The sequence below is a fragment of the Magnolia sinica genome, chromosome 9 (assembly GCF_029962835.1).
Source record: "Magnolia sinica isolate HGM2019 chromosome 9, MsV1, whole genome shotgun sequence".
Lineage (NCBI taxonomy): Eukaryota > Viridiplantae > Streptophyta > Magnoliopsida > Magnoliales > Magnoliaceae > Magnolia > Magnolia sinica.
The window spans coordinates 45856628-45928716 of record NC_080581.1 but is presented as its reverse complement, the minus strand read 5'-3'; the positions used below and the strand labels follow the sequence as shown (position 1 = coordinate 45928716).

Below are 72089 nucleotides of genomic sequence, written 5' to 3'. Positions count from 1 at the left end.
AACTATAAGTAGAACTAGAAAAAGATATTAATCTAAATCTGAAATTAAAGGGAGTAATTGTGAAGTGTGTAATTAGAGACTTAAGAATTCAAAGGTAGGAACTAGGGTTTCCAAGGATCCACTTGTAGTAATCAAGGTGATTCCTTACTTGATTCAAGTAACACAATTGGAATTGGAATCCTATCCTATCCAATTGGAAGATATAGCAATTAAGATCAAATCTGAACTTCCTTTGACATAATTCTCAAAAGAGGAGAATTATGATAATCAGCAGGGATTTCATCACCAAAGCATGCCCATGAGACGATGGCAAACAATAGGATTTAAAAGAAGATACTCAAAGCTATTGCAGATCTACCATAATTTAAGTCACAATAAATTATTAAAAACTTAAAGTATTCCTTAAATATCAAACTATAATCAAAGTAAATTCAATATAAACACGAATCAAAGCAATAAAAATGTCCCATCATGCTACAAGCTTCACCTCTTAGCCCTAGGTAAGAGGTTTAGCCAACCATAGACATGATTAGATCTAAAACACTAGAAAAAAGGATAAAAACAACTAAGGAAGAAGAAGAAAAACTCTTGGCGACGACTTCTCTGCCCTTTTGCTCTACTCCTTAAACCTTAGAAGATCTTAGGAACATCCTAGGGGGGTTCTATTTATAGTTGTGGAACTCCAACTTTTGCACTTAGTTGAAAAACTCTAGAAACCACCTTAAATTTACATAGTTTGCTAAAATAGACTTTACTCTACACAGTTTTCTAAAATAGACTTCACTCTTAGGGCTATACATCGAGCCGAGTCGAGTCGAGCTATGCCAAGCTCAGCTTGACTTGTCTGTGCTATACTCGAGTTCAAGCTCGAGCTTAACATTGAAGCTTAGCTTGTTTGCCAAAGCTTTCGAGTCAATCTCGAGTCGAGCTAGTAGTTCGAGTCGAGTCTAACTTACCTTGAGTTAAGTTGAGCTTGTTTATATGCCAACCCAGCACCTAGCCCAACCCAAACCCACACCTAACTCAACTCGGTTGCCAACCTGACCTAACCCAGCCCCTACCCCCACCCAAACCCCAACCCAACTCAATCCAGCGTGGTCGGTAGGGTCTTTTAGTGAAAACTTTTAAGTTTTAACTTTTTTTTAAGCTAAACATATTATATATATATATATATTTAATATTAATAATATATATATATAATATTAAATTATATTACTCAAGCCGAGTCGAGCTCGTGCTCGAGCTTCAAGTCGAGTCAAGTTCGAGTTAAAATGCACCATGGTTGAACTCGGCTTGAACTCAACTCGAGCTTTAGAAAACATGCTTAACTCACCCCGAGTCAGCCTTTCAAGCCGAGTCAATGCGAGCTGACTCGAGCCGAGTTGAGCGACCCTTTCGAGCTAGCTTGATTCATGTACAGCCCTATTCACTCTGTGTAATTTCACAAAATGACCCCAAGTTTCAGAATATGCTTTTTTAGAACAATTTCAGGATTCATTTTCTTCACTTCAAATCTTTAATTCTCTTCATTCCTCACTTGGTTTTCTTGGATCTTTGGTATGTGAATTCTTCAATCTTGGTCTCCTAAGATCCATCCCTTGTCTTGGTGATTCTTGAGCATCAAATCCATGCTTTTATCACCCTTTTCAATCCAAGCTCTTAAATTCACCTTGTAACACAAACATGAGTAAAATAAAATATTTAAGCATTATCATGTTCATAAATCAAGATATAAATGGGGGATAATATGCAATATTTGACCCTCAACACAATCCCCAACTAGCATTTTACTAGTCCCGAGCAAAGTATGCGTGAAATAAATCTCAATGCTTAATGTTCAAAACCTCTCTAGGAAAACAATCTTTTGTACACTCAAGTATGAATGGGTAGAATTAAGATACGAAAGTGGGGTTTTGAAAACTTAGAGTCGAACCACATAAACAATCAATCAAGTAAATTCTTTGTCCATTAAATCGAACATAATTTGCACATCAAGTTTTTCAATGTGCTCAGTGAAAGTCAACTTACTTCCTATAAGAATACTATTAGTTCATCATGTTAGTCATATTCATCACTTTAAGATCAGTTTAAAACTTAAGTATTGATTACGAATTTATCCCCTTTTCCTTCTTTTTGCACTCTTTGATTTTATATCGACGGTCAATTTTTTTATTCATTCTTTTTATTTTTACATTCTTTTCCATATTTTTCAATCTTTTTATTCTTTTTCATAACCTCTTTGTCGATTTCCTATTTTTTAAACTGGTTCTTTTCTTATTTTAAGGTGAATAAAATTCTCCAAACTCGATTCTCACCATCTATCTATGATTCACGTACTCACAATCAGAACTTCTAACATGTCTTATAGAAGACAAATTGAATATGTCTTGTGATTCAGATTAACATGATATTCAAATTATCTCTTAATTAATTAAGCGCAAGAACTTAGGTGATAAATTACTTAGTTGATCAAACTCCAACAATCCAAAAATAAATTTTTATTTTTATCACACTCAACGCATTCTTAAGTACACAATTCATCGCTTCCCAAATATATTTCAACTTAAAACATTGAAAATTTTTAAAATTTTTGCTCAAAACTAAGAAAACATTGATTAGTTCACATAATCACCCATCCCCAATTGAAAATTTTACATTGTCCTCAATGTAAAAGAGATAAGCATGTAATGTAAAAGAGGCAATGAAAAGAGAAGGGAAGTGATGGAAAGGTAATACCTGAAGAATGAATTTTGAGGCTTTTCAAATGGTCTCAGTGTGAAGATGGGTTAGCATAAGAATTAAACCAACAAAAAGCAAACTATCCTAAACAGTGGAAAGAAAATTATCCTAAACAACAAAAAGAAAACTATCCTAATCCTAAATCATATGAAAGCAAATAAATCTACTTATACCTCCGTTAGACTAGAAGGTCAATCCTGGTAAACAGGGTCAATCAGGGGTATTGACATGTCCTCTGAATCAAATTTTTTAACAAATGACTTTAAACGATGTCCATTTACTTTGAATTCATTGCTATTTTTTGGATTTTGAATCTCGACAGCCCCATGAGGATAAACATTAGTAATAGTGAAAGGGTCGGTCCAATGAGATTGGAGTTTACCCAGAAAAAGGTGTAACTGACAATTATACAAAATGACTTTCTGACTTAGTGTGAATGATTTTCAAAGAATATGTTAGTCACGAAACACCTTCATCTTGTCCTCGTAAAGTCTTGAGTTCTGATATGCATCATTCTGGATTTCTTCCATTTCATTCAACTGAAGTTTGGTAGCGAGTTAGCTTTGTCTAAATTAAAGTTCAGATTTTTAATCGTCTAGTAGACCCTATGTTCTAACTCCACAGTCAAGTGGCAAGCTTTCCCTTAAACAAGTCTAAAGGGAGACATTCCAATAGGGGTCTTAAATATATTACGGTAAGCCCATAAAGCATCGGTCAATCGGATTGACCAGTCCTTACCGTCAGGGTTAACCGTTTTTTCCAAAATATGTTTAATTTCCCTATTGAAATTTTTGACTTACCCACTTGTTTGTGGGTGGTATGGAGTGCTCGCTTTGTAGGGGAAGTTTGCAAAAGTCCTGTTACAGAAATATGAACCTCCATCACTAATGATGGCTTGAAGCGTTCCGAACTGGGAAAAAATGTTCTCTTTTAAAAACTTAATGATTGTTTGATGATCATTGTTCTGTCATGGGATCGCTTCAACCAATTTAGTGACATAGTCTACCACTAGAAAAATATATAAATTTCTAAAAGATTGAGGGAATGATCTTATGAAATCGATGCCCCGGCAATCAAATGCTTCAATGATCAGAATGAGGTTCAAAGGCATCATATTTCAAAGGATAATGCTCCCAATTTCTAACAACGCTCACAAGCTTTATAAAACTCATTAGTGTCTTTGAATATAGTGGACCAGTAAAGCCATACTGCAGAATTTTGGCCGTGGTCTTTTTAGTAGAAAAGTGACCACCACAGGCATGAGAATGACAGAAGGAGATGACACTTTAGTGTTCATTGTCTGGCACACATCTCTTTAAGATTTGGTCTAGAAAATATTTAAACAAATACGAATCATCCTAGAAGAATTTGCGTACCTCGGTGAAAATTTTCTTCTTATCTTGCGCAGTCCAATGTGTCGGCGTGAAACCTGTGGCAGGATAATTAGCAATATCCACAAACCAAGGTGAATCAGAGACTTTAAATAGTTGTTCATTAGGGAACATGTCATTTATATTTGTCATGTCAAGAGAATCAGAGAGGTCAAGGAGGGAAAGATGTTCAGCCAATATGTTCTCTACTCCCTTCTTATCTTTTATTTCTAAATCAAATTCTCAGAGTAGGAGGATCCATCTTATCAAGCAGGGCTTAGCATCATTCTTACAAAGAAGATTCTTGAGTGTCGCATGATCTATGTAGATGATGATCTTGGTTCCGATCAAGTAGGACCTAAATTTGTCCAAAGTGAATACTATACTAAGAGTTCCTTCTCTGTGGTTGAGTAATTCACTTGGGTAGGATTTAGAGCTTTACTTGCATAGTGTATAACATAGGGCTTCTTCTCTTTTCTCTGGCTTAACACTGCACCAAGAACATAATCGGATGCATCACACATAATTTCAAAAGGAATGCTCTAGTTGGGTAGCTGCAAGATAGGTGCAGTGGTTAACATGCCCTTGAGCTTATAAAAACCTTCCTAGCATTCTTAGTCCACTCGTATAGTACATTCTTATGTAGTAGTTGCATAAAGAACGAGAGAGGTGACTAAAGTCCTTTATGAATCTCATGTAAAATTCGGCGTATCCTAAAAAGGATCGCACGTCTCGTATGTTCTTGAGTGGAGGTAAGTTAGAGATAAGATCAATCTTAGCCTTATCTACCTCAATTCCTTTGGACAAGATGACATGTCCAAGGACAATCTCCTTATGAACCATGAAATGACACTTCTCTCAATTTAGTATCAAAGTCTTTTCCTCACATCGATTCAACACACATTTAAGATTCTCCAAACAATCGTTGAAGGAAGGACCAAACACAGAGAAGTTATCCATGAAGACCTCTAATATTGCCCCACCATGTCAAAAAAATACTCATCATGCATCGCTGAAAAGTGGCGGGGGCATTGCACAATCCAAATGACATCCTTCGGTAAGTAAAGGTACCAAAGGGACATGTGAATGTGGTCTTTTCCTGATCTTCTAGGGCATCTCTATCTGGTTGTAGCCCGAATATCTGTCAAGGAAATAGTAATAGGAATGACCAGCTAGCCTTTATAAGATTTGATTAATAAAAGGCAAAGGAAAGTGGGCCTTCCTTGTGACGGTGTTTAATTTTTTGTAGTCAATGCACATTCTCTAACCAGTAGTAAGTCTAGTTGGCATGAGTTCATTGTCGACATTGGATACGATGGTGATTCTGAACTTCTTAGGAACCTCCTAAGTTGGACTCACCCATTAGATATCAGATATAGGTTATATGATACACACATCCAATAGCTTAAGAACCTTGACCTTAACCACTTCCTTCATGTTCGGATTTAATGTACGTTGTGGTTGCCCGGAGGTCTTCACATTATCCTCTAAATAAATGCAGTGAGTACAAATTACAATTCCCTTGAGGTCCACAATCGACCATCCAAGGGCTCCTTTGTGCTCAATGAGAGTAGAAATAAGTATACTCTCTTGTTCTTGCTCAAGGTGGGAAGAAATCACCACCAGGTATGTCTCATCTTGACCTAAATAGACATATTTGAAATTAGAGGACAAAGATTTTAGGTTAAGTTTCGGTGCCTTGAGGTTAGATGATATAAACACTATATCCGTTTGAGGTAATTATTCAAATTGTGTCCTCCACCTATTAACTTCAAGTACTGGCAAAGTATGAAGCATGACACATGTCTCCCTAATCATATTATTATTTAAATCATGGGAGTGGGCTAAGCATGTCTTTAGAGGGTTAGAAGATAAGGTTATTATTAGAGTTCTATCTTCCACGAAAGAATTAATCAAGTTAACATCGTGGGCATCGTCATCATCCTCTGCCTATTTGGTCATATTGGAAAAGATATTAAGCTCCAATGTCATATTCCCAAAAGACAAATTCATGACTCCATTCCTACAATTGATGATTGCATTTGATGTAGTAAAGAATGAGCGACCAAGGATGACAGGAATTTGAGTGCTCATTGTTCACAACCCCAAGTGTAGGGTCACAATGTAGTAATAATCTTGGTAACAGAGGTCGAATCCACTGGGACTAAACTTGTGTGTCTTTTGAAAGTAACTAGAACTAGAACTAGAAAAAGATAAAAATCTAAATATGGAAGTATAGAGAGTAATTGTGAGAGATTTAATAAAAAAAACTTAATTAAATTTAAAGGTGGGAAACTAGGGTTTCCAAGGATCCACTTGTAGAGATCAGAGAGATCTATACTTGATTCAAAGACACAACTAGAAATAGAGTCCCATCTTATCCAATTGGAAGATAACTCAGTAAAATCAAATCTGAACATCCTTTGACCTAATTCTCAATGGATGAGAGGTGTGAGAACAGGAAGTGATTCCATCACAAAACCATGCCCAGGAGACAAGGCAAACAATAGGATTTACCAATTCTACAACCAATCATAAGAGAATTAAGAAGATTAGGGAGGATTCCATTACCCAACCATGTCCATGGGATGATGGTGAACAACGGGATTGCCTAAATTCACAATCTCAATACATGAAAAGAACATACTTAAAGCTATCACAAATTTATTATAATTTGAGTCACAACAAACCATTAAAAACTGAAAGTATTTCTTAAATATCAAACTAGAATCAAAGATAGTTCAACTTAAACATGAATCAAAGTAATAGAAAACATCCCATCATGCTACAAGCTTCACCGCTTAGCCCTTGCTAATAGGTTTAGACAACCATAGACATGATTGAACTAGAATCTCTTAAGAAAAGCATAAAAATAATTAAGGAAAGAGAAGAAAGACTCTTGGCGACGGCTTCTCCATACTTTTACTCCACTCTTCAATCCCTAGAAGATGCTTAGGGATGCCCTGAGGACACCTATTTATTGTTTTGCATCACCTCCTTTCGCATCGAGTTGGAAATTTTCAGAATCCGCCTTAAATTTATGCATTTCGCGCAAAATTTATGTTACCCTCGACTGGTCGTGGACCATCCTCGACCAGTCGAGGGTCACCTTCGACTGGTCATGGACCATCATTGGCTGGTTGAGGATGACCTGATTTTTAGGGATTTTATCGCTGGAGTTCAAGTCAAGGAATCCTCGACTGGTCAAGCAGGAGCCAGGACTAGTCGAGGATTCACTTCAAAACTTCGATTTTCTTCATTCTTAACTTGGTTTTCTTGGATCTTTGGTATGTGAATTCCTCATTCTTAGTGTTTCGACAACAAACAAATGTATTAGATTTGGGAGAATTTATTCAATGATAACAAAATAAGGATGAAAGAACAATGATAATGACGGTATTATATTCATTATGAGTTCATTTGCATCCTCGCATTTCCCTTGATTCTAAAAACAAAGTACAATCAATCAACATAATGAATGAAAGAGAAGATAGTCGTAATGGCAATTTTACCAGGATTTTGATGCTTTTAATGTTCATCATGAAGGCTTTCTCCTGGAACTCTCTCTATGTCACGCCCCAAACTCAAAAAATGGGCTCAAAAAATTTCCAATCACCGAATCCGGTGCCGACAGCCTCCGTAGTGTCTCGTTCTCAGCTCCCAGCATTCATATGGCAGATTCCGATCCGGGGATCCTACAAGGAGGATTTTTTATATGATTTTTTTTGGTAATGGAGGATAACCACAGGCATAACCAAGTCACAAAACAACATTACCACATATCCACTATATCAAAAGCTTTAAGTACAATGCGGAAAAGGAAATACAAGGTGATCAAAAAGATCCAAAATAATCTGATGCACGCTCCTGCGTCAGCGCTACTGCCATTCGACGTCACCTGCACGCACTAGTCGTGCATAAGCTTACAAAAGCTTAGAGGGTGGTGTAAGTATATACGCGAGGCAAGTGCCAAGTATACAGTATCAGAGTAATGCAGAAATATGCCGGTAAGTCCATGAATACTATCTGCCGTACCAAGGCTATGCGATGCAAGGCATGAAATGCTATTGGCCATACCAAGGCCATGCAATGCGAGGCCTACGTAGTCAAATGTCATATGTGAGATGCAATGCAAGCATGTTAGTCTTCATCAAGTACATATATCAGTACAATTTTCCTTTGGGATATCACTAGGGTCTAGTACACTCCACACTGACTACCACTTCCCTAGCTGCATAGCCCAGTGAGTGAAAGAGACTACACTATCTGCCTAACCAATAGTCAGCCAATGACTACCCGGCTTATTGATAACGGACTCATTTGCGAGCTGGTCAAACTCAACCTAGCTTACAATCCTCTCACTCGGGTGGATAAGGCCACACCCCCTTTCAACCGACCACGACATAGTGGGAGACGTGGCCTACTGGTATTCGGCACTCGTGCGCTCGTGTATCCACTCGGTCTAGACGTTGGAGCATCTCCTGATATTAAAAAGGTTCTGAGATTTTCACCCAAGGACATCCTATGTGCCCACAGTGCTATAACCAATATTTTTGGTATCCAATCTGGCCATCCACGATGTGCTTGTGAAGACCATGGCCCTGATGTCGCTAGGGCATTAATGATCATGTCACCCATATGCGAGATGCATAAGTCACATTGTCCAGTCATGCAGCAATCTTGCGCGTACCGCACGCTCATGTGGGTAACTCCTATCAGTGAGTCCCATGAATAATCTGCCCAATGACATATGCTATGATTAGTCACTCCTCATATCAAGCATACATATAATGTGTATGGGCATGAATCATGGAGTTGTACTAAGCATGTTATAAGGTGATGAACTATCTTCATAATGAAGATGAGCCTAGACGGCCTACACATAACAAGTATGAGCCTATCAATGGGCCCTAGGGAGAGTTACAATACGGACATTTAACCAACATAATACTTACAATGTGGATGTCAAACCATCATTGCTCCTAATGCATGGCCCGCTATAAACATCATTACATAAACTATAGTGGAATCACACATTGCAATGGACCTGATATACATCCCATTGGGCCTCAACCCATGGGCCTCAAATGCATAAAATGGACCCCATCACATGGGCCTCATATATATCAAGGTGGGCCGCATCAATGGGCCTCATATATCACACCGGGCCTTATCAAATGGGCCCCAAATACATCACATCGGGCCTAATCAAATGGACTGAATCAATAGGCCGAGTTGAATGGGCTAATTCAAATGGGCCAAACACAATTCATCTATTTTTAGAGATCAATGTAGAGTGTTATATAAAAATGAATCATATCAAAAGATCAACTAGACCATACCATATCTAACTGTGGTGATAATGATTTTCATGGTTAAATTCTAGTGGGCCCCATCATAGGGTTTATTTCCCATCTAGCCTATTCATAAGGTCACAAAGACTTGGATTTAGAGGAAAAAAATATCATATTGGTCCAAACTTTGAAGCCCAAGGGTTTAATGGTGGACGTTCAAACTCACTGTTTTCTGTAATGTGGTCCACTTGATCCTAGATATGTCTCATTTTTCTTTTATCACAAGCCTTAAAGTTATCTTTCAAAATGGTTAGATGGTTTGGATACAACACATACATCAAAGAGGACCCCACAATTGGGTGCACACGTCACCAAGGTGGGCTTCACATAACCTGTTGTGTCAAAGCAGCAATAGGGCTGGTGTGTGGTACACCAGCCAGTCCAAATCCTTCATAGGTGGGTCCCAACATAGCGTTTATTCTCCATCCAACAGTTGATACGATCACACAGACCGAATAAAATAAATAAATTATATTTATCCAAAGCTCTTGGAAATCCAAAGGTTTTGATGGCAGACGTTCAATCTACCACTGTTTCCTGTGACGTGGGCCACTTGTGCTGCCACATACGATAGATTTTTAGGGTGCCCCACAGCAAAAAGGGGGCCCACCAAATGCATGGTGTTGACATTCCACACACATCACGGTGGGGCCTACGGTTGGGACCCATGTCCCTGCCCTTTAGAGTAGCACAGCAGCAGTAGCACCGACTGCACCTAATTTTTTTCTTTTATTTTTGTTTTTCTATGGTTTTTCCTAGGTGGGGCCCGCATTAGGTGGATCCACTACACCCATTGGATTCTATGGCTCAAGACAGTCTAAGTGAGCCTAATATTCAGCATGTTTTGGTGTGTAGAAACATCAAAGTATCCCCTAATCGATTTTAATGGTAAAAATCATTATTTTCGATTACTATGGCCTGCCAGATAATTGGATTGGCTTCATTTTTCAGCTCAATGCTTAAAATGGGTTGAGAAATAGGATGGACGGCGTGGATTATATTCATACATCAAGGTGGGGCCTGCATGAGCAGCCCACCCAAAGCTTTTGAATCAAGCTAATATTTTTATTTTCATTTCCAACCTCTAGCATCCAGGGAGGTTGGATGTTACACGGATTGGGTTTCCTCCAATGAGGTAGGGCCCCACATGCACTACGTGCTTCACTTTGGGGTGGGTCCACATGTGTGGGACCCACCAACCTTAGATAAAGTGGACATTTGTGTATTTCCTCCAATTAGGCCCACCTAAACGGACTGTTAGGTGGTCCCACTAGGTGTAACACCCCATATTTTTTGCCAACCTAGAGTTAGAATGGGTCAACCGTAACACTCTCAAAGCTCAATCCCAAAGCATAAAGTTCCTTTTTAACCCTTTTCCTTCGAGATCTCACCTTTCATCATCCTATCCTTCAATTGTTTTTAAGCACATTCATAATACACACCAATCTTAGGGTATAAATGATGAAGAACAATACAAAAACTAAAAATTACCATAAATAATAACTAAATGGATAAAATGGGTTTTTGACGCTTAAAATTTTTGAATCTAACAAAACAGATAGGTTAATTGGATAGATTAGCTTCTCCTACCCCAAAATCATATATTGTACATCATGTAACTGATTCCCGTTTGCAAATGAGACCCGATAATGCCTCGACAGACACGTAGGCCCAAACGACTCAATTCGGGGGGAGCCGGGGTGGGTCTCACATGTTTCTGGCAACCCCGGGGGGGGGGGGGAGGACATCGCCCCTAGGGCAAGCCCTCGCCCATATGTCTAGTGACCGGCGAGGGGCTCGCCGATTTGGTGAGGCCTCGTTCGTACAGCGGATTGGGCAGCCCATTTTCTGCAATTTTTCTACGCATTTTGTCCAATTTTAAAAAATCATATCTCTCTCGTTATAATCTGATTTAGGTGATTAAAAAACCAGATTGAATCTAAATGAGTCTAGTTGTATATAAAAATATGTGAAAAATATAATAAAATATTTAATATAGTTTAAAGTAGGTTGTTGTGACAACTATCCAAAAATCACTTGTTGGACAACTGCTGCTTCTGGAATTTTTAGAATTTTTATACAACACAAAATCTCATGAAATTTGGTGAAGATGGGGTAAAATTGATGATGAACTACTAGAAAAATAATTAAAATAATATAATAACTAGAAGTGCAAAAAATGGGGCATAGAATGGCCCTAGGACCGTATTCTGTCATAATTAGGGTAGAATTTGGTTAAGTACTAAACTGAATACTCGGTAGAATTAGCTTGAACCACTTTAAATACAAACTAAAAGACCCAAAATGAGTAGGACTGCTAATGCTACATTACCTAGAAACCTATGATTCAACTGTAAACCCAGTTGCTCTCGGGAGTACTTTGAAACTTCGTATTGGACCTGGACCGCACGTCGAAAGTCTGAGAGTGATGAACTTAGACAATTATGACCATCTAGTTGGACTTGACAATCACCTCAAAAATTAAGTCCAGATGATATCCTGAGACGATTTGCTTTAGTTCGGAGTGAAGAGTGTGAGAAAGGTGAATTTATTTAGAAAAAAATATGAATTTAAGTAATCTGAATCGTGTCGCTTGCGCGCTATTTATAAGCATTCTGACCATTGGATTCTGATCCAAATTTACCCTCGGATCAGGGAAGATGGCCCACACATGTCAAAGTTCTTGTGGCCCTGATCGAGTTTCGGTGACCGTTGAACTGAAATTGGTCCGACATGGACGATCTGGAAATCCGATCGGACTGAAAACTTAACTTGCTTAAGATCCATTATTAGTGAGCTTAAGTCTGACCGTATTCAGTAAAAGGACCTCCAGAAACACTCCATTGGATCGAAATAGACCCGATTTGGTTATAACCTAAGTATACCTTAGCCCTGGGGTTAATTCCATCAATTTTATGCCTATATAAAGACCTTAAACCCTCACTCTCTAATTCCAAACGAATTTTCCAAACCCTAGCTAAGAGAGAGAGAGAGGAAAAGAGAGAGGAAGAGAGAGAAGTTGGTGAATCATCTTAGAATTCCTTCCAGTTACTCGGCATACTTAATCCATCACATCTGAATCGTTATTCCGACGATTCTAATCTCATTTTTGGGTAAGTTAATTAAACCCTAACCTGTTTTGGAGCTTCGAATAGTCTAAGTGTTGATGTAGCTAATTTAATTCATGCCTTAGGTTGTCTAGTCGCCGTTGACGAAGACTTATCGTCCAAATCAGATCCGTTGCGCACTTTCTGGTGTAAGGTGCGGACTATATTCGTATAGGTTATGGTTTTCAAAGCTTTCAATGTCAGTTAATGATTTATTACTAACGTGGGTGCCATTTCACATGCCAAATGTAATATCTGTTTCGCTTTACATAGATATATAAGCTATGTTGTAAATAGTGTGATTCATGTGTTTGTTGAAATGTTTGTATGCATTTAGAATTTGATGTTGTGATTGCCATGATTATTTGTCATAGGGATATGATTGTTATCTATGCGACAACTCCTTGTCAAAAGGATTTGCCCTAATATGTAATATGGCTGACATATGTGATGTATGTTGCCAAGGGTAGTCTAAGTGCTTGTGAAGATGTCTGAATAAGTTTGTATTTAGTAAGGTGTGAATTATGAGGGAGTTGAGATGTGAAATCCCAACTATCTTCCTTATATGTATTATTTCCTTCATGAAGTTCTTAGTCTAATTATCCATGTAAACTATGTGTATGATTTCCTCCATGCAAGTTATTAATGTTATCGCTTTACTTATGAAATGCATGTGTATGGATTCTCGTTATCCTGTATCTTATAATATGTTTGCTATTATGGTTGAATGTGTATGGGGCCACGTTATGGTCCAGGCAATCGGTAACAACTTTGAAATCGTGGCTGAGATTCATTCGCCACGTAGGACGTGTTTGACGAACCCGAGTCGTACTAGGGTTATCGGCAGTGGTTTGGCCACACGGAGTGTTTGTGCACTTCATGTCGTTCAACTCAACGTGCGCTCGTGCTAGTCGAGCTCTTTAAGTAACCCGATTGGCCCGATGTATGTTCACCATGTATGGATGCTACTGTTTGAATCTAAGGTACCAAACTTACCAGTGCAAATCCCGTTAACCATGGTACCTCGATCCGCTAAGACTCATGAGCCGGGCATGGTAGTATGGGACACCGTGGTCGAGTTGTCGGCCTACGCTGGGGTGACGAGCCTCCCCGTAGTGACTAGTGAGCAAACCAGACTCGTGAGCCGATTATGGTGGTATAGGACATTATATTCGTGCTGTCGGCTTACATTGATTGGTGACGAGCCCTTTGTAGTGACCTCGAGCATACCTTGATACTGCATTGAGGTGACGAGCCTTAGTGTAGCAACTAAGGTATGACTAGGCATGCATTGATTAGTGACGAGCCCTTTGCAGCGACCTAGAACCATATGATTGTATGAAATTGTCTAGGACTGACGACCCTAGAATGGATCACTGTTTGGGAACCGATATAAGGAAGGTACCTTAGCTTCCCAATCCTGCTGTATGAAAAGGACTAATAACAACTTGGTAATCATATTCATGCACTGCATTGTATGTGCCTTGGCATCGTGGAGCACTGCGGGAGGTTGTCATGCGTATCGTAAGATGAAGACGCTGAGGGAGTGTAGGCGAGGGCATGCATCACTTCTACATACATCCTTGTATTAACAAGAGTAATTAGGACATGTTTGATTGTACTGCTTTATCATTACAACTTGATCGAATTGATAACATGTTAACTTTTACTGTATAGTTCCACTGAGTTGATCACTCACTCCCACGTTCTGGGACGGTGTTTAAACACCTACCAGACTCTGTCTTAGATGCAGATGATGATGTGACCCCCGAGGCAGAGCAGGAGTTTGAGGATGATGAGGAGGCGATCTCCTTTATGCAGTTCTCAGGCGGGTTCATGTGAGCCGTGTCCTGAGCTATGGGGATTCAGGGCTTATTTTGTAATAGTTTATTTCATTTTGATACTTATATTTTGAAACAAACACTTGTAATTATGACCTGGCAGAGCATACATATCTCAGGGACTTATATTGATATATATATATATATATATATATATATATATATATATTCCTTTAGTCTTTCGCTTGCATATTTTACCGGTCCCTGGATTATGTTTGCATTTTTTGCTTAATCAACTTCATGTTTTATGCACTAATACAGACAACGTACATTCATAATTACATATGTTGCATAAGTGATGTTTTGGAACTCGGGAGCTGAGATAAGCTCGACCCCCGATTTTCAGGGCGTTACACTAGGTGGACGGCATAGATGTGAAGCATATCACAAGGTGGGCCACGATCAAACACAAAGAGAGAGAGAGAGACACGTGTGATGGAGGGCTCCACCACTATGAGCCCTCCCTTCAATGCATTCAATCATACATCAAGTGAGTCCCAATACATGTGGGCCCACCAAATCAAAAATCAACCGTGGAGATTCCTTCTCCACCAAAATGGAAGGTCTAGATGACCTCTTTCTTACTTAGAAAAGTAAACATCATGATGGGGGTCCATGGAGAATGGCCCCATAATGGAATGATCATGTGAATCATGGTGGGCCATCGGCCACATCTAGGGTCCAAAGCGAGATCCATACCATCAATCGGTAGGCTCCACTTGGCCCATCATCAAAACATAAAATATAAGCCTATAAAACACCCACCGTTCGATCTTCTTAGTCCGATGGAATGCCGTACTCCTTATGTCTCTCTTTGATGGAAGATGATGAGAAATGAAGGGCTAGGTGATGGATCTTGAGGTAGGAAGTGGGCCACACGCAACACACTCTTTTTCTCTCCTTAGAAGTGCTTGGATGTGCACTTTTTTTTCTTCATTGTTGCTTGGAAAATGTGTTGAGAAAGAGAGATAGAAATGATGGTTGTAAGAGAGAGGTGATGGTTGTGAGTGATGGATGTGAGTGATGGATGTGAGTTGATAGATGTACTTGACTTGAGAGTTGACTTAGGGCACGTTGCTTGACTTCGAGAGAAAGAAAGCATGGGTTGTGTACTTTGATTGATTAATTGATTGATTGATGGATTGATGGGATGGGTTGTAGAGATTCTCTTGGGTTCGTAAATGCGTGGCATTTCTTTGAGATAAATGCGGGTCCACATCTCCTAGCCAGGGTATCGAATTGGTGTGCAAGATGCGGTGTTAGAACTGCGGTGACAGTACTATCGCAATGGTACAAGTCTCAGATTGAGCTGACTTAGATCTACGGGATATGACTTAGGGTCACGCGCAAACGTCGATTATAGGTCGCGGATTGCCAAAATTTGATGGGAAGGATCGCGGGAGTCTACGGAATGGTATAGATTAGGATACGGGCCTTACACTCTCTGTGCCTCGCATGTCCTTTAGTTTCCCTTTATGAACCCAGCCACTAGCTATTTAATCAAGGAAAGGGCATTTTGGGAAATAATACTGGTGTACAGTCTAGGAGGAGCTGGGAACTTCACAAGCTTGGGTTGTACGGGTGCGCAACTGAGGAAACGTCGGAGACTTCTCAGACTTGAGTTGTGCCATAATTCAATTGTGTGGATCTTTCATCATACTCGACTTTCCTCTCTCCTTTGGGAGCTCCTTGAGACTCTCTAACTTCTATCTTCTCTCACTTCTCTTTCTTGCTTCTCTCTCTCTCTTACTGCCATTTCCAAATGAAGATGGGAGAGAGGTACTCATAGACATCCAATAGGTGTAGAGATCATCTGTATGAAGGGTGGAGCACACAAGCTTTAACAAAGGTGGAGTGTACAAAACTTTAGCCAAGGTGGAGCGCACAAAACTTTAGCAAAGGTGAAGCACGCAAAGCTTGCTTCAGGACGAGTCCATGGAGAATGGCTCATAATGTTTATATTAGGACAAGAGTCCATGGAGAATGGCACATAATGCTTGCATTGGGACAAGGGAGCATGACAAATGGCGTACGAGCTTCCCTTCAAGACAAGTCCCATACAAAATGGCGCAAGAGGTTCCCTTCAGGACAAGAGTCCATACAAAATGGCACAAGAGGCTTCTCCATAAGATAAGTCCCCATGCAAAGTGGCACAAGAGCTTTATCTTTACATAAGGGAGCACACAAAATGGCGTAGAGGGTTGTCCTTAGGACAAGAGTCAATGTAAAGAGGCGCAGAAAAGCCTGTCTTCAGGACAAGGCTTTCAAACAAAGTGGCACATAAGACCTCCTTCAGACATGAGTTTGCAAAGGCTCTCTTTGAACAGGAGCACGCAAAGGCTCCTTCAAACTGGGGAGCACACAAAAGGCTCTCTCAAATAGGGGAGCACGCAAAGGCTCCTTCAAATAAGGGAGTGCGTAAAGGCTCCTTCAAACAAGGGAGTGTGTAAAGGCTCCTCTTAAGACAAGCGCGTGCAAACTTCTTGAGAAGTGGCATAAAAGCCATCTCTTCAGACAAGTGCACACAAGCTCTCTCTTTGAGAAGTGGCACAAAATCTATCTCTTCAGATAAGTGTGTGCAAGTTCTTTCTTTGTGTAACATCCCGAATTTCTTGGCCAGAGTTTATACTCATGCCCAATAAAACTGGGTGTTAATAATGTATAAACTAGATGCTCTGAAATTGCACTCTATTTTTTCTCATTTGGTTTACATCCAGATGCATTCATGAAAGTAACATTCACAAGAACGAAATCAACTGTATTGATTATATTTCATCAATGTATAAAGAATAATCAATGCCTTCTCATTGGAAGTTTATTACATCATTCGAGTTCGCAGCGAAAGTATAAAACTAAGTAAATAATCTGTCTTCACATTCTTTCGGTGTAATCTTCTATAGAAAGGTGGTCCTCTAAGTCGTCATTCTGTACGCCACCTACAACATCTGTATGGTTGGGAGAGGGTCAATGCCCTACTCATAGTGATGGTTACCCTTTAAGATTAACAGTAATTCAAGAGATTCATGAAAGCAAGATAAATGTTCTGATACGTCAAGTAATCCATACTATAAGAGGTATCAATGCGCAATCAATCTATATGAGATGCATGCCTAACAAAGTATATGCGGTGTATCACTATTAGTGATTGCCACACTGTGGAATATGTTTAGAGTTATCCGACTCGACCCGCATCCCATACTATGGATATTCGTCAGCGTGTCCCACGCTTAACATGGTTTTATGTGGTTACCTAAAAACAAACACAACACATGCCTAGAAGAATTATGTGATAAGATTTGTTCATGGAGCGACTATTTGCGACATCCAATCTTGGAAGTGATGCAACACGCATTGTGGATTATATGCATTAATTTGTACACCACTACCCATGAAACATGGATTTACGTGTCACCCCAAGGCCCACCACTGAAAGCACACTACGTCCATGATATTTCATTGATCGTCAGAGGAGGGATTCCCAACATAGTACTTGCATCAAGAGAGAATTCCTTTATCCATGGAAGGTTAAGAATATTAAGACACCTGACGAGCCTTTAAGGAAGAATGGCGAGTGACAATAACCAACTCGAATAAGAGGCGAGTGACAAGGGTCAACTTGAGTATGAGGAGGTTAAAGCCAACTCAATAAATAAAAGAGCGGCAAAGGCTGATTCTTTAATAAAGGTGGCAACAGCCAACTCCATAATTAGTAGAGCGACCACCGTCGATTCTTGGTAATGGAGAGTAGTAGAGCGAAATCAATGGTAAGGCAAGAGCAAGGCTTGTATCCATAGCCTCCAATGAATCCAGGAAAGCCTCTTACAATGGATATCATGTAAAAATCTCAAAAGGGCCAATAATTGATGATATCGAATTAAAATAAAAATAGAGGAAAAGCAGTAGAAATCTGAGATTAGATAAAAGGCATGTAAAAGGAGTGATAAAATAGCATGAAGGCATAAAGGTTGGATAAATATAACAACTTAAATTAATGCAAGCTTAAAGGATAAAACCCTCACCTTGAACTCGACTCAAACTTGGCCCAAACTTAGTCCTAAGACTTGGTGAGTCAACTCATCACACCATCTCTTTCTCTCTCTTTCTTTCTTCCCTTTTCCTTTTCTTTCTTTCTTTCTTTCTTTCTTTCCTTTCTCTTTTCTCTTTTCTTTTCTTTCTTTTCTTTTCTTTTATTTCTTTATTTTCCTCTTTCTCTTTCTCTTTCCCTTCTTTCTTTTCTTTCTTTCTCTTTCTTTCTCTTTTCTTTCTTTCCTTCCTCATGGATGCATGCTGACTTTTATAGGGCACAACGCACCTTCCAAATTCCCCTGCGAAGGCTCGCACACCCGTTATGTAGTCGGTCTCTCTTGCACAGTAACTTTCAGAAATGACTTGCGCCACAACTGGAATCGGTGTACATATCAACTCAACCTCTTGATCAGCCTTCTTGGGAGTGGTCATCCCCCCTGGCTTGGGTTTGAATGGACCTGATTAGCCCAAATATCCCTCACCGGCCTCTCCTATGCTGAGAATCAAGAACCACCACAGTTCCTTTCGATGTGGCTTACGGTGCGGATGTGTTTTGGTTAGGAATGAAATATACCAAGATCTGATTGAAATCGTTCTAGAAATATGATGGACGGTTCCGATCATCCCTGTGAATGATGGTGGGTCCCAAGATTCATCCTAACAGTCGAGCATAGGTTTGTTTGAAATCCAAAATCTGTAGGGAGCTCTCTCTTGCGGTTCCTTGATTTGGATCTAAAGGGAAGGAAGTGGGGTTTTATTTTTTTTCCTTTCGTACACGATGGACGATCTGGATTATCCAGCTGAGACCGTGATGGTGGCCCACCATCATCGCAGAGGCGTTCATCCGCTCAGTCGTGTGTAGAAGACGGCCTGCTATCAGGTCAAACCTAGTTTCACCTGATAGCCAATTTGGTGTGACGTCGGTGCACGGATTCTGTGCACTAGCACGTGCAAGTGGGGTCCGTTTTTGGTGTTTCCCAGGAAATTAACACCAATCATTCATTTCTCCACCTAATATCAGGGGTTGAGTCCAAAATTGAAGCATATCCAAGGATTAGGTGGTCCCTAAAACTGACGATTAGTGGCTGATCTGTCGATCGGGTCACTTCTACAATGATCTAAGGGTCGAGATTTGACGTGCATAGTTAATTTAAGATAATTAAGCATGGTATAAAGTTTCATGTTAAACGGATCGTAGAAACTAAGTGAACTAGAATTCAAGGGTCTAGGTTAGTGGCATGATCGTAATTATTGATAATATAAGACTTTTTTTTAATGAAATCTAATGGGTCTGCTATAACGCCTCAAAAATCGGGGGTCGAGCAAGGCTCAACTCTTGAGTTCCAACACATCACTTATGCAACATAGATAATGATGATTAAATGTTGTCCATATTAGTGCATTAAACATGAGTAGGATTACACCAAATCGGCATGTCATACTCCAGAGTTACTTAAATTGAGCAAGCGGAAGACTGAGATGAATATATAAAGTATGTAAGTTTTTATCAATCCCCAAAGTATGGGTATGTTACCAGGCTAAATAAATAAATATATATATATATATATAGTTCCAAAATTTACAAAATATCAAGTGTAAAGGTTCAACTAATCTATAGTCCCATAATCCCGGTGACGCAACTCTAGGTCTACATAGACCCGCCTGAGAGTTGCATGTAGGAGAACTCCTCATCGAAGAATTCTATCTCCGTCGCATAAGCCTCACCATAATCTGCATCTAAAACAGACTCTGGTTGGTGTTTTAAAACACTGTCCCAGAGTGGGAGTGAGTGATCAACTCAGTGTTACTATAAGGCAAAGGTTAACATGTTATCAATTTAGTCAAGCAGTAATGATAAAATAGTACAACAATCATATCCTAAGTACTCTTGTTAATGCAAGAATGGTATGATGTAATGATGCATGCCCTCGCCTGCACTCCCTCAGCGACATCATCTCACGATCGTGCATGACAAACTCCCTAAACGTGCGCTTCCTCACCAAAACACATGCAACGTGGTGCATAGTCATGTTAGCCAAGTAATTTATTAGGCTCATTCTTACAGCAGATTCCAAAAGCTAAAGTACCTCCCTTTATATCATTAACCCAAGCAAGGATCCATCTAGGGTTGTCTATCCTAGTTAATCACATACGATAGGCAAGTTGTAGGGCATCACCCTTGATGAAAGTAGTGGATAGATAAGTTCACAAATTTACACTCGAGGTCACTACGAAGAGGCTTGTCACCTTAGCGTAGGCCGACAACTCGAATACTGTATCCTATACCACCGTATTTTGCTCACGAGTTTGAGTTGCTCACTGGTCACTACGGGGAGGCTCGTCACCCCAGCGTAGGCCGACAGCTCGACCATGGTGTCCCATACCACCATGCTCGGGTCATGAGTCTAAGTGGATCTTGGTACCATGGTTGAAACGGGCTTTACATTGGTAAGTGGTATCTTAGATTCTAACAATAGCGTCTATACATGGTAAACACACAATAGGCTAATCGAGTTATTTAACAAGTGCGATTGGTATGAGCGCACATTTAATTAATCAACATGAAGCGCGGAAGCACTCCACGTGACCTAACCACTGTCAACAATCAGTGTACGGCTCAGATTCATTGAACGTATCTAATGTGGCGAAACTAGTTCGACCACTCAATTAGGAGCCATTACCGATTACCTAGACTAGGTGATAGTCCCAAACATACTCAAATGCCATAGGAAATCACATATGTTACTCATAACAGCATTTAATGAACAATTCAAACATAATTCTCATTTAAGCATTTTATCAAACACATTAAGCATGTTGACATACATATGCATTTCGTCCATAAATTATATAGCAACAATTTACATTATATAAAGGAAACTACCAATATGGATACGATAGTTAAGAATCCCATCTTAACACCCTTGATAAAAGCAATTTACTAAACAATTACTCATTCAAACATTTTATCAAACACTTAGACTACATAATACAACATACACAAACTAGAACAGTTATAGCATATATGTAATGCCCTCAAGTTCGGGGGTCGAGCATAACTCAGCTCCCGAGTTCCAAAACATCACTTATGCAACATATTTAATGATAGATGTATGTTGACTGTATTAGTGCATAAAACATGGAATAGATTAAGCCAAAACACAAATATGATTCAGGGATAAGTGAATAAAGCAAGCGGAAGACTTATAGAAAATATGTGTACCAGTGTAAATCCCTGAAGTACATATACAAACCAGGTCGTACGAAAGTGTTACTTAGAAAAATTATAAGTATCAAGTTACATCATTTAAATTCCCAAAAATAATCCCAGCATCCCGCGCATCAGACCCAGGCTCACTAGAACCCGTTTGAAAACTTCATATACGAGAAAGCAGCCTCATCATCATCCATCTCCCGCTCTGCCTCAGAAGTCGCATCCACATCTGCAACATCAGAACCTAAGACAGAGTCTGGTGGGTGTTTAACACCGCCCCAGAACGTGGGAGTGAGTGATCAACTCAGTGGAACAATAAGGCACTGGTTAACATGTTATCAGTTCAATCAAATAGTAATGATAAAGCAGAACAATTAAATAAATCCTAAGTACTCTTGTTAATGCAGGGATGTATGCAAAATGATGCGTGCCCTCATGCGTACACCCTCAGCGTCTTCATCTTACATTACGCATGACACCACCTCAAAGTGCGTCACATCTACAAAGCACATGCAAATGCGGTGCATGGATATGATTACCAAGTTGTTATTAGTCCATTTCACATAGCAGGATTGGGAAGCTAAGATGCCTTCCTCATGTCACCATCCAAACAGTGATCCATTCTAGGGTCGTCAATCCTAGTCGTCTCATACAATCATATGGTTTCAGGTCGTAGTAAAGGGCTCGTCACCAATCAATACACGCCTTTCATACCTTCGTTACTACACCAAGGCTCGTCACTTCAATGCGGTATCCAGGCATGCTCGAGGTCACTACAAAGGGCTCGTCACCAATCAATGTAGGCCGACAGCGTGAATATAGTGTCCCATACCACCATAATTGGCTCACGAGTTTAGTTGCTCACTGGTCACTACAGGGAGGCTCATCACCTCAGCGTAGGCCGACAGCTGGACCACGGTATCCCATACCACCATGTCCGGCTCATGAGTCTTAGCGAATCAAGGTACCATGGTTAATAGGATTTCACTGGTAAGTTCGGTACCCTAGATTCAAGCAGTAGCGTCCATACATGGTGAACATACATCGGACAATCGGGTTACTTGACGAACTCGACTAGCACGAGCGCACGTTGAGTAGAACGACATAGAGTGCGCAAACACCCCACGTGGCCAAACCACTGCCGCCAACTCTAATACGGCTCGGGTTCGTCTAATACGTCCTACGTGGCGAAAGCAACCTCAACCACGATCTTAAGGCAGATTACCGATTTCCTGGACTAATGCATAGTCCCAAACACATTACACTACAACAGGTATTTGAATTGAATGTAGAACAGTAAAGGAAATAACAACTCAAATCATGGTACATAAACACTTGAAGGATATCAACTTAACATAAATGTAAGCATAGGTAATGCTTGAATTTAAATAACATGGAATGTAACCTGCATAAAGGAAATCATGCACATCAATAGGAATGTTGAGAATCACTTCTCAACGCCCGCAATTAGTGTAATAAGTTACACTTTAGATCATTCATGCATTTCTACAAACACTTAGAATACATGGTACAACATACATGACGTACGTTGAAAAACAAGCATTTGGACAATTCCTTTTACCAAGGAGTTGTCATACACACATCTAGCATACATACATGACAAATAATCATGGCAAACACAGGTGCATATTTTATACGTATACGGTACTTTATACATACACATAGAATACACAAATCTCAATATAATACATGCATATTAGGAACGCAACATAAACATAACATTTGGCATGTGAAATCTCATCCATAACAAGAATAAATCATTAACTGGCATTGAAAGCCTTGAAAACCATAAGCTATACACTTAAAGTTCGCACCTTAAGCAAGGAAAGAAACACCGAACTGATTTAGACGAGTTGTCTTCGTCAATGGCGATGGAATACCCTAAAGCAAGAATAGAAATGAGATACAACAACACCAAGACTATTCTAAGCTCCAACATAGATTAGGGTTAGGTTAACTTACCCTAAAATGAACTCAGAATCGTCAGAATAACGATTCAAAGTGAAGATTCAAGGATGCAGAAGAATAGGAAAGAATCCAAGATGATTCACCAACTTCTCTCTCACTATCTCTCTCTTTTCCACTCTCTTTCCAAGCTAGGGTTAGAGAAAAATCGTATGGAAAAGAGAGCTAGGGTTTAAGGACTATAAATAGGCCTATTATTGATGAAAATAACCCCAGGGACAAGGTATACTTAAGTTATAACCAAAGCAAGCCTCTCTCGATCCAACGAAGCACTTCTGGTGGGCCTATAACCACGAAAGGTCGGACTTAAGCTCATTGACCATGGATCTAGGTCAAGCTGAGTTTTCGTACCGACCGGCTCTTCAGATCAGCCGTGGCGGACCACACTCAATTCAATGGTCACGGAATCTCGATCAGGTCCACAAGCTCAAGGATATGCCTGAGCCACCTTCCCTGATCAGAGGGTGAAATTGGGTCAGAATCCAACGGTCAGATAGCTTAAAATCATCGCGCAAGCGACACAACTCAGATTTCATAAAAACATATTAAATATCCAACCGTTCTCACACTCTTCACTCCAAACTCAATCAAATCGACCCAGAACATCACATGGACTTGATTTTTGAGGTGATGGTCAAGCCCAACATAGTGACCGCAACAGCCTAAGATCATCGCTATCGGACTTTCGACGCGCGGTCCATGTCCGATCCAGATCTTCCAAAAATTCTCCAGAACAACTGGATTTAGCGATGGATCCTAGATTTCAGAGTAACATAGTGCTAACTAATCTACAAGTTTAGAGCCATGCAGATACAATTTAAAGTGACTGATGCGAATTTCACAAGCAATCGAGTATAGCGGTAATTACCCCAAAAATAACTACTTAAGGAAAGATTAGCACAAAAATTTCCAAGGTCGTTACAATCTGCCCCCCTTAAAGAAAATTTCATCCTGGAAATTCATGCCTTCATATAATCCTCAAGATCAAAGGGTAGGTCTTCTTAACCTCAGCTTCAGATTCCCAAGTAGCTTCTTCCACACCATGATGCGTCCATAGCACCTTCACAAGAGGGATAACCTTGCTACGCAATACCTGCTCCTTCCTGTCGAGAATACGCGTCGGTCGCAGTACATAAGTGGCATCCTCACTCAACAGCACTTGCTCCCAACTGATAATATGCGAAGGATCAGGAACGTACTTCTTCAGCATAGAAACATGAAATACGTTATGCACGCCCGCAAGAGGTGTGGGCAAAGCAAGGCGGTATGCTACCGCTCCCACTCGATCCAGAACTTGAAATGGACCAATAAATCTCGGCGTCAGCTTCCCCTTCTTACCGAACCGCATAACTCCCTTCATAGGAGAGACCTTCAGAAAAACATGGTCTCCAACCACAAACTCAAGCGGTTGACGCCTTGTATCAGCATAATTCTTCTGCCTGCTCTGCGCTGTCAGAAGTCGACATCGAATGATGTCAACCTTCTCTGAAGTCACCTGCACCAACTCCGGACCAAGCAAACTACGCTCACCAATTTCTGCCCAGCAATGAGGTGCTCTGCACGAGCGACCATACAAATCCTCAAAGGGAGCCATGCCGATACTCGCCTGGAAACTATTATTATACGCGAACTCTACAAACTGAAGACAATCATCCCAACTGTCCTTGAAATCCAAAACACAAGCTCGCAACATATCTTCCAGGACTTGATTCACGCGCTCCGTCTGCCCATCTGTTTGCAGATGAAACGCGGTGCTGAACTTCAGTTTCACACCCATCGCTTCCTGGATACGAGTCTAGAAGATAGATGTAAAACGCGTGTCTTTATCAGACACAATCTCCAGGGGAACTCCATGCAGACGTACTATCTCCTTGATATACAACTTAGCCAACTCGTCTGCAGAGTAAGTGACTCTGATCAGTAAGAAATGCGCCGACTTCGTTAATCGATCGACGATCACCCAAATAGAGTCATATCCCTTCCTCGTCCTCGGCAACCCAGAAATAAAATCCATAGAGATGAAATCCCACTTCCATTCAGCTATGGGCATGGGCTGCAATAATTCAGGAGGTCGACGATGCTCTGCCTTGACCTGCTGGCACGTGAGACAACGAGAAACAAATTCAGCAATCTGGACCTTCATATTATCCCACCAATAAGACCTCTTCATATCCTGATACATCTTCGAGCTACCTGGATGCATCGCAAGTTTATAACTATGGGCTAACTCGAGAACCTCCCGTCTCAAGTCAGGGATGTTAGGAACACATAACCGACCACGAAAATGTAGGCCCCCATCAGAACTAACACTCCAGTCGGAGTTCTCATCTGTACCAACCCGCTGCCTCATCTTCACCAAAAGCTCATCATCTGCCTGAGCTGCAACGATCCTCTCGTCGATAAGAGGCTGTACATGAATGTGTGCGATAACCTCATACGACTCAACCACCGTAAGCATCTGCTCAAAATCGCGCACAAACTCTAACATATCCCACTCTACTATCATCAGCGGAGCCGCAAACTCAATAGCCTTCTTGCGACTCAATGCATCTGCCACAAGGTTCGCCTTGCCCGAATGGTAAGAAACATCGAACTTGAAGTCCTTCAATGTTTCCATCCATCGACGCTGCCTCATATTCAAATCACGCTGCGTGAAAATATACTTAAGGCTCTTGTGGTTGCAAAAGAGCTCGAACTCCTCACCATAGAGGTAATGTCTCCAAAGCTTTAATGCGAATATGACAGCTGTTAACTCCAGGTCATGCGTAGGGTAATTCTCTTTGTGTTTCATCAACTGACGCGAAGCATAAGCAATCACCCTGTCTTTCTGCATAAGGACACAACCCAGACCAACGCGAGAGGCATCAGTATATATAACATACTTAACCCCTTGCTCTGGCAATACTAGCACAGGGGCGGACGTCAACTTGTCCTTCAGCTCCTGAAAAGCTAACTCCGCCTGCTCATTCCAAGCAAACTTCAAATCTTTCCGTGTCAACTGCGACAACGGTCTGGTAATCTTCGAGAAGTCTTGAATAAAACATCGATAATAGCCTGCAAGACTCAGAAAACTCCTTACCTCAGTAACTGAACCAGGCTGCTTCCAGTCCTGCACTGCAGCTACCATGGTAAGGTTGACGACTATTCCTTCCTTAGACACCACATGTCCCAGGAACTTGACTTCCTTTTTCCAGAAATCACACTTCTTAAACTGTGCGAAAAGCTGATTCTTCCTAAGAGTATCCAAAACCGCTCTTAAGTGCTCATCGTGCTCTGCCCGACTCGCCGAATATATCAAGATGTCATCAATAAAGATAATGACGAATCGGAACAAGAATGGCCGAAACACCCTGTTCATCAGATCCATGAACATGGCCGGTGCGTTCGTTAGACCGAACGACATCACAAGGAACTCATAATGACCGAAACTAGTCCTGAAAGCGGTCTTCTGCACGTCCCCATCCTTGACGCGCAACTGATGATACCCTGACTGCAGATCAACCTTCGAAAAGTACCGTGCCCCCTTCAACTGATCAAACAGATCACCAATCCTGGGCAAAAGGTACTTATTCTTCACAGTTACCAAATACAACCTACGATAATCAATACAGAATCGCAAGGAACCATCATTCTTCTTCACAAACAGAACAGGTGCTCCCCAAGGAGACACACTAGGCCGAATAAAACCCAAATCCAGCAAACCATCTATCTGCTTCCTCAACTCCTCCATTTCACTCGGAGGCATACGATAGGTGGGTAAAGAAATGGGCTCGCACCAGGCATAAGATCGATAGCAAAATTAATCTCACGCTGAGGAGGTAATCCAGGAATCAACTCAAACACATCTTCAAACTCCTGAACTACCGGCGTACTAACCAACGCCGATTCGGCCAAACTCTCCAACAGAGAAGAATAATAATCAATACGAAGAGGGTAACTACCTGAACTGGGAAAGTAAAGTCTCGCCCTCAGGTCCATGAATCGTCACTGATCTAGCTTCACAATCAATCTCAGCTCGCATCCTCGTGAGCCAATCCATACCCATAATAACATCGTAGTGATAAAATGGTGCGACTAACAAATCAACAAGGATCGATCCACTTCCCAGATCGACCAAACAATCCATACAACGCTTGCCCAAAGCAGAGGAAATCCCCGTAGTGGTAGTAAGCATCACTCCTTACATAGGAACAGATCTCAAACCCAAACGCCTAACTGTCGCATAAGATATAAGAGAAGTAGTAGACCCTATATCCACTAACACAGAAACGGGAATACCTTCAATGTGCGCTGTCACCTCGAAGGACCTCAGCACTAAGTTAGACATAGGCGCTTCAGCTGAAAGTGCATGAACTCGAACCTGCTGCTAACGATTCGGCGGAGGAACCATGGGCTGCTGAGGTGGCCTGAAGCTAGGAACTACAGGTCTGAAGGATGGATGAGCTAGCGCTGATCGAAGAGGTGGAGGAGAAATAACCTGAGGCATCGGACGGCTAATCCTCTGCGGTGGAGTAAATCCATTAGCTCGCATACGGGAGAAGCAAAAATGGTCCAAGTGCCCTGCCTTCCCACAATAGGAACATCGAAGATCAGCTTTCATCTACTGAGCAGGCGGCGCTGAACGCCTCGGAGGAGAATCTGCTTGCGGCCTCTTGCAGAGGAAAGGTGCACCCTGGAAATCTGGTCGCGGCCTAGGAACCATCGGCTCTCGCATGCGGGACGCTCTATCCCCGTCCTGCTCTGCTCGCAAGGACATGCTCACCAGCTCTGCATAAGAAGAAATGCTAGCACAACAAATCTTCGATCGGATCTAACGCCTCAATCCCTCAAAGAAATGCCGCATCCTCATCGGCTGATTACCCAGAATCAAAGGAACATACTGGCCCAACTCAGTAAACCGGTTCTCATACTCCGTCACCGACAACCCTCCCTGGCGGAGGCGAAGGAACTCACTCTCCTCCTCATGTCGGTACGTAACCGGGAAATACTTCTCGTGGAAGCGCGCCTCAAACGCTTGCCACGACCACACAAAATCCTCCTCGATAGTGCGAAGAACACTTTCCCACCATAGACTGGCCTCCTTCTCAAACATAAAGGAGGCAAGCTCAACCTGCTCAACCTCAGAGCAGTGCAGCGGTCTCAGCATCTTAGAGATGTGGTCTATCCAATACTCGGCCTCCTCGGGTCTATGAGAACCCGCAAAGGTAGGAGGTCGCAAGCGCTGGAATCGCTTGAAAGTGCCACTGGCACTGGCGCTCTCAGATGGAGGCATAGGTGAAACAGGTGGAGTCGCTCCCACTGACTGAGCAAAGATGCCAGCCATGGAAGAGAGGAACTCCTGCTGCTGCTGCTACTACATCAACAACATCATCTATTCAAACCTATCAGTAGGCGAAGCAGACGAAGGTGCACGGCTCGGCTCAGGAACCGAGGGTGTGACTGGAGGAGCCATAGGTGTCGACCCAACACCGGCACGAGATGGACCCACCTGCGGATCTGACTGGCTATCGCTCAAGGGAGGAACCCCAGCAAGTGACTCAATTAAAGAGAGACAGGCCGAAGACTTCGAACCCTTAGGAGGCATCCCTACATTCAACAGAGGATACAACCTGTCAGATTCTACGTCACACAATCCATCCACACAACAACACAGCACAACTCCAAAGACAAACAACATGCATTCCATTAATCAAAATCGTCGCAATACAAGTAGTGCAACAATACATAAATCATGACTAGGAAAGCATGTAAACAACAACATTTAACACTTCAAACAACCACAACAACTACAACAACCACAAACAACTCCTACAACTATAAACAACTCCAACTACAAAGCCAACAACGACTATACACAGAAAGAAAAACAACAAACAAAGCAAAGGACGGCCACAACGATGCCACTCGTAGGAATCAGGAGATGGAGGCGGAGCACCCTTATCCTGCAAGCAACACAGGATAGACTTCAGAGTTTGAGTCACCTTCTTAAACTTATATTTAACAAGGCCTCGAAGATCAACAATATCCTGGCGTAAAACAGCCTGCCCTTCTTCAAGCCGTATAAGACGGGCATCTCTGGCAGTCTGCTCTGTGCTCTGCTCTGGCGCCATAGGAGGAGAGCTATCACTCGAATCCTGTGCCTCATCTTCTTCCTCGTCCTGCTCTGTTTCTTCCTCAATCTCCGCACCACCTTCAACATAACTCTCTTCACCACCGCTCTCAGACTCAACTTCACTCTCTGAGGTATGCCGACCAGAACCAACCTCCATCAGCTTAAGAGTCCTCAGATTGATATGACGAACAGGAACCGGCTTCTCAGCTCCAAGCCTATAGCCAAACTCATGAGCAAGCTTGCAAATGTGGTGGCCAAATAGAAGCGACTCGGTCCTCCTACTCGAACGAGCGATGAGAATAATCTGGCGCAGGACGTACGTCAGCACACACAACTTCGCTTCCTACCCCACCTGATATAGAAAATCCACCATCAGGCGCGTACACTCGCTGCAGTTGCTCCACCTTGGGTAGACATTGAACGTACACATGTGATGAAGCAAACGGAAGTCATCCGTCATGTAGGTAGCCAGGAGACTCCTATTCGGCTGCCATTCAACCAGACGACCACACAAGGATCAGGTGAGACGATCCCTCTCGCGCACACTGTTCACATTCTTCTCGCTGGCATGCACTTCACCAAGTGGCACCTTCAGGAGTCGGGATATCAAAGCAACATTGACAATACCCACTCGACCGCTACCACAAGGAATCTTGAACTGCAGAGGCTCCAGCGAAGGATCAAGAATATTTGCATAAAAGGCTCGAACAGTGCTAGCATTCGTGCGATACTCGCCTTCGAACAAGGGACCCCAACCAGCCCCTTCTAGGCGCTCCAACAACATAAACTCACCAAAGAGCCACGGATTAACATGAGCCTCAAAAAGGACTCTACGGCCTTCATAGGCTCCATGCGACAACTCCGCTAACAAAGTCCTACTAACGGGAGCTCGAGGATCAAGGTCCCGCTTCATCTGGAATTCACGAGTGGCGGACGTGCTCACGGCGGCTCCTCTTGGCCTCCGTGCACGAGTTGGGCGACTCGGCCCGGCTTCATCCACGGGCGCTCTCTTCTTCCCCATCAAGGAAAGAAGGGAAGAAATGGAAAAGATGGTCGTCACAATCTCAAAGAGGGCCATGAGAAATGAGAGAAAGAGAGAAATAGGAAGATGGTGAAGCTTTCACACACTTGAGAGCCAAAAAGGGGATGTAAGAGCTCAAATGAGAAGGAAAGAAAGGGAAATCAGCAATGAGAAAGAGGGTTTTAAGATAGGGTGATGGGTTTGCACGAAAAATGGAAGAAGAAAAAGATTTGGGAGAGATTTGGAAGGATTTGGAGAAGGTTTTCAAGAAAGGGAGAGCTTGGGAGGGGTATTTGTGAAGGAAATAGATGAAAGGAAGAGCTTTAAGGTGAAAACCGTGGAGGGGTGGGCCACACAAGGCCTAGAATGCATCGGCCCGCACCGGCCCGCCCGGCCTGGCCCGCTGGCCGGCGATCCCTCGCCGAACCGGCGATGGCATCACCGGTCTCTGGACCTTCCGGCGATGCCTCACCGTTTTGGCGAGGTCCTCCTGGTCCCCCATGGTCCAAAACATGTGGTTCCCCCCTGGGCCCCACAGGAAATACCCCGATCGACCCCTTGCATGATTTGACGCCTATCGGGCCATTCTGGCAGAAATCTGATTCAAATAAAGATTTCTTGAAGGTTTAAGGGTTAAAACAAGATGATAAACCATCTAAACTCATTAATAGATGATCTAGAAAAGGTATCGGGTCGCTATGTGTGATCAGGTAAGAGTACAGACTCGATCTCAGTGAAGGTTTTCAGGAAACTTTCGCCGATAGAAGTTACGGAGCACAAACACAAAATCGATGATAGACTCACACCCAAATACACTAAAGTGGCGACAACGTGCGGTGTGTGACCATAACCCAGGTCCGGTTTAATCCAGATCATGCTCTGATACCAACTTGTAACGCCCTGAAATTCGGGGGTCGAGCATAACTCAGCTCCCGAGTTCCAAAACATCACTTATGTAATATATTTAATGATAGATGTATGTTGACTGTATTAGTGCATAAAACTTGGAATAGATTAAGCCAAAACACAAATATGATTCAGGGATAAGTGAATAAAGCAAGCGGAAGACTTATAGAAAATATGTGTACCAGTGTAAATCCCTGAAGTACATATACAAACCAGGTCGTATGAAAGTGTTACTTAGCAAAATTATAAGTATCAAGTTACATCATTTAAATTCCTAAAAATAATCCCAGCATCCCGCCCATCAGACCCAGGCTCACTAGAACCCGTCTGAAAACTGCATATACGAGAAAGCAGCCTCATCATCATCCATCTCCCGCTCTGCCTCAGAAGTCGCATCCACATCTGCAACATCAGAACCTAAGACAGAGTCTGGTGGGTGTTTAACACCGCCCCAGAACGTGGGAGTGAGTGATCAACTCAGTGGAACAATAAGGCACTGGTTAACATGCTATCAGTTCAATCAAATAGTAATGATAAAGCAGAACAATTAAATAAATCCTAAGTACTCTTGTTAATGCAGGGATGTATACAAAATGGTGCGTGCCCTCACGCGTACACCCTCAGCGTCTTCATCTTACGTTACCCATGACACCACCTCAAAGTACGCCACATCTACAAAGTACATGCAAATGTGGTGCATGGATATGATTACCAAGTTGTTATTAGTCCATTTCACATAGCAGGATTGGGAAGCTAAGATACCTTCCTCATGTCACCATCCAAACAGTGATCCATTCTAGGGTCGCCAATCCTAGTCGTCTCATACGATCATATGGTTTCAGGTCGTAGCAAAGGGCTCGTCACCAATCAATGCACACCTTTCATACCTTCGTTACTACACCAAGGCTCGTCACCTCAATGCGGTATCCAGGCATGCTCGAGGTCACTACAAAGGGCTCATCACCAATCAATGTAGGCCAACAGCGCGAATATAGTGTCCCATACCACCATAATCGGCTCACGAGTTTAGTTGCTCACTGGTCACTATGGGGAGGCTCGTCACCCCAGCGTAGGCCGACAGCTCGACCACGGTGTCCCATACCACCATGTCCGGCTCATGAGTCTTAGCGGATCGAGGTACCATGGTTAATAGGATTTCACTGGTAAGTTCGGTACCCTAGATTCAAACAGTAGCATCCATACATGGTGAACATACATCGGACAATCGGGTTACTTGACGAACTCGACTAGCACGAGTGCACGTTGAGTAGAACGACATAGAGTGTGCAAACACCCCGCGTGGCCAAACCACTGCCGCCAACTCTAATACGGCTCGGGTTCGTCTAATACGTCCTACGTGGCGAAAGCAACCTCAACCACGATCTTAAGGCAGATTACCGATTTCCTGGACTAATGCATAGTCCCAAACACATTACACTACAACAGGTATTTGAATTGAATGTAGAACAGTAAAGGAAATAACAACTCAAATCATGGTACATAAACACTTGAAGGATATCAACTTAACATAAATGTAAGCATAGGTAATGCTTGAATTTAAATAACATGGAATGTAACTTGCATAAAGGAAATCATGCACATCAATAGGAGTGTTGAGAATCACTTCTCAACGCCCGCAATTAGTGTAATAAGTTACACTTTAGATCATTCATGCATTTCTACAAACACTTAGAATATATGGTACAACATACATGACGTACGTTGAAAAACAAGCATTTGGACAATTCCTTTTACCAAGGAGTTGTCATACACACATCTAGCATACATACATGACAAATAATCATGGCAAACACAGGTGCATATTTTATACGTATACGGTACTTTATACATACACATAGAATACACAAATCTCAATATAATACATCATATTAGGAACGCAACATAAACATAACATTTGGCATGTGAAATCTCATCCATAACAAGAATAAATCATTAACTGGCATTGAAAGCCTTGGAAACCATAACCTATACACTTAAAGTCTGCACCTTAAGCAAGGAAAGAAACACCGAACTGATTTAGACGAGTTGTCTTCGTCAACGGCGATGGAATACCCTAAAGCAAGAATAGAAATGAGATACAACAACACCAAGACTATTCTAAGCTCCAACACAGATTAGGGTTAGGTTAACTTATCCCAAAATGAACTCAGAATCGTCAGAATAACGATTCAAAGTAAAGGTTCAAGGATGCAGAAGAATTGGAAAGAATCCAAGATGATTCACCAACTTCTCTCTCACTATCTCTCTCTTTTCCACTCTCTTTCCAATCTAGGATTAGAGAAAAATCGTATGGAAAAGATAGCTAGGGTTTAAGGACTATAAATAGGCCTATTATTGATGAAAATAACCCCAGGGACAAGGTATACTTAGGTTATAACCAAAGCAAGCCTCTCTCGATCCAACGAAGCACTTCTGGTGGGCCTATAACCACGAAAGGTCGGACTTAAGCTCATTGACCATGGATCTAGGTCAAGCTGAGTTTTCGTACCGACCGACTCTTCAGATCAGCCGTGGCGGACCACACTCAATTCAACGGTCACGGAATCTCGATCAAGTCCACAAGCACAAGGATATGCCTGGGCCACCTTCCCTGATCAGAGGGTGAAATTAGGTCAGAATCCAACGGTCAGATAGCTTAAAATCGTCGCGCAAGCGACACGACTCAGATTTCATAAAAACATATTAAATATCCAACCGTTCTCACACTCTTCACTCCAAACTCAATCAAATCGACCCAGAACATCAAATGGACTTGATTTTCGAGGTGATGGTCAAGCCCAACATAGTGACCGTAACAGCCTAAGATCATCGGTATCGGACTTTCGACGCGCGGTCCAGGTCCGATCCAGATCTTCCAAAAAATTCCCCAGAACAACTGGATTTAGCAATGGATCCCAGATTTCAGAGTAACATAGCGCTAACTAATCTACAAATTTAGAGCCATGCAGATACAATTTAAAGTGACTGATGCAAATTTCACAAGCAATCGAGTATAGCGCTAATTACCCCAAAAATAACTACTTAAGGAAAGATTAGCACAAAAATTTCCAAGGTCGTTACAATATAATATGGCAAATCCTTTTGCAAAGGAGTTGTCATACACAAACAAACATGTATTATAGGTTGATAGTCATGGAAAGCATAAATCAGAATTGCACTTTCACTCAAACATTTCAACAAACACATGGAATACATTATATATTCACATAGTTCACACACATGTATAGTTTATCAAATATATTGTAACTAAGCTCATATGGCAGCAATCAACTCAGACAAAATCATTGCTGACATTGAAAGCCTTGAAAACCATAACCTAAACATTTATAGTCCGCACCTTTTGTCAGATTCCTCATTTTGAACTTGGTTCGAATCCTACATCTCCGTCTACATAACAATAGTTACCTGAATCATGAAATAGGTTAGCTATTTCGCCGATTCCTCTATTTAGATTCCTAAAATTAGATTAGGGTTAGGTTTTCTTACCCAAATCGAAGTTAGAATCGTTGGTGTAGTGATGGTGAGGTGATGATTTGGTACGTGGAGTAGTGGGAGTGAATCCCCGCAACAATCTCCCTATCTCTCTCTCTCTCTCTTCTCCTCACTGTTTTCTCCTCTTTTCCCTCTTCTCTCTCTGAGGGTTAGAGAAATTCGTATGGAATAAGAGGGGTGGTTTAAGGTCCTTAAATAGGCCCAGAACTGGTTCAAATGGCCCCAGGGCCATGGTATACTTAAGTTATAGCCAAAGGGTGTCTGTTTTGGGTAAACATGACTCATCTGGAGGCCCATTACTCACATGCATCATGGATTAAGTTCCCTAACCATGGATCTAAGCCAGGTTATGATCTTGGTCCGATCGGATTTGTGGATCGACCGTGGAGGACCTGTATCAGTTTAACGATCATCGTCACTCGACCAGGGCCACAAGTATACTGACATGTACAGGGAAATTTTCCTTATCCATGAGTGAAGTTTGGTCAGAAACTGACGGTCTGAAACCTTCAATTTCACTTGCAAAGTGAATGGTCCAATTTACTTAAGTTTGAGTTCATTTTTTAAAGATATTCGCGTTTCTCACACACTTCGCTCCAGGCTCAAGTTGTGCGTTTCTGGATACCATTTGGGCTCAATTCCCGCAATGGTTGTCAAGCCCAATAAGGCGGTCATAACCTTATAGTTTCGTGGAAATTGTACTTTCGACGTGCGGTCCAGGTCCGATACGGAGTATCGATGTGCTCCCGAGAGCAACTGAGTTTTGAGATTGTTCCTAGGTTTTTGGGTAATGTTGAGTTAGCGATTCTAATGGTTTTAGGTCTTGCAGTTCGTATAGATAGTGGTTCAAGCTAATTCTACTGGTTATTTAGTTTAGCACTTAATTAATTTTCGTCTAATTTCTACAGAATTCGATCCTTAGTAATTTCTGCTTGAGGTGATACTCGAGTCTTTGTATGGATTTTTTCGAGACGTTACATCTACATAATAGTAAGTACGATTCTGAGTAATTCTTATAAAAGAACCTATATTTGAATCATTATGAATAAGGAATTACTCACTAAGTTAATCAAAGAGACGTATATGTATCAAACCACATGATGGATGGTTGGTAGGCATGTTCATAACATGAACACTGGACGTTTAGTAATCTAGTCAAGTACGAACACTATAAAAAAAAAATAGGCAAAGGATGCAGACCTCGTTAGTTTTTTGCTATGGATTTAAACCGTAGCAACACTTACTATGGATTTAATCCGTAGCTAAAAATGTGCCACACCATTAATACTTAACGGTAGTGTAAGGGGATATATAGGGCCTAAAAAAATATATTTGTTCTATCTAAGCCGTCCATCTATTTTGAAATATTATTATAAGACATGAAACAAAAAATCAGCTAGATCGAAGGATAAAGTGGACCACATGGTAGGAAATATGGATATTAAATCACATGTGCTTCCTATGGTGTGGTCCACTTGGACCTTCAATATACTTTATTTTTTGGATTATGAACTAAAGTATTTTATTAAAATTAATGGACAAAATGGATTAAGCAAATACATTATGGTGGGCCCCACGGAGCCCCTGAGAGGACCTTGCATGCCCTGCGCCCAAAATTGGGCGCGTGCTCAAAACAGAGCCGCGCCCTCATCTCCCCTCCAGTCCTTATTTCATTCTCTCATCTTCCTCCCTCTCTCTCTCCATTCCCCAATCCCCCCTCTCTCTCTCTCTCTCCATTCCCACCGTCTGCGCCCTCGCCGTCTCTTTCTCCCTCTCTTGAGGTCCCTCGCCCTCGCCGTCTCCCTCTCCCTCTCTCGAGCTCCCGCGTATGTTAGATGGCCTAAAAACTCTGACAGCTTCTTAGTCCTCTCTCTCAAATCAACTATTTTTTCTTCTTCATCTTTTGCCCATAACGGACGCGAGAGTCTCACTTACTCCATAGAAACGCTTCAGTCTCCTTCCTTTCCATCTATGTTTTTCAAAATCCAAATGGGTTTTCAGGAAATGAAATCTAGCAATGATTTACTAGCTTTCCTGCCATTCAAAAATGCTTTCTTTAAGGTTAGTTTGGTATTTTTCCTTTTTTTTTTGTTACCTACTAATTTCTTTTTGGAGTAATCACAATCGTCATGTTCATTATCATCATCTAAGCTTTAACCCTTAAAAAAATTGTATATTTGATTTGTTTTTAATAGGGATTTTTGGAGAAGGCATACAAGCAAGGCTTTTGTTATTGCGGGAACTTTGGGAAGTGGGTATTTTTTGTATAGGATTTATGCTTCTCTTACACAGAGGATTTTTGATTTGGAGACTCAAATCGACAGCCAGTATGAAATCAATGAGCTCATTAAGGCCCAGTTAAGATCAAAATATTATATATCCTGTTGAAATTCCATTTTTCATTCATTTTTCAGCAATGCTACTATGATGCATTCAATTCATTTAGTTTTGTGAAGTGTGCCACCCGACATCACTGTACACGTGGCACTTGGGATGGTGATTGACACTGTTGGTTTGGTACATCACCATACGGATGCGCCATAGCCAGAAAATCAAGATGGGTCTAATTTGTAGAATCCCCCATTAGGAGTAGGGAACATAAGATCAATGGTCTGGATCACCATACCAGGGGCCTAATTTGTAGAAATGGGTTGATTGAAGCATAGGCATAGAAATCAGGCACAAGCCTTTCCAATATTGGGCCATGCCAAAATCCTGATGGGTTAACTGTCCCTACCCGTTTTACCGATCAGACCGTAACTCGTGTCCGTGCCCATCAAGGTTTTAAGACAAGGTTGAGTGTGTTTGTGTGCATTCTTTTATTTGAGGCTAACCTTAACTCATGCTCCTAACCAGCATTGCTCAGTCAGTGACTGTGGATGGTCCATCTGGTGGGCCACGTTGTTGATGAGTTGTGGTAAAAAAAAAAAAAAGAAGAAAAAAAAACATGCCTAGCCATCAAGCACACGAAAAAATAGAAAATGTAGGATTCATCATTTTCATATTTCCCTTGTTTCGTGGGCCACTCTTGATAGGCCCACTAAATGAACCATCTAGCTTCAGGGACCCTACTCCAATGTAGAATTTGAAATGATGACTAAATGGGAAGATCTTATTGTTGTTTCATTTAGAGCCATGCTAATCTACCATACACATGGAAAAAGTGGGCCACCCAACAAAAGCAACGGCTGCTAAAGATATTTTGGGCAATAAGGAATCCACCATTGATCTGTTGGCATATGAATTAGATATCATGTCATGAAGTGGGCCCATTTCACGTTTGTTGGCTGTTGCTGAATAGGGGGAACATTTAGATGCTGGCACGAAATTGCTGAGGCTGTTGTGGCACAAAAGGGCCCTCCTGTCAATGGTCGGTCTACTGTTCAGCTCCAAACAAGGTATGACTATGTGGCATCATTTGTTTTATTAATCTGTTCTCTCCCAAAGTAGATGAAATTGCTTTCATTTTTTAGACCTTCAGTCATTTTGTTTTAATGAAGTATTTTCACCTTATCTTGTGTGGCAGCTATTGATTGTTGTGCATCCAATGAATGCTTTCTTTCTGGACAATATTTTCAATTGGATCACCCTATAATATCATCAATTGGATCAAGTGAGTTTCTTTTGAGTGCCAAGGAGAACATGAAGAGGCCCAAAGGTAGTTAATTAGGTTGGACATCATTCACAAATCAAAATGGGCCCACATGTAGAATTGTAGGTCAAACTCAAGCTAAAAAGCGTTATAGTGGATCAGCCTACTTGCCTACTTTTAATGAATGGTGCGAAACACACATGGTAGATTAGCACCTTTGTTTATTGCTTTTTCTATCTATCCTCAATGTTCTTTTTATTATTTTTTCTCTCACTTCTAGCATGTTTCCAATGATTTGTATGATTTTTAATGTCTTTTTTTATAAAAAAAAAAAAAATTGAAGGTCATTAATGAAGCTCTCATATGTGGGAACATAATCAAGTTTGTGCACTGAAAGGCCCTCAAGGATGTCAGATTTAAAGGTACACCATCCACCTATGGTGGACCTTTTTTTGTATATATGTTTATAGAGTCATGCATGCAAGAACACATTTATTATAATGTTCCCACAATATGTATTAAGAAACTCAATTTCTGTGGTTCGGATTATTCAATTCCATGTGGATGGAAGGTCCTCCTAGTTTTCAGTGCTATACATCTAGACATATCTCTTCATAGTTGGAGATGGGAGGTAATTACTATTACTTTAATGATGATGATGGTTATTTTAGTTTGTGGGGTCCACTATTTCACTCTCTTGATTGATGATGGTTATCTTGGTTTGTGGGTCCCACAAGCATCTAGTATTATTGTATACACAAATGTGTCTATAACTAAAAATTAGAAAGGATGGGTAGATTTACTCCAAGGAACTTTGGTTGATTTATATAATGAGAGATGCTCACATCCAGCTCGTTGGACCAAAAGTTACCATTCACATCCAGCTCGTTGATCCTGCTCTATTTGGCCCATCAAAATCTGATGAATTCATCGAGGCCTTAGCCAAGTTTTGAGCCATTCTGCTTGCATATCTCCATTTTATTCTATTTTTTCAGCTTCTGATGAACTTTGGCATATCTGATGTTGGAGACGTACCAAATGCAAAAACATTAGACTCTTTATTTCATTCTGGTTACATTCAGTTGATTAAAATAAAGTTTGTTACTGTTTCTAGGATGATTCAGAATCTAAGAAGTGAAGCCGCAAAGTCAGATGATATATTTTTACATGTCCAAGAAATTCAAGAATCCGTCAGAATTGCATTTTTAAATTATTGCCCGGATTTTGAGAAAGTTCTTCACTTTTAGAGTTTCAGGAAGTGTTTATATGATTTTGCCAACTCTTGTTCTTTACAGTATCTTTTCTAATTTGTTTACGCTATCAGCAAGGATTTCTTTGGTATTTACTTTAAGATGATGGTCTGTTAGGTGTTCAGATGCATGATACCCCTATGTCTAGTAAGGATTCTACGTTGCCATTCCTTTTTGTAGAAAAAAGTATATAATTATAGGATTATGTTCTATGTTATGAGTACATGTTTCCTTTTTTTTTTCTTTTTTTTTTTTGTCCTTTAAATTATAGAGCACCTTCTTTCTCTGTTGTCTTTGTTCATTTGTTTAGTTAGTTTTCCTTGTGGAATCACAACTTTCTTTTTCTTTTTATTTTTTCTCTATGGAACCACAACTTTCTTCAGCCATTAAAGAAAGAGAGAGACTAAGAAAGGATGCTATTGCATGGAAGAAGCAGAAAGAGTGGGGAAGCAGAGGGTGGAAAGGCACATAATTCCCTTGTCAAGGTACACAACTCTCCTTGGCATTTATTTGTCATCCCTTTCTGAAAGGCAATGCACTATAAGAGAACTGGAGCGTAATTTACATGAACAAAGGCAAGTCATTACTAGCCAACATGATGAACTAAAGTTGCTTAATGAAAAGCTGAATAATGAAGCGAGGAGAATTAAGTCTTTGGAATGGGAGGGTGATCGACTTTGTTCTGAGATTTCTTTATTGGAGTCCAAGGTGTGGTTTACAAAGCTCAATTTTATCCACATATTAATAGTAGCTTGTTGGTCATGCTGAAATGTAAAAGGAAAGAAGAAAAAAAACCTGCAATGTTGCTGTATTGCTGTTTTGTTGCCTTTGGACAGATTGATCGGCACAAATATTACTTGTGACATGCTTAGTTAACCTTTGATTTTTAGCATGGATGGTAGCTGGTGGCAGTATGTTGTATGCTGTGAAATGGTTGAAATATTAACTTCTTTCTCAATTAAACAATGTCTGCCTGTTAGAATGGTTGAAGTACTCAACTTTTGTAGATGATTTTGTTAAAGAAAAAGAACACTGGGAAAGCGAAGAAAGACCGCACCATCTCATGTAAGATTGTTGTATATCTCATTTGATCCCTTAATGCATGAGACAAGTTTTTCTTTGACAACAAACCCAAAGTTCATTGATAATAAATGGAGTCTCCATGGGCCTAGTTCTACAAAGAACTCCCACTTAATTTCTTTACAAGAATGACCTTTGTCAATTACCTCCTCTTTATTTGTCCTCCCATTTGTACAGATACCAGCTGATGTAGATTGTATGGAGATGTTTGTTACCATTTGCTCTCTTCACAGCTCATATGTTCAATTTGTGTTCTAGTATTGCAAGCACACAACTAGTAAATATTTGAGTATGTTTGTACTACTGAGGTTGTCTTATCTCTGGAGTTATTCTTATAATATTTTAAAATGATATAATAAAATGAATTGAGACCCTTCATTTCTCTAGCATTGTTCCTTGCAGGCTGATTTCAAAAGAAAAGAATATTCAGTTCCAGGACAGGTAGATCCATATACCTAGTTTTGTATCCAACTAATACACATCAATTTAATTCCGATGAAGTACAGGGGAGGTACATTTGTCCTAGGTTGGCCATTTAAGTAATCCTTATTATGAGAGTTGTCATGAATCAGGGGACCTAGGTCCTAAATATTTGTATGCCCTTTAATGATATGAATTTGTGACAATCAAGTAACAAATTCCTGCATCACAGTGTAAAAGGTACAATTTCTTGGTATGACTGCATGGGAAATCAATCATAAAAGTTTATCTACCGTTGTATTTCTTATTGGAGATATGCAATATTATGTTAAATGGAACACTGTAAAGAGTATGATGCATAACGCGTTAAATGCATCAGTCTTGAAAATGCATCAGTCTCACAGCTACACTCGCAAATAGATAGCCACTCGTACTTCCATTTGACTGCGTTATCTGGACATAATGCGTCAAATGCATCAGTCTTGAAATTGTGAAATGCTTCCTTGTAGAGTTTTGTTTTATTCTTGATGGGATTGTGAAATGCTTGTTCAAATTGTCCAATGTTAAATTGTTGTTATTGTGGTTGAATGTTAGAGATGAAAACAAGGAATTTTGGTTTTATTTATTTATTTATTTTATAGATAAAATGGTGGTGCTAAGAAAGTGATCATTTCATCTTGCAATGAAGATGCTCCCATGTTCGTGGGGACCTATGATACCACCAAACCCACAAGATCTGACAGCTTAGTTTTTTTGTTTTTTTTTTTTTCACTTGTCCAGTGGCTCTCTTGAATTCAATTTTAGAGTTTTAATGTTTTTAGTAGTTTGCAAATCAACTAATTTAATAACATTGTGTATTTATCCCATCTATGTTCCATATCATGCTACGTGCTTGGAACTTTCGATGATTTGGAATGAATTTTTAGACAATCTGATAATGTTTGCTTTCAACTTTTGTGTAGGGAAACCTATTGAAATTTACTACGGGATTGGTGTAATTTCCAGTTACCTTATAAAAAGGGCCGAAACCACCCTTCCCAATCTTATTTGTTAGACAGAAGTTTTCTGTAGCAGCTACTACAGTTGTAAAAACTATATAATGGCAACTTCAGACCTTTCTTGTCTTCTCTGAGCCTATTTGCACTAATGAATCCCTTGTCATCTAACCATTATTTCCAAATACTTATGTAGTGAAGTATTGGTTCTCAATTGATTGAAATGCTTATTGGAATTTCATATTTGTAATAATGTTGTTCTTGCTCCTTTTTATGATTCAGCGTAGGTAATTTGGTTCTACATGCAATCTGTTTTTGGAAATGGCACAACTGCTCAGATGCCGACTCGGTTGAGTGCAACCCATCCACCCTTAAAAGTGGGAGCACCCAAATGTGGAATTTAGGTACCATTTGAGTCTAAGCCAAATCACTGTTGTGTTCAATACCTATGGTAATAAATTGCTTGAGATTTCTGGAAAGTGTGGGAGCATGAAGGATACGCACCATGATAAATTGTTGATAACCCAACAAAGAAATATAACTGGGTAATCCAAGCATACACCATACCTGAATCCTATGACAAGTAAAATTTGAAGTGTTGAACTTCAAATAATGAAGGTATTTAACTCCAAATTTTCAAACTCACACATAGCTTTGTTAGGAGAAGCCTTACTATAATCATTTGATGATGAGTACAACTGGTTTTAATATTTTCTTTTGCTATTGGGTTCAGTCACAGTAGTTCTCTGCCACAATGCATGGTAATTGTATGTGATGCCTCGGGTTTCTTTCTCTAGCCTAAAATATGCAGGGTGCAGCTGCTTGTTTAGAAGAATCGTTGATTTTAGTAGTTGCTTGTTTAGATATAAATGGGATGACAATGTGAAGTATCCGCAATGGAAGTTTGTTATAAGGGTGAGCATGCATATGTTCCTATAACTCAAGAAAGGTTACAGGCAGGTGAGTCTTCCACAACATTAGACCATTCATGTACCGCAAGTGATATGCTATTACACCACTATTTCTGGTCCAACCCAATTGTTTCATGGTGGGGATCTTTAATTGTTTATCAACACTTTTAATCATGCTTATCCAATCCAGATAAATAGGCGTTGTTGGATAAATGTTTGGGTTGCCGAGTTGAGGTAGGTCTGGAAATGTCGGAGAAACTAAAAAACTTACTCATTCTTAGATTGCATTGTGGAATATGCATCATTATTCAAAGAAAGGGAGACATTTCAAGTACTCACACTTTCTCTCCTTGCTAGCTAAATTGGTAAGTCTTCTTTCCTTCATACTATATGATTCATTGATGAAGTGGCCTGGCTATTTAGACAGGCCCATGTTTATATATTATCTCGAAATTGATGAAGTAGATCTGAATGTGCGTTGGAGCTATCTGGATGTTGAGCGAGGGTCCCTGGAAGGTGGGAACCACTGTTATGACCATGATGAAGCTGTCCATTTCCTGTGGACAACAATATGGGTGGCCTGGCCTTTTGGATAGGCCCATATTTATATATTATCTTAAAATTGATGAAGCAGATCGGGATGTATGTCGGAGCTATCCGGATGTTGAGCGGGGATCCCTGGAAGGTGGGAACCGCTGTTATGACCATGATGAAACTATCCATTTCTTATGGATAGTAATATGGGTGGCCTGACCTTTTGGAAAGACCCGTGTTTATGTATTATCTCGAAATTGATGAACCAGATCCAGATGTGCATCGGAGCTATCCGGATGTTGAACGGGGGTCCCTAGAATGTGGGAACCGATGTTATGACCATGATGAAGCTATCTATTTCCTATGGACAGCATTGGAGGGGCCTGGCCATTTGGACAGGTCGTGTTTATATTTGTATTTGTAGGGACCACACCCTTAACCTAAACCACATCCTAAACCTATAACCTAAACTTAAACCTTAACCTATAACCTAAACTTTAACCTATAACCTATAACCTATAACCTATAACCTAAACCTAAACCTATAACCTATAACCTAACCTAAACCTAAACCTGTAACCTATAACCTAAATCTAAACCTAAACCTATAACCTAAACCCAATGCTAAGCCCGATCCCAAACCCGAACCCGATTTCCTAAACCTAAACCTTAACCTATTCTTAATTCCCTAAAGCTATAACCTAAAACCTATAACCTATAACCTAAACCTATAACCTTAACCTAAACCTATAACCTAAACCAAAATCAAAACCTATAACCTTAACCTAAAACCTAAAACCTAAATGTATTCTCAAATCCCTAAACTTAAACCTACACCTAATCCTAATCTCAACTACTTAACCTAAACCTAAACTTGAAAACTCAAACCTAAACCCGATCCCCAACCCGAACCCGATTTCCTAAACCTATTCTCAATTCACTAAAGATATAACCTATAACCTATAACCTAAACCTAACCTAAACCTATAACCTAAACTTAAACCTAAACCTAAACCTAAACCTAAAACCTAAACCTAAACCTAAAACCTAAACCTAAACCTAAAACCTAAATGTATTCTCAAATCCCTAAACCTAAACCTACACCTAATCCTAATCTCAACTACTTAACCTAAACCTAAACTTGAAAACCCAAACCTAAACCAGATCCCGAACCCGAACCCGATTTCCTAAACCTAAACCTTAACCTATTCTCAATTCCCTAAAGCTATAACCTATAACTTAAACCTAAACCTATAACCTAAACCGAACCTAAGCCTAAACCTAAACCTATTCTCAATTCACTAAAGATATAACCTATAACCTATAACCTAAACCTAACCTAAACCTATAACCTAAACTTAAACCTAAACCTAAACCTAAACCTAAAACCTAAACCTAAACCTAAAACCTAAACCTAAACCTAAAACCTAAATGTATTCTCAAATCCCTAAACCTAAACCTACACCTAATCTTAATCTCAACTACTTAACCTAAACCTAAACTTGAAAACCCAAACCTAAACCCAATCCCGAATCCGAACCCGATTTCCTAAACCTAAACCTTAACCTATTCTCAATTCCCTAAAGCTATAACCTATAACCTAAACCTATAACCTTAACCTAAACCTAAACCTAAACCTAAACTTATAACCTTAACCTAAACCTAAACCTAAAACCTAAATGTATTCTCAAATCCCTAAACCTAAACCTACACCTAATCCTAATCTCAACTACTTAACCTAAACCTAAACTTGAAAACCCAAACCTAAACCAGATCCCGAACCCGAACCCGATTTCCTAAACCTAAACCCTAACCTATTCTCAATTCCCTAAAGCTATAACCTATAACTTAAACCTAAACCTAACCTAAACCTATAACCTAAACCGAACCTAAGCCTAAACCTAAACCAAAACCTATAACCTTAACCTAAACCAAAACCTATAACCTATAACTTATAACCTAAACTTATAACTTATAACCTAACCTTAACCTAAACCTAAAACCTAAACCTAAACCTATAACTTAAACCTATAAACTAAAACCTAAACCTAAACCTAAAACCTAAATGTATTCTCAAATCCCTAAACTTAAACCTATAACTTTAAACTAAACCTAAAACCTAAACCTAAACTTAAAACCTAAATGTACTCTCAAATCCCTAAACCTAAACCTACACCTAATCCTAATCTTAACTACTTAACCTAAACCTAAACTTGAAAAACCAAACCTAAACCTGATCCCGAATCCGAACCCGATTTCCTAAACCTTAACCTTAACATATTCTCAATTCCCCAAAGCTATAACCTATAACCTATAACCTAAACCCATAACCTTAACCTAAACTTAAACCTAAACCTAAACCTATAACCTTAACCTAAACCTAAAACCTAAGCCTAAACCTATAATCTAAATGTATTCTCAAATCCCTAAACCTAAACCTACACATAATCCTAATCTCAACTACTTAACCTAAACCTAAACTTGAAAACCTAAACCTAAACCCGATCCCGAACTCGAACCCGATTTCCTAAACCTAAACCTTAACCTATTCTCAATTCCCGAAAGCTATAACCTAAACCTAAACCTAACTTAAACCTATAACCTAAACCTAAAACCTAAACCAAAACCAAAACCTATAACCTTAACCTAAACCAAAACCTATAACCTATAACCTATAACCTAAACTTATAACTTATAACCTAACCTTAACCTAAACCTAAAACCTAAACCTAAACCTATAACCTAAACCTATAAACTAAAACCTAAACCTAAACCTAAAACCTAAATGTATTCTCAAATCCCTAAACATAAACCTACACCTAATCCTAATCTCCACTCCTTAACCTAAACCTAAACCTAAATTGAAAACCCAAACATAAACCCGATCCTCAACCCGAACCTGATTTCCTAAACCTAAACCTTAACCTATTCTCAATTCCTTAAAGCTATAACCTATAACCTATATCATATAACCTAAACCTAAACCTTAACCTAAACCTATAACCTAAACCTAAACCTAAACCTATAACCTTAACCTAAACCAAAACCTATAAACTAAACCTTAACCTATAACCTATAACCTATAGCCTAAACTTATAACCGATAACCTAACCTTAACCTAAACCTAACCGATAACCTAACCTTAACCTAAACCTATAACCTAAACCTAAACCTATAACCTAAAACCTAAACCTAAACCTAAACCTAAAACCTAAATGTATTCTCAAATCCCTAAACCTAGACCTACACCTAATCCTAATCTCAACTCCCTAACCTAAACCTAAAACTAAACTTGAAAACCCAAACCTAAACCCGATCCCGAATCCGAACCTGATTTCCTAAACCTAAACCTTAACCTATTCTCAATTCCCTAAAGCTATAACCTATAATCTACACCTAAACCTAACCTAAACCTATAACCTTAACCTAAACCTAAAACTTAATTGTATTCTTAAATCCTTAAACCTAAACCTACACCTAATCCTAATCTCAACTCCTTAACCTAAACCTAAACTTGAAAACCCAAACTAAACCCGATCTCAAACCCGAACCCGATTTCCTAAACCTAAACCTTAACCAATTCTCAATTCCCTAAAGCTTTAACCTATAACCTAAACCTTAACCTAAACCTATAACCTAAAACTAAACCTTAACCTAAACCTAAACCTATAGCCTTAACCTAAACTAAAACCTATAACTTAAACCTTAACCTTTAACCTATAACCTATAACTTAAACTTATAACCTATAACCTAACCTTAACCTAAACCTAAAACCTAAGCCTAAACCTATAACCTATAACCTATAACCTAAACCTAAACCTAAAACCTAATTGTATTCTCAAATCACTAAACCTAAACCTACACCTAATCCTAATCTCAACTCCCTAACCTAAACATAAACCTAAACTTGAAAACTCAAACCAGAATGAGTTTTTCAACATATCATATATTATTTTAGGTAGGAGAAGCTACTTTAACAAACAAACCCCACTACGCCGGGTTGCCCACACCGAATTTATGAGATTTTATCTGATGAATTGTCAAAAGTCCATTTTATTTTCATTTTTACTATAAATGGTAAGTTTCAGATCACATATAACTTTTGATCCTTCTGAGTTGTAGGAGACGTGCCAACATGAAAAGGGCTCCGAAAAATTAGGAGAATATTGTGGTTAGGCCAAATTGGGCTGTTACTACTTTTGGCAGAAAACCATGAAGTCTAGTAGGAATGGATACCATCTGTAAATAGTAAGTTTACTTTTTATAGTAAGTCACATATTTTAGTGTGTTTGAGTTGGAGTTTTGAGTTTAAAAGTCCATCCTAGGTTTGAACACATTACTCATGTCGGATTTTGCCATAGTTTAGAAGATTTGTAGGTACATTTTTTATTTTTTCATATATAAGATTTTTTATTTTTTATTATTATTATTTTTTTTTTCAGTCTTTCTTCCTTTTGAGATGTGTATAAAGGCATGCTTGTTTGATTTTGTCTACAAATGCTGTTTTATACAGGCTGACAAGCTAAAGAAGTCAGTGGAGGATGAAATTCATTTTCTCAAGGAAAGGGTTTCAGAACTTGAAAGTGATCTTGTGTAGAAGTCCACAGAAGTTACATTTGCAGTTTCAAGGAAAGAAGAAGCTTTATCTTCTGCATTTGCTGAAATTGACCATCTGAAGGAAGAAAATTTTGTAAAAACGTGAGCATTATTGAATGCATATGGAGGGTGTTTATTGTGTTGGAGTGTATTTGTCTCTTGTACATGAGGGGCACACCTTAGTTGTAATTCTTATGATAGGTTGAGCAAAGTGAGGTATTGTTTATTTAGAAATGTGAATGTAAGATGCATTGTATGATTTGATTGCTATTTGTAATAAATGCATCATTTTTTTTCTGATTGCATTTTATGTACTATTTCTGTCAGCATTAAGCTTAGATGAGTTATCAATCACATTAGGTTCTTGCAATGGAAACAGGTCGTATAATTACATTTTTTTTAAAATAGCTACAAATATATCCGTAGCTATTGGTATCTATTGCTACAGATATTATTAGTGCTATTGGTATCTATTGCTACGGATAAAATTCCTTTTGCTACGGATATAATTCGTAGTACGTCCGTCGCTATTGGTGGAGTAGCTAAAGGTATTGCTACGAATATAATCTGTAGCTATTGGTATCTATTGTTACGGTATAATCTTTAGCTATTGGTATCTATTGCTACGGATATAATCCGTATCTATACCTTTAGCTACCCCACCAATAGCGACGGACGTGCTACGGATCTTATCCGTAGCAAAAGGTCTTTTGCTACAGTTTTTGGCCGTAGCCTTTGCCCGTTTTTCTTGTAGTGGAAGGTGGGTGTATGGTCAATTTTGGGTGAGGAATTGATCGCAAGTGGGTGTACTTGGTTATATGATGATTTTTTCTTAAAATTAATAATCAGGTGGCTTGATATATGGATGAAGATCATTCCTAATGTTTAGGTTAGTGTCAGGGAAAGGATGTAAGGCTAGAATAACTGGATTAGTATCATACACATGTATACGTTACGTTGGATCTTATAGTAATGATCAAGATCTTTTGATGCTCGCGTATTGAAAGTTCAAGGCATTACACTTTGAGAAGTGGCGCAAAAGCCATCTCTTTAGACAAGAGCGCAACACCTTTCTCTCTCTCTCTTGAGATTGCATGCAACCGCACAACACCTTTCTTTCTCTCTCTTAAGGAGGAGTGAACAATGCTCTACAATGCTCTCCTAGCTTGCACCCCCCTCAAATGAGGAGTGGGGAGGGGTATTTATAGGCCTCCCAGGCTCTTCACTCCTTAAATAGTGGTGATTACCACCATTTCTCCCTTAAGACAAAGCATAACACTCCTTAAATAGTGGTGTACATCCCTTTCTAAGATAAGAACCACACTTCCACTCCTTCAAAAGTGGCGTTCATCCCTTCCTCCCTTAAGACAAAGCATAACACTCCTTAAATAGTGGAGCACAACTACTCTCCCTTCAGACATGAGCCTGTAACACACATCACTCCTTCATAAGAGCCTGTACATCCCTCTGTCAAATAGGCAACACACATATCTCCCTCAAATAGGTAGCGCACATCAGGAGTGAAATGCTTTGGACACACAACAACCTTCCTAACTTCAAATGGAGGGTGCTCAACTGAGATAGAGATAGGCTCGTTCATCTAAAGGTGCACAACAGGAAGCTCTTAACTCATACAACGGAAAGATAGAATATTTTTTGTGCCTCAACAAATGCCCCTTCGATCCTTCTTTGATTAATTTATGAAATCAAATGGAGGATCGATCATCTTCTGACTGAAGAACCAAATGAACTACTATTGAAGGATGACTAGATGACCATGCTCGCATGAAAGACTGAATGATCACACTTGACCGGAAGATTGAATATCCCACTCGAATGGGAGACTGAATGATCGCGCTAGAATGGAAGACTGAATGATCACGCTCGAACGGAAGACTGAATGCCCCCAGTTAGAAGCATCGAGTGAATGATTCAATAGGGAGGATAATGAGGCAACGAAAGCACCCTGTTTTCATAGTGGTCAATCAGATAAAACACCTTTCTGCAAATAGAGCTACAATTGCATCCTCCACAGCTTTTAACTCTCTTATTCGTATAATTCTCTTTTCATTGAAACTTGCCACTATAAAAATTATAATGACTTCATCTTTGAGTAACTTGACCAAAGAACTATCTTTCAATACCGCTACTGCTACAGCGGTCTCTTTGATCAATTTTGACGATTCTTTCTTCGAACTTTGTGTCTAGGGAGTTGTTCTTTAATGCTGCTCCTACTGTAATAATCTCTTCAATTATCTCCTTTATTCATGATCTGCATAACCCAATCTTTTGAATAGTCTTCCCTGCCAAATTAATCGAAATTAGTATCTCAAGACATTATAATTTTTTAATTTAATTTCATGAAGTATTGATAATATTGAAATATATTGAAATCTTTTGAAATGATTGTCATATTTGCAATATGATAATGATTTGGTTATTTCTTCTTTGCACTTGTTAACATGCTTTGTACTGCATTATATCGTGCTTTCGGAGATGCATTTTCAGCTCTAAATGTTCAATCGTTGAGTCTTCTCTAGTTTATGCTCCTTAGTATTTCTTCATAGACTGGCTAAGAAGAGACTGAAGGTACTTGGCATTTAATAGCTTTCCGAAGATGTAGAAGTTTTTGACGATGATTCTATCTCTTTTGATAAATATTTGTTCCTTGTCTCCATCATATCCGACACTTGTAGTTTTGTGATATCATCAATGAGAACTTACGGCATCGGACCATATTACTGGGCCTTGATAAAAAAGCAACTTTTGAACGTTCACACTGGATCATGCTACATAATTCTCGGTTGTAATTATCCAGCTCATACTTCATATAGTTGGATATATTGATGACCTTATTAATATTACTCAGCTGCTATGCGATTTTTGATCAGTAGATTATACCATGTGGATCCCTCCGCCACGCGTAAGAAATTATCAGAAAGACCAAGGCATGGATTACTTTGAAGAAATAGATCATGGCCCTTTTCCAGGTCAACTTTGTATAAGAATTTCTTTGGAAGATGATATTTAGAAAATCGAATATTTACAAAATCACAATACAAGTATTAAATCATGATTTTCAATGTGTTGATATTGATGTACCGGCGTAGCATATGTCTTGATTGATCCCTTGCTCCAAATTAAGGCCTTTGTTGATCTTTAATTGCTAATCAATGAATCTCTTACATGAATAGAGTCATCCCATACTCAAGAGGGAAAACAATAAATCATTGGAAGAGTTGTGCATGCATAGTCACTGTGCATCAGTGGCGTTGTGCGCACATAGGCAGGCATTGTGCGCTGGCATTCGTTGTGCACTTGCACGCATTGTGCATAGGCACTCGTCGTGCGCTGACATAGTTATGGGTCACACAACCCTTGTCTCACACAACTGGTGCAGACAATACCTGTGTTTGTTTGAAGTCTGGTTCTCTCTCTCTCTCTCCTCCGCTTGAATCTTGCTCTAATAATGAATTAAAGAGGGGTGATGGGGTATATATAGCCTTTCCTCCTCCTTATCCATGAAATCCTGCTCTGTCGCGTAAACCTCGTCGTTATCTGCATCTAAACCAGTGTATGGTTGGTGTTTTAAAACACCTTCCCAGAGTGGGAGTGAGTGATCAACTCAGTGGTACTATAAGGCAAAGGTTAACATGTTATCAAGTCAATCAAGTAGTAATGATAAAGCAGCATAACAATCACTTCCTAATTACTCTTATTAATGCAGGAATAGAGTACAAGTAATAATGCATGCCCTCACATTAAAGCACCCTCAACAAGTGATGCCGACACCATATCACATACGACCACCCTGCCTCTTATGCGACTTCCATACCTTTAAAGCACATCCTAACTAATGCAGTGCTATGCATGGTCATGTTAGCCCAGTAATTAATTTACTTTATTCATACAATAGATTTGAGAAGCTAGGGTACCTCTCTTTATATCATTGACCCGAACCAAAAGATCCATCTAGGTTCGTCACTCGTAGTCAAGCATAGATGATAGGCAATTTCTTCTCATCAAATCATGATGTCAGCATTGCGACCCGAATTCGTCAAATATCCATGATGTCAACATAGATGATAGGCACTTAATCGACATTGAGTGCATAAGCACCCCTCGTGGCCTAACCAATGTTGATTATCGTCATGCGACCCGAATTCGTCAAGTATATCCGAGGTGGCGAGACTAATTCAGCTACCTGAATGGGGACTGTTACCGATTGCCTGGACTATAGCATAGCCCCAATCCCACTCAGATGTAACAAGTAAACAGATGTGGTAATCATTTCAGCATTTGACAAATAATCCAAGTAAGTTCCTCATTTGAGCATTTCATCCAACACATTGCTCATGTTCCATACACTTGCATTTTTATCATAAATTGCGTATATGAAATTAAAATTTCATGAAGGAAACTAGACATATGCATAAAGTGATTAAGAATCCTATATTAATACACTCAATAAATACACTTCATCAACATTTTCTCATTTAGTCATTTTATCAAACACCTAAGTTACACTTCACCAAATACATAGACTGAATTAGTTACGACATATATTATGGAAAATTCTTTACACAAGGAGATCATCATGCTTTCAACAAACATGAATCCTAGCCTAACAGTCATGGCAAGCACAAATCACAATTGCATGTTCATTCAAACATTTCAACAAACACATGGAATGCATATTTTGTTCAACATAGTTCATAGATGTAAAGATATCGAAAATGGCGTATCTAAAGCAATATGGCAGCAATCTAATCAAACATAAATCATTAGCTGACATTGAAAGCATTGAAAACCATAACCTAAATGTTTATAGTCTTCACCTTTCGTCGGAATATTCGATTCGGACGCAGTTTGAATTCTACGTTCCCGAAAATGGAACGTTGGGCACCTAAACAACGAAATAGGTTAGCTAGTTCATCGATTACGCTATCTGAATTTCTAAATCGAGATTAGGGTTAGGTTTTCTTACCCAAATCATAACTGAAACGGATTGTGTAACGAAAAAGGAGAGGTGATTCAGTACGTGGAGCAGCAGGAAAGAATCACAGCACCGATCTCCCAAACTCTCTCTTCTCTCCTCACTCTTTTCTCTTCTTTTCTCTCTTCTCTCTCCTAGGGTTAGAGAAATTCGTATGGAATAGAAATGAGGTAGTTTAAGGGCTTTATATAGGCCTAGTAGTGATGTAAATGGCCCCAAGGCCATGGTATACTCAGTTTATAACCAAAGGGTGCCTGTTTTTGACAAACAGGGCATATACGGAGGCCCACTACTCACCTACGTCACAGTGTAAGTTCCTTGGCAATGGATTTATGCTAGGATGTGATTCGATGCGATTGGATAGGCTGAACGACCGTGGAGGACCTATGTCAGATCAACGGTCGTTCTTACTCGATAAGGGCCAATAGTATATGGATATGCGTAGGAAAATTTCCTTTTTCCATGGGTGAAGTTTGGTCAGAAACTAACGGTCCAAAATCTTTAATTTCGCCTGCGAGTGAATGACCCAATTCACTTAAGTTTCAATACGTTTTCTAAAGATATTTACGTTTCTCACTCACTTTACTTAAGGCTCAAGTTGTGCATTTCTGGACACCATCTAGGCTCGATTCCCGCGATGGTTGTCAAGCCTAGTAGGGTGGACATAATCCTATAGTTTCATGGTCATCAGACTTTCGACATGCGGTCCAGGTCTGAATTAGAGTTTCGATGTACTCCTGAGAGCGATAGGCTCACGAGATTTCACCTAGGTTTTTAAGTAGTGTTGAGTTAGCAATATTGATGGTTTTGGGTCTTGTCATTTGTGTAAATGGTGGTTTAAGCTAAATCCACTGATTAATTCAATTTAGTACTTAATTATTTTTTTTGTTTAAATTTCTATAGAATACGATCCTTAGGGATTTCTGCCTGAGGTGGTACTCGGGCCTTTGTATGGATTTTTTCGAGACTTATAATCTACCCCCCTTAAAGAAAAATTTTGTCCCCAAAATTAGTACCTTTTCATACTCCTAGAGGATCTGAGGGTAGTTCTTATGGACTTCGACTTCTGTTTCTCAAGTAGCCTCTTCCTCAATGTGGTGCATCCACAATACCTTCATGAGTGGGATAACTTTGTTGCGTAGCACTTGTTCCTTCCTATTGCGAATAGGTGTTAACCGCAGTACATAGGTAGCATCGTCACTTAACTATGCTTGCTCCCATTTAATAATGTGATCAGGATCAGGAACATATTTCTTCAACATCGATACGTGAAATACGTTGTGCATGCCTACGAGTGGTGTGGGTAAGGCGAAGTGGTATGCTACCACACCCACTTGGTCCAAAATTTAGAATGGGCCAATAAATCGCAGCGTAAGTTTCCCTTTCTTTCCAAAACAAAGGACTCCCTTCATTGGAGAAACCTTAAGGAATATGTGGTCCCTAACATCAAGTTCCAGCTGTCTCTGTTTCGTATCGACATAACTTTTATCTTCTCTGGGCTCTAAGAAGTCGATGCTTAATAATATCATTCTCCGATGTTGCTTATACCAAATCTGGGCCAACCAGACTTTTCTCGCCAACTTCTGCCAACAATGTGGAGCTCTACATGGGCGCCCATACAAAGCTTCGAAGGGAGCCATGCCAATGCTCACTTGAAAGCTGTTGTTATAAGCAAACTCGTATAAGGGAGACAATCATCCCAATTGTCCTTGAAATCAAGCAGAGATGCTCGCAACATATCTTCAAGCATCTGATTTACCCGTTCCATCTGCCCATCGGTCTGTGGGTGGAACACGGTACTGAACTTCAACTTTACTCCCATTGCTTCTTGGATTCGAGTCCAAAAGATGGATGTGAATCATGTGTCTCACTCCGACATGATTTCCATAGGAATTCCATGTAATCGCACTATCTCTTTAATGTATAGCTTGGCCAAATCATCAACCAAATTAGAAACTGTAATAGGGAGGAAGTGGGCCAATTTTGTCAATCAGTCCATAATCACCCAAATGGAGTCATGCCCCTTTCTTGTCTTAGGTAACTTGAAAATGAAATCCATGGATATGAAATCCCATTTCCATTCAGCTATAGGCATGGGCTAAAGTAAACTAGGGGGTCGGTGATGTTTGGCCTTAATTTGATGGCACGTGAGACAATGGGATACATAATCTGCTATCTGGACCTTCATGTTGTCCCACTAGTATAAATGTTTCATGTCTCGATACATCTTCGTACTGCCCAGATGTCGCCATTTTTAAATTGTGAGCGGCTCTAGGACTTCCCTTATAAAGTCATGGAGATTCGGGATGCATAGGCGGCCACAATATCGTAAACCTTCGTCTGAGTCAACTCTCCATTCAGATTCTTCATTGTCACTTGCTCACTCTCTCATTTTCTCCAACAGTTCATCTTGTTTCTGTGCCACAATGATTCGGTCATCAATAAGTGGTTATATGCGGACATGTGCGACGCTCACGAACGGCTACACTGTAAGTTTTTGTTTGAAGTCTCACACGAGTTCCACCATATTCCACTCTTCTATCATCAGTGGGGCAACAAATTCTATCATTTTCTTGCGGCTCAATGTATCGGCCATAAAGTTGGCCTTGCCAGGATGGTAGGAGACCTCAAACTTGAAGTCTTTCAAGGTCTCCATCCAATGTCGTTGCCTCATATTCAGGTCTCTCTGCGTGAAGATATACTTGAGGCTCTTGTGGTCGTAAAAGAGCTCGAACTCCTCTCCATAGAGGTAATGTCTCCAGAGCTTTATTACGAAGATGACTGTCGCCAATTCCAGGTAGTGTGTGGGGTAGTTTTCTTCGTGCTTCCTCAACTGTCGTGAGCCATAGGCGATCACCCTATCATTCTGCATCAGTACACATCCCAAACCAACACAAGAGGCGACGGTGTAAATAGTGTACTTGACTCCTTGCTCTGGCAATACAAGCATAGGTGCAGACATCAGCTTGTCCTTTAGTTCCCGAAAGATTGCTTCTACTTTCTCGTTCCAAGCAAACTTAAGATCCTTCTAAGTGAGTTGCGACAGTGGTTGGAAAATCTTGGAGAAATCTTTAATAAAGCAGCTATAATAGCCTGCAAGTCTGAGGAACTGCTCACTTTTATAATTGAACCAGGCTACTCAATCCTGTACCATGGTCACCTTGGCAAGGTCCACGACAATTCCTTCCTTGGACACCACATGTCCCAGAAACTTCTTCCTTCCAAAAGTCGCATTTTCGGTACTGAGCAAATAACTGATTCTACATGAGAGTATCAAGAACCACTCGCAGGTGCTCTTCATGATCCTTTCAACTCTTGGAGTATATCAAAATGTCATTTATAAATATGTTGACGAATCAGTAAAGATACGACCTAAACACCTGGTTCATGAGATCCATGAATACCGTCGGTGCATTTGTAAGTCCAAATGACATCATGAGGAATTTGTAGTGCCTGAAACTAATTCTGAAAGCTGTTTTCTGCACATCTTCATTCCTGACGCACAACTGATGATACCCGGACTACAAGTCGATTTTAGAGAAATATTGCGCTCCCTTCAACTGATCAAATAAGTTATCTATCTTGGGCAGAGGATACTTGTTCTTCACTGTTACGTGGTTCAGCCTGCGATAATCTATACATAACCTTAACGATTCATCCTTCTTTTCTCACAAACAACACAAGAGCTCCCTAAGGAGATATGCTAGGCCATATAAAACCTGAAACCAACAGATCATCTATCTGCTTCCTCAATTCCTCCATTTCACACGGAGGCATGCAGTATGTTGGTAAGGAAATAGGCGTCGCATCTGGCACGAGGTCGATGTAAAGTCGATCTCACGATGAGGAGGTAGTCCAGGGATCATTTTGAATACGTCCATGAAATCTTGGACTACTGGCGTGTCCCCAAGGGTCAGACTATCATAATTCTCCAGCAAGGAAGTATAACAGCTGATGCGATAGGGCTAACTGACCTGAACAAGGAAAGTGAAGGTCGTGCCCTCGGGTCATGGGTTATCACTAATCTGGTATCACAGTCGCTCTCTACCTTTATTTCAATGAGCCAATCCATGTCGAGGATGACATTGTAATGATATAGGGTGGTGATGATCAGGTCAATACACACCACCCTGCTCCCTAAGTCTATCAGACAACCCTTACACAACTTAGTGGCATCTGTGAAGGTTCCTGCTGCCTCAATGACCCTCACCCCAACCATAGGGGTAGTGTTCAGACCTAAGTGCTTGACGGTAGAGTATGATATTATCATAATAGTGGACCCAACATCCACTAATAGAAATATGGGTGTACCTTGGATGTGGGCAGTGACTTTAAAGGTTAATGGTATTGCAGTTTCTGACTCAGATGCTTCAGCTGCAAGTGCATGTACTCGAGCTTATTAAGGACGATTGGGTTGTGCTGTTATAGGTCGTTGAGGCGGCCTATATCAAGGTGCGGGAGGTCGGTTGAATGGTTGTGCTGGTGGTACAGATCGTAGAGGTGGAGCTGTGTAACGCCCTGAAAATTGAGGGTCGAGCAAAAGATCAACTCCCATGTTCAAACGCATCAATTATGCAACATAGATAATGATGATTAAATGTTGTATGTATTAGTGCATTAAACATGAATAGGATTACACTAAATCAGCATATCATGCTTCGAAGACAATTAGATTACGCGAGTGGAAGACTGTGATAAATATATAAAGCATATAAGTGGTTGTAAGTCCCCAGAGTAGGAACATGTCACCAGGTTGAATAATTACATGTATAGTTCTAAAATTTACAAAATGATACAATGTAATGACATCTAATCCGTATCCCTGTGATCCCGTTGATGCAACTCTAGGTCTACATAGACCTGCTAAAGAGTTGTATGTAGGAGAACTCATCCTCGTCATCATAAATGTCAGGCTCCGTCTCGTAAGCCTCGCCATCACCTGTAGCTACAACAGAGTCTGGTTGGTGTTTTAAAACACCGTCCCAGAGTGGGAGAGAGTGATAAACTCGGTGGTACTATAAGGCAAAGTTTAACATGTTATCAATTCAGTCTAGCACTAATGATAAAGCAGTACAACAATCATGTCCTAAGTACTCTTGTTAAAGCAAGAATGGTATGCGATAATGATGCATGCCCTCGCCTGCACTCCCTCAGCGACATCATCTCACGATCGCTCATGCAGTACTCTGGACACGTACACTTCCTCGCCAAAGCACATGCAGTGCGGTGCATGATTATATTAGCTAATATTTAATTAGGTTTACCCATACAGCAGATTCGGAAAGCTAAGGTACCTCCCTTTATATCATTTACCCCAAACAATGATCTATTTAGGGTCGTCAATCCTAGTTAATCACATACGATAGGCAAGTTACAGGGCAACATCACCCCTGATTTGGAAAGTAGTGGATAGGTAAGTTCAGGTCACTACGGAGAGGCTCGTCACCTCAGCGTAGGCCTAGTTTATACTCAAGGTCAGTACCGAAAGGCTCGTCACCTTAGCGTAAGCCGACAGCTCGAATAGTGTCCCATACCACCGTATTCGGCTCATAAGTTTGGGTTGCTCAATGGACATTATGAGGAGTCTCGTCACCCCAGCCTAAGCCGACAACTCGACCATGGTGTCCTATACCACCATGCCTAACACATGAGTCTTAGCAGATCGTGGTACCAAGGTTAAATGGGCTTTTCACTGGTAAGTGGTACTTAGATTCAAGCAGTAACGTCCATACATAATGAACATACATTAGGGCAATCGGGTTACTTGACAAGCTCGACTAGTATGAGTGCACGTTAAATTAATCGACATGGTGTGCATATGCACTCCTCGTGGCCTAATCACTGTCGATAATCACCGTATGACTCAGATTCATCGACCGTATTCATTGTGGAGAACTAGTTCAGCCACTGATCATAAGCCGTTACCGATTGCTTGGACTACTTACTAGTCCCAATCATACTCAAACACAATAGGCATTCATATGTGATAGTCAAACAGCATGTGACAGGCAATTCAAATATAAATCTCATTTTAGCATTTTAACAAACACATAATACACATGCTGTCATACATAGGCATTTTATCCATAACTCACATAGTAGTAAGATAGGTTACATGAAGGAAACTATAACTATAGATAAGGTAATTGAGAATCCTATCTCAACACCCTCATTAAATACATTTCAACAAGCATTTGTCATTCAAGCATTTCATCAAACGCTTAGACTACACATATTAACATACATGTAATAAATTAATTATAATATATATTATAATAAATCCTTTTACAAGGAGTTGCCACACATACAACAATCATGTATTCTCAATCAATAATCATGGCAAGCACAAATCATGATTCCATATTCATTCAAACATTTCAACAAACATAAGGAATGCATTATATTTAACATAATTCATATATATGTGTAATATATGAGAAACATCGCATCTAAATACATGTGACAACAATCAAGTCAGTCATAAATCATTAACTGACATTGAAAGCCTTGAAAACCATAACCTAAATATTTATAGTCCGCACCTTTCATCGGTACGTTCGTTACAAACTCGGTTCGTACACCACGTCTTTATCTACGACACAACTGCTACCTAAACATTGAAATATTTTAGCTATTTCACTGGTTTCACTTTTTAGATCCCTAAAATAGATTAGGGTTAGGATTTCTTACCAAAAATGGACTTGGATTCGATGGTGTAGCGATACAGGAGGGATGATTCAGTACATGGAGTGGTGGGAGTGAATCTTAGCAACAAACCACTGATCTCACTCTCTTCTCATCACTCTTTTCTCCTCCTTTCTCTCTTCTCTCTCCTAGGGTTTTAGGAAATTCTTATGGAATGAGAGGGGTGGGTTTAAGGCTTTAAATAGGCCCAGAAGTGATGTCAATGGCCCCAAGGCCATGGTATACTTAGGTTATAGCCAAGAGGTGGCTGTTTTGGGCCAACAAAGCTCATCTAGAGGTCCATTACCAGCATACAATCCGAAGAAAGTTTCCTTACAATGGATCTATGATAGGTTAAGATTTTGGTCTGATCGAATTTGTGGATCGACCGTGGAGGACCAGTTTTAGTTTAACGGTTATCGTCACTCGATCGGGGCTACAAATATACTAACATGTGTAGAAAAATTTTCCTGATCCAAGGGTGTAGTTGGGTCAGAATCTGACAATCTAAAACCTTAAATTTGGCTTGCTAACAAATGGCCAAAATCACGTAAGTTTGAATTCATTTTGTAAAGATATTCGCGTTTCTCACACACTTCACTCCAGGCTCAAGTTGTGCATTTTTGGATACTATATGGACTAGATTCCCACGATGCTTGCCAAGCCTAGTAAGGCGGTTATAACCGTATAGTTTCGTGGTAATCAGATTTTTGACATGCGGTACAGGTCCAATACGGGGTTTTAGTGTGCTCCCGAGAGCAACTGGGTTTTGAGATTTATCCTAAGTTTTCAGCTAATATAGAGTTAGCGATTCTACTGGTTTTAGGTCTTGCAGTTCGTATAGAAAGCAATTCAAGATAATCTACTAATCAATTCAATTTAGTACTTAATTAATTTTTGTCTAATTTTTAAAGGATTCGGTCCTTAGTGATTTTTGTCTGAGGTGATACTCGGGTCTTTGTACGGATATTTCTGAGACGTTATAATCTAACCCCTTTAAAGAAAAATTTCATCCTTGAAATTAGTACCTTTTCGTACTCCTCGAGAATCTGAGGGTAGTTCTTACGGACCCCGGCTTTTGTTTCTCAAGTATCCTCTTCGTCAGTGTGATGCGTCCACAGTACCTTCACAAGCGGGATAACCTTGCTGCGCAGCACCTGTTCCTTCCCGTCTAGGATACGCGTTAGTCACAGTACATAAGTAATATCCTCACTCAACTGTACCTGCTCCCATTTGATAATGTAGGAAGGGTCAAGAACATATTTATTCAGCATCGATACATGAAATACGTTGTGCACGCCTGCGAGTGATGTGGGCAAAATAAGGCAGTACGCTACCACACCCACTCGGTCTAGTATCTGAAATGGGCAAATGAATCGTGGCGTGAGTTTTTCCTTCTTGCCAAATCGAAGGACTCCGTTCATGGGGGAAACCTTAAGAAACACATGGTCCCTAACCTTAAACTCTAGCGGTCGCCGTCTAGTATCGGTGTAACTCTTCTGTCTGCTATGTGCTGCAAGAAGTCGACGCCTGATAATGTCGATCTTCTCTGAGGTCGCCTGCACTAACTCAGGGCCAATCAAACTCTTCTCGCCAACCTCTGCCCAATAATGTGGTGCTCGACATGGGACCCATATAAGGCCTCGTAGGGAGCCATGCCAATACTTGGTTAAAAACTGTTGTTATAAGCGAACTCAGCATAGGGAAGACAATCATCCCAACTATCTTTGAAATCGAGCACACATGCCCGCAACATGTCTTCTAACACCTGATTTACCTGTTCCGTTTGCCCGTCAGTCCATGGGTGGAACGCAGTACTGAACTTCAATTTCACACCCATTGCTTCCTGGATACGAGTCTAGAAGATAGATGTGAATCGCGTGTATCGGTCTAACACGATCTCTATAGGAACTCCATGCAAACATACTATCTCCTTGATGTACAGCCTGACCAAATCGTCTGCTGAGTTTGAGACTATAATTAGGAGAAAATGAGCCGATTTCGTCAACTGGTCCACAATCACCCAAATGGAGTCATGTCCCTTCCTCATCTTTGGTAACCCTGAAATGAAATCCCATTTCCATTCAGCTATGGGCATATGCTGAAGTAAACCAGGAGGTCGATAATGTTCAGCCTTGACCTGCTGGCACGTGAGACAATGGGATACATAATCTGCTATGTGGGCCTTCATGTTGTCCCACTAGTACGAACACTTCATATCTCGATACATCTTCGTACTACCAGGATGCATCACCATCTTCGAATTATGAGTAGCTCGAGAACTTCCTTTCTCAAGTCATGAAGATTTGGGACGCATAGGCGGCCTCGATAACATAAACCCCTATCTGAACCAACTCTCCATTTCGAGTCTTCATTGTCACTAGCTTGCTTTCTCAACTCTGCCAACCCTTCATCTTCTTTCTAAGCCACAATGATTCGGTCATCAATAAGTGGTTGTACATGAATATGTGCGACGCTCTCAAATAGTTCCTCTACCATAACTTTCTGCTTAAAGTCTCGCACAAACTCTACCATTTCCATTCATCGATCATCAGCGGAGCTGCAAATGTTACCGTCTTCTTACGGCTCAACGTGTCTGCCATAAGGTTGGCCTTGCCAGGATGGTAGGAGACCTTGAACTTGAAGTCTTTCAAGGTTTCTATCCATCATCGCTGCATCATATTCAAGTCTTTCTATGTGAATATGTACCTGAGGCTCTTGTGATCACAAAAGAGATCGAACTCCTCTCCGTAGAGGTAATGTCTCCAGATCTTTAATGCAAAGATGATGACCGTTAACTCCAAGTCGTGCGTAGGGTAGTTCTTATCGTGTTTCCTCAACTGGCGTGATGTGTAGGCAATCACTCTGTCCTTCTAAATGAGAACACAACCCAAGGAAACACAAGAGGCGTCGGTGTATATGGTATATCTGACCCCCTGCTCTATCAATACTAGCACGGGTGTGGATGTCAACGTGCCCTTCAGTTCCTGAAAGGTTGCTTCTGCCCTCTCATTCTAGGCAAACTTGAGATCCTTCTGAGTGAGCTGAGACAACAGTCTGACTATCTCGAAAAAGTCCTTAATGAATTGCCAATAGTAACCCACCAGGCCAAGGAAACTCCTCACTTCAGTAACCGAACCGGGCTGCTCCTAATCCTAAACTACGGTCACCTTAGTAAGGTCCACATCTATTTCTTCCTTAAACACCACATGTCTTAGGAACTTGCCATCTTCTTTCCAGAAGTTATACTTCTTATACTAAGCGAACAACTGGTTTTTCCTGAGAGTATCAAAGACTGCTCGTAAGTGCTCCTCGTGATCTTCCCAACTCTTAGAGTATATTAGTATGTCATCTATAAATATGATAACGAATCAGTATAGATATGGCCAAAACACCCAGTTCATCAGGTTCATGAACATGGCGGGTGCGTTTGTGAGTCCAAACGACATCACAAGGAACTCGTAGTGCCCAAAGCTAGTTCTAAACGCTGTCTTCTGCACGTTCTCATCCCTGACGCACAACTGGTGATACCCTGACTGCAAGTCGATCTTTAAAAAATCTTGTGCCCCTTTCAACTGATCGAACAGATCATCTATCCTGGGCAAATGATACTTGTTCTTCACTGTCACTTGCTTCAACCTGCGATAAACAATACACAATCGCAGTGATCCATCTTTCTTCTTCATGAACAACACGGGTGCTCCCAAGGAGATACACTCGGCGTATGAAGCCTGCATCCAATAGATAATCGATCTGTCTCCTCAGTTCCTCTATCTCATATCGAGGCATGCGATACGTCGGTAGAGATATAGGTGTCGCACCTAGCGTTAGGTCGATGGTAAAATTGATCTCGCACTAAGGATGTAGTCCAGGTATCATCCTGAACACATTCATAAAATCTCAAACTATAAGTGTGCTCATAAGTGTCGGACCATCAACATGCTCTAGCAAGGTAGCATAACAATTAAAATGGTAGTACCAATTAACCTGAACTGGGAAAGTAAAGGTCGTGCCCTTAGGACCATGGGTTGTCACAACTCTAGTATTGCAATCGATCTCTACCTTTATCTCGGTGAGCTAATCCGTACCAAGAATGACGTCATAATGACATAATGGGGTGACCATAAGGTCAACGAGAACTGTTCTGCTCCCCAGTCTATCGAGCAATCTTTACAAGTCTTGGTGGAGTCTGAGAAGGTCCCTGTGGCGGTAAGGAGCCTCACCCCAACCATAGGAGTAGTTACCAACCCTAGTCGCTTGACCACTGCGCATGATATGATCGAAATAGTGGACCCGATGTCCACCAATAGGAAGACTGGTGTACCTTGGATATGTGTCATGACTTCAAAAGCCAGTGGTGCTGCATACATTTCATTTAACCAAAATTGTCACAATACATGGGATGTAGTTTTACATGGATCATGACAAAAGATGCATGTGAGCTAATCTAAACAAAGTTGTTAAACACCAAAACAAACCAACCACTCTACCATACTACTAAGCCTATCAAGGCTATAACAAAGAAAGTAAAAAAAGAAACAAAGAGAACCGAAAGATGGCTACAACTTATGACTAGTCATCCGAGTTGGCAATGGAGGAGGAGCACCCTTGTCCTATAGACAGCACAGGAGAGCCTTCAAGGTGTAAGACACCTTCTTAAATCTCTGTTTCATGTAGGCCATATTCTCTTCAAGTTCAGCCCGGGTCTCCCTGACCTCCTGTCGCAGGGTGACTTGGCCCTCCTCAATCTAAGCCAAGCGAGCTTCTAAAGCAGCCCGATCATGGTGGCGCTCATGTGTAGTAGGAGGAGAGCCCCCATCAGAGTCTTGGGCCTCCTCTTCTTCCTCTTCCTAGTCTCCCTCTTCCTCACTTCCTTCCTTTATTTTGTTTTTGTCCTCTTCTTCATCACTTTCTTCCTCTTCACTTCCTGTCTCATCCTCACTCTCATCGAGTTGGGCTTGACGTTGTCAAGGGCCAAATCACATGTAGTTGAGCGTAGCGTCATTAATGAAATGGATCGGCACAAGCTCCATGTTAAGTCGATAGCTGAACTCTCGAGCAAGCGGGCATATGAGTCGGCCAAATTGGAGTGATATGTCAGTCCTAGGAGAGCGTGGAGTCTGAACTATCTGTAGTAGGACAAATGTAGGCATGCACAGCTTGTCTCCCTACCCAGCTCTGTATAGGAATTTCACCATCAAGCGCGTGCATTCAGAATGATTTCTCTACCTAAGATACACATTGTGTGTAAATATGTGGTGGAGTAGGCGGAAGTCATGAGTCATTTTGGTCACTGGTAGATAATTGCCTCGATTCCAGTGGATCAGGCGGCCACAAAGAAATCATGTACATCGATCCCTTTCATGCACACTCCTGAGATTCTTCTCGCTAGCATGAACCTCACCACACTCTATCCCCATAATCCGAGCTATCACACCAACATCAACTGTGGCTTCCCACCTTCCCACGGGAATAATGAGCTGCAGAGGCTTTAGCGATGGGTCTCGTATGTGGATGTAGAAGGCTCGGACAGTGCTCTCACATGCATGTGACTTGCCTTCAAATATGGGCCCCCATCCGGCGTCCAACAGGAGGTCCATCGCTAGATATAACCCAAATAGCTTTTCGTCCATGTGTGCTTCACAGAGAACTCTACCACCCTGGAACCTACCATTTGTCATGTCCGGCTGTAGGGCCCTTTCGAGCAAAATTTGGGGATCGAGATCCTGCTTTGTCCTCTGCTCTCATGCGGTGCTTGCACTTACTTCGTCACCCGATTTTTGCTTTCTTGGATAGGTAGGGCAGCTAGGCCCAGCTTCATCTGTGGAAGCCCTCTTCTTTCCCATGAGGGAAAGAATTGTGGAGAGAGAGAAGATAGTAGCCAATAGCTCGAAAAGATCTATGAGAGTGAAACAAGATGGATAGATAGGATGGATTGGTGGACTTTGAGATTTTTGATACACAAAGGAGGGTTTGTGTACTCAAATGGGAGGAAATAAGGGAGATATGAGATGGGTTTGAAAGGAATGGTGGGAGGTGGGTATGTAGTGATGGAGAAGAAGAAGATTTGAGAATGCTAGGAAGATTTGAGAGAAAAAATTAGATTTTTGAGAGCTTGGAGGGGTTTGGAAACTTGAAAATGTTAGAATGAAATAAAGAGGAACATATAGAGGGGTCCCACATGTGTTTTGTTGGCCCCACATGTATGTACACCATCGGCCCGACACGGCTTGCTCCGGCCCTACCGGCCCACTGTGGCTGGACAGCAAGGCCTCACGGTAGGCATGATGCCATCACGGTCGACTGGACCTAGGACGATAGCATCCCCCTCCCCCGAGGTGCCGAAAATGTGTGGGGTCCACTTTGTTCCCCCCCTAATTTGCATCGTTTGGGCCCCCGAGTCTGTTTGAGACATTTTCGACATCCATCTCGTGCATATTCATGCATTCTGGTCAGTTAAGTGTCAAATAGGCTGAATTATCATCTAAACTCATTAATTGACAGTCTAGAAAAGAACTAGGATCATCTCATATGATCACAGATGTATATAGGTCTCGTTTCTATGGTCAGTTTCGCCTGTCGGCAGAACTTGGAATCCTACATTCATTTTTACATTTTTATCGCTCCCACCTAAATCAAAGTACGTCAGTGTGCATCATGTTACCATAACCCAGGTCTAGTTTAATCCAAATCATGCTTTGATACCTTGTATTGCCCTGAAAATTGGAGGTCGAGCAGAAGTTCAACTCCCGAGTTCCAACACATCACTTATGCAACATGGATAATGATGATTAAATGTTGTCCGATTAGTGCATTAAACATGAATAGGATTACACTAAATTAGCATATCATACTCCGGAGATAATTAGATTATGTAAGTGGAAGACTAAGATAAATATATATAGCATATAAGTGGTTATAAGTCCTCAGATTATGAACATGTCACTAGGTTGAATAATTAAATGTATAGTTCCAAAATCATAAAAGGATACAATGTAATGGCATCTAATCTGTATCTCTGCGACCCCGTCGACGCAACTCCAGGTCTAAATAGACTCGTCGGAGAGTTGTATGTAGGAGAACTCCTCTTCATCATCATAAAAGTCAGGCTCCGCCTCGTAAGCCTCGCCATCACCTGTTGCTACAACAGAGTGTGGTTGGTGTTTTAAAACACTATACCAGAGTGAGAGTGAGTGATTAACTTAGTGGTACTATAATGCAAAGGTTAACATGTTATCAATTCAGTCAAGCAGTAATGATAAATCAGTATAACAATCATGTCCTAAGTACTCTTATTAATGCAAGAATGGTTTGCGATAATGATGCATGGCCTTGCCTGCACTCCCTTAGCGATATCATCTCACGATAGCGCATGCACCACTCTAGACACGTGCACTTCCTTGCCAAAGTACATGCAATGCAGTGCATGATTATGTTAGCCAATATTTAATTAAGCTTATTCATACAACAGATTTGGGAAGCTAATGTACCTCCCTTTATATCATTTACCCCAAACAATGATCCATTTAGGTTCGTCAATCCTAGTTAATCACATACGATGGGCAAGTTATAGGGCAACATCACCCCGATTTGGAAAGCAGTGGATAGGCAAGTTCAGGTTGCTACGGAGAGGCTCATCACCTCAGCGTAGGCCTAGTTTATACTTGAGGTCACTACGAAAAGGCTCATCACCTTAGCGTAGGCCAACATCTCGAATACAGTATCCCATACCACCGTATTTAGCTCATGAGTTCGGTTTGCTCAATGGACACTACGGGGAGGCTTGTCACCTTAGCATAGGCCGACAGCTCGACGACGGTGTCCCATACCACCATACCCGGCTCATGAGTCTTAGAGGATCATTGTACCAAGGTTAAATGGACTTTTCACTAGCAAGTGTACCTTAGATTCAAGCAGTATCGTCCATACATAGTGAACATACATTAGGCCAATCAGGTTATTTGACAAGCTCGACTGGTATAAGCGCACATTAAATTAATCGACATGGAGCGCATACGCACTCCTCTTGGCCTAACCACTTCAATAATCATCGTACGACTCGGATTCATTGATCGTATCTGTTATGACGAACTAGTTTGGTCACTGATCATAAGCCATTGCCAATTGCCTGGATTACGTATTAGTCCCAATCATACTCAAACACAATAGGCATTCATATGTGATAATCAAATAGCATGTGATTCAAATATAAATCTCATTTTAGCATTTTAACAAACACTTGGTACACATGTTGTCATACATAAGCATTTCATCCATAACTCACATAATAGTAAGATAGGTTACATGAAGGAAACTGTAACTATAGATAAGGTATTTGAGAATCCTATCTCAACACCCTCATTAAATACATTCCAACAAGCATTTCTTATTTAGGCATTTCATCAAACACTTAGACTACACATATTAACATACATGTAATAAATTAATTATAATATATACTATAGCAAATCCTTTCACAAGGAGTTGTCACACATACAACAATCATGTATTCTCAACCAATAATCATGACAAGCACAAATCATGATTCCATATTCATTCAAACATTTCAACAAACACATGGAATACATTATATTCAACATAGTTCATATATATGTGTAATATGCAGGAAACATCGCATCTAAATACATGTGATAACAATCAAGTTAGTCATAAATCATTAACTGACATTGAAAGCCTTGAAAACCATAACCTAAATTTTTATAGTCCGCACCTTTTGTCGGTACGCTCGTTATGAACTTGGTTCGTACACCGCGTCTTTATCTACGGCATAATTGCTACCTAAACATTGAAATAGGTTAGCTATTTCACTGGTTTCTCTATTTGGATCCCTAAAACAGATTAGGGTTAGGATTTCTTACCCAAAAATGGACTTGAATTCGACAGTGTAGCGATATGGGAGGGATGATTTGGCATGTGGAGTGGTGGGAGTGAATCCCAGCAACAAACCACTGATCTCACTCTCTTCTCCTCACTCTTTTCTCCTCTTTTCTCTCTTCTCTCTCCTAGGGTTTTAGGAAATTCGAATGGAATGAGAGAGGGGTGGGTTTAGGGCTTTAAATAGGCCTACAAGTGATGTCAATGGCCCTAGGGCCATGGTATACTTAAGTTATAGCCAAGAGGTGGTTGTTTTGGGCCAACGGAGCACATCTGGAGGTCCATTACCTGCATACGGTCTGGAGAAAGTTCCCTGACAATGGATATATATCAGGTTAGGTTCTCAATCTGATCGGATTTGTGAATTAACCGCGGAGGACCAATTTCATTTTAACGGTTATCGTCATTGGATCGGGGCCACAAGTACAGTGACATGTGTAGGAAAATTTCCCTGATCCAAGGGTGTAGTTGGGTCAGAATCTGACGGTTTGAAACCTTAAATTTGGCCTACAAATGAATGGCCCAAATCACTTAAGTTTGAGGTCATTTTCTAAAGATATTCGTGTTTCTCACACACTTCGCTCTAGGCTCAAGTTGTGCATTTTTGGATGTTATTTAGACTTAATTCCCACGATGCTTGTCAAGCCCAGTAAGGCGGTCATAACCATATAGTTTCACGGTAATCAGACTTTCGATGCGCGGTCCAGGTCCAATACGGGGTTTCAGTGTGCTCCTGAGAGCAACTAGGTTTTGAGATTTATCCTAGGTTTTTAGGTAATGTTGAGTTAGCAATTCTACTAGTTTTTGGTTTTGCAGTTTGTATAGAAAGTAGTTCAAGCTAATCCACTAATCAATTTAGTTTAGTACTTAATTAATTTTCGTCTAATTTCTAAAGGATTCGGTCCTTAGTGATTTCTGCCTGAGGTGATACTCGGGTCTTTGTACGGATTTTTTCAAGACGTTACAAGCTGCTATAACATGCGGTGGCTAATGGTTAATCTTCTGAGGTGGCGTGAAACCGTTATCCTTCATCTTGGTAAAACAGAAGGGGTCAGTGTGTCCCACTTTGTTATAATAAGTGCACCAATGGTTAGTTTGCCGCTGCTGGGCTGGTGGAGCCATAAACCTAAGAGCCGAGTCCATACAGGGTCTCTTACCTAGAACAGGCTGATTCTGTAATTCAAGCCGAGGCCTTGGACCCATTGGCATACGTGTTCGAGACAATCTCTCACCATCATGCTCAGCTCGCAGGGACATGTTCACTAGCTCAGCATAGTTGGGAATGTTAGCGCAACACATCTCAGTGTGGATATTAGGCCGCAGACCCTCTGAAAACCACCACATTCTCATCGGTTCATTCATCAGGATCAATGGAGCATATTTGGCCCGGCCTCATCCGTGACCGCTCTCTTCTTTCCTATAAGGGAAAGGAGAATTGTGATGGAGAAAATGGCGGTGACTAGTTCGAAGAGTACCATGGAGGTGGAAAAGGTTAAAGAATGAAGTGGATTGGAAAGATTGAGAGTTATGAGACACAATAATGTGGGTTTTGTGATCAAATGAGGGGGAAACAAGGAAGATGGAGAGTTATAAGAGGTAGTTTTAGGGTAATGGTGGTCGATGGGTGTAAGATGTGGAAGAAAATGGAAGCTTTGAGTATATGAGAAAGGAAATTTGAGAGGGAAAGAGAATTTGTAGAGGTTTAGGGGTGTTGGAGGGTTAGAAGTAGGTTGAAATGAGCAAAGGGGGCAAGGAGGGGGTTAAATGGGTGGTCCCACACGTGGGAGGGCCCCACATGAATGGTCGGTCGGCGGTGCGCCACCGCTAGCACGGTGCCACCGCGCCCCACTGTGGCAGCGGGAGGTGCGTCACCACCCGTACGGTGCCACTGCGCCCCCCTGGGGCGTCTGGCGGTGGCCACCCCCTCCCGGGATGCCAATTACGTGCAGGGGACCCCCTGGGCCCCACTGGATTTTGCGGTTTGGGTCCTTAGGCCTGCAGGGTGTACTCTCTTGATCTAATAGCATGTATTCGTGCCTTTTGGCTTGTTTCAAGTTTGGGATTCACCGACTTATAGTTTAAACCCGTCGATTAACGACCTAAAAGGACTGAGATCGATTCACATGACCTAGGACGCGTACAGGCTACACTACAATGGTTAATCTCGCCTGTCGGTGAAACATTGGGATCCAATGATCATTTCTACATTTCATCGACCCCTTCCTAAGTCAGAGTGCGTTAGAGTGTGTTGTGTTACCTATAACCCAGGTCCAGTTTAATCCAAATCATACTCTGATACCAACTTGTAACGCCCTGGATTTCGAGGGTAAAGCAAAGCTCTACTCCCGAGATCCAGCACATCACTTATGTAATATGGATAATGATGCTCAAATTTAATCCATATAGATGAGTTAAATATGAGTGGGATTATACTAAAACAACATATCATACTCCAGAGATAATATAATTAAATAAGCGGAAGTCTGAAATATATGTATTAAAATAAGTAGGAAGTTCTAAATCTCCAGAGTATGATAATGTAACAAGGTTTAATATATACAAAATTTGTTGTAAAATAGACAAAATGGGAAGACGTAAGATGTCCAACTAGACAAGTCTCCGAGTAACCGGTGAAGCAGCTCTAGGTCAACATAGACCCGCCTGAAAGCTGACAGTAGGAGAACTCCTCATCTATGAAATCCTACTCCATCGCGTAAACCTCATCGTTATCTGCATCTAAACCAGTGTCTGGTTGTTGTTTTAAAACACCGTCCAAGAGTGGGAGTGAGTGATCAACTCAGTGGTACTATAAGGCAAAGGTTAATATGTTATTAAGTCAATCAAGCAGTATTGATAAAGCAGCATAACAATCACTTCCTAATTACTCTTATAAATGCAAGAATGGAGTGCAAGTAATGTTGCATGCCCTCACATCAAAGCTCCCTC

The 72089-nt window shown here is 40.7% G+C and overlaps 1 long non-coding RNA gene across 1 annotated transcript; it reads left to right on the top strand.

Moving 5' to 3' along the window:
- Window positions 1-43718: 43718 nt before the first annotated feature.
- On the top strand, window positions 43719-48885 carry LOC131256285 (uncharacterized). The gene is made up of 2 exons (XR_009176722.1): window positions 43719-43802; window positions 48486-48885. It is a non-coding gene; the product is annotated as an uncharacterized LOC131256285 (long non-coding RNA).
- The last annotated feature ends 23204 nt before the right edge of the window (window positions 48886-72089 follow it).